At 38.3% G+C, this 72089-nt stretch overlaps 2 long non-coding RNA genes across 6 annotated transcripts; one reads left to right on the forward strand and one right to left on the reverse strand.

The window, feature by feature from the left end:
- Window positions 1–28722: 28722 nt before the first annotated feature.
- On the forward strand, window positions 28723–40779 carry LOC140604552 (uncharacterized). 5 transcript variants are annotated; one of them, XR_012007356.1, is made up of 4 exons: window positions 28723–29136; window positions 31989–32085; window positions 36689–36922; window positions 37133–37588. It is a non-coding gene; the product is annotated as an uncharacterized lncRNA (long non-coding RNA). The 5 variants fall into 5 exon arrangements; XR_012007357.1 differs by lacking the exon at window positions 37133–37588 and adding an exon at window positions 38770–38890 and having other exon boundaries at window positions 28724–29136; XR_012007355.1 differs by having other exon boundaries at window positions 28724–29136; window positions 37264–37581.
- On the reverse strand, window positions 30921–41118 carry LOC140604553 (uncharacterized). Its single transcript, XR_012007358.1, has 3 exons — window positions 40852–41118; window positions 34053–34168; window positions 30921–32069 (listed from the first exon to the last, which is right to left on the reverse strand). It is a non-coding gene; the product is annotated as an uncharacterized lncRNA (long non-coding RNA).
- Between the last annotated feature and the right edge of the window lie 30971 nt (window positions 41119–72089).

Consider the following 72089-nt stretch of genomic DNA (forward strand, 5'->3'; position numbering starts at 1 on the left):
GTGACTATCATAAATAAATAAAAATTAAAAAAAATTAAAAAAAAAACACGCTGAGTTATCACCACAACTGCTTTCTATAATATATTCAGAGAACCATATCTCACAATGAAAACATAAAAGATATATTTCACACATTCTGCACAGCTTGATTTCTGATTCTGCTGGGTTTCCAAGTTGAGAAGCTCTCAAGTTAATATAAACTTGCAACCTTTATGAACATAAACAAGATACCTCAAAATCTTGGATTTTCTCCACGTTCTATTAGGTAACTAAGAGAGTTTTGATGCTATTTTGTGACAAATAGCAGATGAGTATTTGAATCCACCAGTCTGTAATAATTTTAAGTTATAGAGTGTCTCTGGAGTGATAGAGACTGAACAGGTGGTCACTGATCACCTCACGCCTGTTCCAGTGACTGTCATTAATAAGACAAGAATTAACAACTGTTGGTGAGTATATAGAGAAAAAGGAACCCCCATGTACTGTTGGTGGGGATGCGCTATGGGAAACTGTTGTTAACTCAGTAAAAAAAAAGGGCGAATGTATATACTCATAAAATTAGAGAAAAATTTTAAACATAAATATAAGAAAAGCTAAAAACCACAAATATAAGAAAATAAAAGCTTGCAATTTTTTTTTCTATTTATGCTTAAGGATTTGAAAACCCCGATGAAAATGATGATTTTTCAATAAATGTAAATTAATATTTTATGTTCCTAAGGAGCTATTAATGTCTTAGGTATTTTACTGTAGAACAAATTGAGACCATTTAAAAAAATCTACATTCTCCTCCCACACACAAAAATATCCAAGAATAAGTTCCAGACCATTTCATACATGATTTTAGCCCTTTTAAAGAGATAATTCCACTTCTCTTTTATTTCTTTCAGAGCACAGGTTAGAGAAGGAAGAAAATGAAGCTTTTGTCTGTAGTGTCACAATATTGACATGACATCTGAGGCTACATTTTTAGACCAGTAGCATTTATGATTCATAGTGCACATTTTGAAATGAAATATTAAAAAATGCAATAGAATAGGATCAATATAATAATATCTGTAATATGTTAAAATAATTCACAATAACATAAAAAGATAAAAATATCCTCTCAGGAGCTAAAATACATTTGATAAAATTCATCATCTGTTAGGACTTAAGATGAATGAATACTTGGTTATTACAACATGAAAGTGTGTGTGTGTGTGTGTGTGTGTGTGTGTGTGTGTTTCACCCTAAAACTAATATGTTGAATAAGAAACATTAGAAGCACACCCGATGAAAGTGGTAAGATAAGGATGTGCCCAATTACATTAATTATTCACCATTCTTCCTGAAATACTAATAACATGATTAGGATGAAGAAAAAATAATGTTTATAAGTTGTGGTTTTGTAAAGACTCTTGAGAGACTTTTCATTGTTGAATCCTTTGTGCGGATCATTCAGTATTTCAGTATCTACTGTATTACTTTTAAAAATGTAAAAGATTCAACTTCACGAATTTAAAAAATAAATCTCTTCAAGGTACATTTTGGTTCTTTGAATCTATGTTACATAAACATTAGGCTCAATAATTGAGAGAAAAATTAGTAGAATCCTAATTTCTATATAAATGATAAATAGTCTCATTTTTAATGATGAAAAAGCAGAGGATGCATTCCAAAGTATAAAATGGATTGCTTAGAATTAAATTGTTTTGTGTTAACATAAAATGTTTAATTCTTACTCTAATCTTATTTTCCTATCTACAAAGCTATAACACGAAACCATGTTTATATTACTACATAATCAGCCAAACTTCAAATATAAAGCCATAGCCAGCTGCTGTGTAGCTTTATTTTGAAGTTATAGATCCTCTTGTAGCATTATTCCATTTTAGTTAAACAGGGTTAGGTCCTTTGGGAGTTAATCATGCAATGAGCTGTCACACATGCCTGTTGTGGGATTGCTCAAATGCTGGTGGACTCCTATTAGAAGGAACTTAAATTATTTATCACCCCCTAAGTTGGTACAACACGTTGCCCCTACATCAGATCTCGTACATATGTTCAGTTATAAAGTGTAAAATCTATGAACTTAGCCAAGAAGTGATTGTAGTTAAGGTTGCTCTCATAGAAGACATGTTGGGGTGGGGGGTACTTTCAGAAGGTGACATTTTCAGAGCTAAGGATGTAAATACTTCACAATAAGCATGTTCTCTGTACGTTTTTAGAAACTCAGAGTTGATAAATCAATAAGCATTCACACTTTCTGGAGGATCCGTATGCCCTCAAGACTCCCACAAAAAGATAAGAATTCTGACACATATTTTCTTTTTTTGACACGTATTTTTTGACACGTATTTTTTGACACGTATTTAACATAAATTTTCTTTATAAAGAAATTATAAGACCAAAGCAAATTAAAAAAAAATATTCTACTATTCTGGGCCAGGGACAACTTTGTTACTCAATGAATTTCTTTGTTGTCCCAGATTTCCTAGTTTCCTAAGAGTTAGGCAGAGTAGGCATGAGAATGAGCACATCTCTTTAAGCTTTGTAGATTTCAGGGTTGTTAGCTGGTCCTTTCTGACTAATATATGTCCCATGTTTGCACCATATCCATACAAGAAATGCCTTTGTAGGGTGCCTTCATGGGTCAGATTCCGCAGTGACTTGCTAAACCATGATTCACTAAAGGAAACATATACACTTAACCAATTAATTGGTAGAATGGAATTCATAGCTGCTCCAGTGATGTACTGAGCATCCTCCCTAAGAACTCCCACACTACTCATCCCTGTTCAGTAGAACGTGCCCCACTGGAACTTTCTCTTTTGTCTTTTCCTTAATGAACTCATTTTCCTCCATCTTTTATGAGGATTGCACTAAGAGCTAATCAACTAGTTGAAGCTTTATGTTGTTGACTTTCTGACTCATCTTAGGGCCTTGTGCCTAGAGAGATATATCAAACACATTTACCCTGAGGTGTTGGTGTTGGGGAAAAACATTCCCAAACTCTGAAATAGCCAGGCTTAAAATATGATGTCTACTGTGTGAATACTCAAGGCTTCTACAAAATTAACTTCTTTGATTCCTGTGGGGGGAAAAATGGGACAGACTGAACTCAAGGTAAAAGATGGTAAGTAGGGTCACAAATTATAATGAATCCTCAAGATTTCTCTTCTCAGAGTAATAGTCTCCCAGGGAAGTGATTCTCACTGCTTCCACTGAGTACTGCCACTCAGAAATTTTGTTCCTCTAGCTTGAGTGATTTGCCTAAGAATCACTCACATAATCCAACCCATCAGCTTCTTTCCCTGGAACTGGGAGCCTCAGTGAACACGAAGCTTCTGGAGACCATGTTTCCTGCTAAATTGCCTACAGTTGGAGAAAGACACAGAAACATGCGTGAGAAGGGATGTGCCGCCTGAGGTCTGAGTGGACCCAGGCTCATTCTGTGTGGACCTGAAGCTGCTCTGTTCACTGTGTTTTTTAAGGATCTTCATTTCTATGTTTTCTTGCTGTCTTTTTGAGAGCTTCCTCTATGTTGGCTTTTGTCTTTGTATTATTTTTTACTTCAAATTGGTTTCCAGTATTTTCTAGATAATGTGGGCCATATATAACAATATTTGAAAATGGAACAAAGACAACACAAAGCAATGTTTCTAGTGATGCGATACTTGTTATTCCAAGCATTTTTTTAAGAGTAATTTTCACAGAAGTTGACGATGACATGAGTGTGAGAACCACCCAAACTAGGTTCCTTATTCTCAGCAACAGAATCATTAAGGAAGCAGGTAGAACTGAATTAGCCAGCATCTCAGGGATGCTACACTTTCTTTCTCATCTGCCGGCTGGATCTACAATTTAGATGTGGCTTCCACTGTTGGAAGGAAACATGGCCTCGGTACTGGCTCCCTTCTCCCTTGGGTGCAGGGGAGCCAGGGAGTCTGGATTCTGTGCTTTGCATCTTCACTCATACTGCTTTCCATATTTTGCAGTCCACTGTCTTCCATGGAGAGCAGTCTCCGTGGACCCTCAAATCAAAAAGACAGCCTCTCTTGCTCTACCTCTGTGTTCAGGCTACATCAGAGCTCTTGGACTCCCTGTTTTCTGGGAAGGGGTTTGAAATGGCAACAAAAATGTTATTAGGGCACCAGGAGCTCTCACCAGCCTGTGTCAGGGAGCAGAGAGCCATGTAAGATGTTAAAGCTGCTTACAAATAAATACCTGATAGGTACTGGGAAAGTAGGCTGGGAATAAGATAGAGCACAGGTGGTACCCCTGATAAGAAATGTTTCTGGATGTTAACAGAGAGATCATCATGAGATAACAGAGGAATCTGCTGGATGCCAAAACAACTAATTTATGAACTATACATTGTGTGACATATGTTCATGACTCTCTCTCTCTCTCTCATATATATATATATATATATATATATATATATATATATGCCTTAAAATTTAAAGGTTTAAAATTAAAAATATAAATATACACTTAGAAATACATGCGAGAGCAGAAGCTACAGATATTTATTCAAATTTGACTTTGATTCATTTTCCTTCTCTGAGATTTTAATATATTCTCTTTTGTATTTTCATATGATACAGTGGATTTAAACATAATTAGTATGGTTGACTTAGTTTAGAATACACTATATTTTTTCAATGGCAAACCCAACATGAAACAAAAACATCTCAAAGAACAAATAAAAGGGGGAATATAGCATGTAGAGTGGTTAATGCGGTAGTCATGACCTAGTCCATTATCAGAACATTACAGTGCAAAACACTGCATTATATGCTAGGAGTCTCATGGTAAGATAGATATAGAGGTTGCAGGTTAATGCCTGGATGAGGGTTTGCTGAACATCCCCCCTTCCCGCCCCTTCATGGAATGATGCTGGAATACAGGAGTAGAGAAGAGATTGCCTTGAGTGTTTACTATATTAGTTCACATCTCTCTGGTTTACTCCCTCACAGTTTTCTGTATTCATTTCCTGTCTGTAACAAATTTAGTTAACTTTCTCTATAATTATTGGTTTAACATTTGCCTCTTATCCTGTATTAAAATATTGTGTGTGTTTTTTTTTTTAGATTTTATTTATTTATTTGAGAGGGGGAGAGAGAGAGAGAGAGAGAGAGAGAGAGAGAGAGAGAGAGAGAGAGATCAGGAGCAGGGGGAGTGGCAGGCAGAAGGAGAGGGAGAAGTAGACTTCCTACTGAGCAGGAAGCCTGACACAGGTCTTGATCCCAGGACCCCAAGATCATGACCTGAGTCAAAGGTAGATGCTTATCCAACTGAGCCACCCAGGTGCCCCTGAAGGATTGTTTTTAAAGATCCACATTTTTCCTCCATTGGGTTTGTCTATTTCCCCTTTGCATGGTGGGACACAGAGCAGGCATTATACCTGAGTGTTTGGGGAACTTAGTGGAAATATAGGCAGACACAGCCAGCATAGAGTGAACTCAAACAGGAATTGAGGGCTGAGAGCAAATAGGTCAACCTTTCTCAGATATATGAGTTGGAACACCAACCTTATAGTGCAGAAAGGCACGCAGCTAGGATCAACAAATAAATATCACAGAGAACTATTCATTATGAAGGAGAATGTTCTGACTCTGAGTTCATCCCCAGATGAAATTTAACATCTGGGACCTCACAGAGAATATGGTCCAGAAGACTGGCTCATGGGAAACGAGATACATAGGCTGAATCAAGGCATGTCAGCATAAATAAGCTAATACTGCTTAATTATAGTTGATAAAATAACTACACTGAAGCCTGAAAAAAATGAGTGAATAGAAATAGAAACAAAAAAAGAATTCAAGAACGATAAATGGTGACTCTGGAGGTTACTAGTTTCTGAAGCGCTCAGGCTTTCTACCGAAGAACTATGGGACCATCTGCAGACGGATGCCATCTGCACTTGTGGCCTTTGGAGAACTGGTTTAGAGATGACAGTCCCAGGTTCTGTTCTCTGCTCTTTCATCTACACATTTCATGGCTCGGACAAGTGATTTTACCTCACTGGGTTCATGTTTCCTTACCATCAAGATGAGGAAATTGAGACGATCTCTCTGTGATTTCACATCTTATGACAAATAGTGGAACCAATACCTTAACATTTCCCCCAGAGCAACCAGAGCTGTGCTGGTTATAGACACAGTTATAGGAAGAAAATCACTGGGAAGAAGGGGAAGCCAATGAAGAGAGATATATGTGTCCTATAATCCCAGACATTATGGGTTCATTGAGAAATGGTTCACTCTAGTAGCTGCTTTCTTGTACAAAATGTGCACTATGCTAGCACCTTCTCAAAGTATATTGAGATCTGTTATTTAATTTTTAAGTAAAACAAAATAGCCAAAATATGATTTTTCAGAAGAGGTGTTTCCTTTGATTGGAACCTGTAGCTTAGATGTTGGTCACTGTTGGTCAATGAACAGAAGGAGTAGGAAGTAATCAGCAACTCATGGAAATGCATACCACAATGGCTTTCAGAGATCTAGAAATTTCTGTATTTCTAAATAATAGATTCACCTCCATTTGCTAATGCATTCATTTCTTTATCTATTTTTAATTGTGGTGAGAACACTTAACATGAGTTCTATCCTCTTAACAAATTTTTAAGCGCACAGTCCAGCATGGATAACTACAGGCACAAAGGTTTGTACGGCCAATCTCTAGAACTTATTCATCTTGTAGGATGAAGCTTTATGCCCTTTTAACAGCAAACCCTCTTTCTACTTTCTTCCATCGCCTGGCAACCACCATTCAAGTTTCTGCTTCTAGGAGTTTGACTATTTTAGATACTTCATATAAGTGGAATGATGCAGCATTTGTCCTTCTGTGACTGGCTCCTTTCACTTAGCAAAGTTTCCTCCAGGCTTACCTTTGTCATAAATGGCAAGATTAACATTTTATAAACTGAAAACTGTTCCATTGCGAAAAATTCCATTGTGCATACATATCTCATGTTCAATTTATTCATTTATCCATTGATAGAGATTTAGATTTTTTATATGTAGTATCTTTCATACCTTGGCCATTGTAAATAATGTTGCAGTAAGCATGCTAGCCCAGGTTTCTTTGAGAACCCGACTTCAGTTATTTTGGATATATACCTGGACGTGGGATTACTGGAAGACTGGACATTCATATTCAAATTAATGAAAGTGGATCCTTATCTAATATTTACAAAAATCAACTCAAAATGGATTAAGGAACTGAATGTAAGACCTGAAATGACAAAACTCCTAGAAGAAAACATAGAGGAAAGCTTTCATGCTATTGATATAGGAAATTATGTCTTGGATGTGATACCAAAACACAAGCAACAGAGCAAAAACATATAAGTTGACTACATCAAATTAAAAAGCTTCTGCCTCACAAGGAAAATAATCAACAGTGAAAAGACAACCTGTGGAATGTAAGAAAATATCAGTAAAACATTTATCTGATGAGGGGTTAGTCTCCAAAACATAGAACTCAACTATGTTGACAACTCAACTCGACAACTCAACTTAAAAAACAAAACAAAACACAACACAATTTGATTAAAACTTGTGAAAAGACTCTGTAGTGTCATTTCTCCAAAGAAGACATACACATGGCCAACACGTCATGAAAAGATGGTGAATGTCAGTAATCATTAGGGAAATGCACATCAAAAACACATCACTTCATACCTGTTAAAATGTTTATTATTAAAGAAACAAAAGAAGTAGTGATGAAGATGTGGAGAATTTAGAACACTTGAACACACCATTGGTGAGAATGTAAATCGGTGAGGCCATTATGGAAAACGGCAGGGATGTTTCTCAAAAAACTAAACTTAGAACTACTTTATGAGCATCAAAGCATTTTAGGTCATGCAAAAAGACTGACTTTTCTTCCCATATCAGATATAGTCAGCAGTATGTGTGTGTGTGTGTGTGTGTGTGTGTGTGTGTGTATGATTTGACTGACCAATCCAGAACATATCATTGACAAGTGAGCATCATGTGGAGGACAATATTTGTCTCTCTCATATACCTGTGTGTGTATGTGTATGTATATGTGGCTTCCATTACAGTTGGGGAGGAAAACAAAACTACTAAACTAAGAATTAAGTAAGTGACCTGGTTTTCACAACATAATTATTAGTTGTACCAGGAATATATACTTAGACCACCCAATTTTATAAATTGCCTTTATTAAATTCTCCTTTGTTATTACATAATTGGTTTTTAATAAGAAATTTAAAAATATAACTCTGTGAAGCTCACTCTTATGTTCATTATAAGGATGTTCCCGAAGCTAATATTTACCGTATTATACACAACTTATTCTATGAAGATATGACAACCCAGGAGAAATACTATTTTCCTATAATTACTAAAGAGCAATTGTGTTTATTTCTACCATGTGTTTCTTATAAGAACAATGTAATAAATTCTATTTCCTCTTTCTCTTTGGTGCCATAAGATTCCCTTGTACCTCTAACTATAATTTAGTCTTCACAACATAAATACTGCATATAGCTTTAGTTAATAATGGTTGCCAAACAACAAATTAGATTCTTCATTGCATCTTAAGAAGAATTTTTTTTAGGGAACCTAGGTACTCTAAGAAAGTGGAAGGCAAAAATGTTTGCTTGGAATTTGTCATTGGGAGCCATCAAGAACCAAGTCAATATTCATGTCCTTTTTGTGTGGGAACAAAAGATTTCTTATTTCTGTGCATGTATTTTATTATACTGTCTAGATTTTCTTCTTTAGTCCCACTTTAAAATAAGATGGAATTTAAGAAATGAACTACATGATCTAGATTAAATTGCCTCCTGAAACATCAAATTCATGATATGCAAAATGAATGTTTAGATAAAGCACTTAAAAATATACACATATAGAAACCCAAAATATAAAGAAAATAAAAACTTCTAGAAAGTAAAGGTGTGGAAGGAATTCTAGAGGCCCATTTGACTCCTCCATATCTGTTTTAGTAGCCTGTGCATTATTACTTGACTATATAATTAATATTAATTAGAGACATATAAATCTAATTTTCAAGTTTGAGAGAGAAAAATTGATAAAGATTACAAAGACAAAGGAACAAGGAATGCCACTAGTATCATGGTTATATCTGCAGGCAGAGATTTGACTGTTGCTACTGGCTTATTCAAACGTATGACCTCATTCATTTTCAGGAAGTTCATTATCTGATACTATCGACATGACATTGACATGATGTGCCACATTACTTTGGTGACCCAACATCTTCCTCATTAACTGGCAAAGTCTAACATTTCTTTTTAAAGATATTTTCTCCAATGTAAAGATGGTAGAGTTTTGTGAGATGTGATCTAATGAGAGTATCAGTGATATGGAAGCCACTCCATTGAGTTTTTGTTTCACTTTTATCATTAACATTATTTCAGATGTGAGATATCTCACTGAACCTCCAAGAAGGAGTGACGTGTATCACACTCTGTAATCTATTTCAAAATTCTGGACTGATCATCACAATGTACACATGAATGATTTAAACCAGATTTATGCTCTAAGCTCTGGCTCATGGTTTCACAACACAGGAGATAGAACTCTCAGAATAGAAAAGGGAAAATTAAATATAGAACCTAGGGGCACCTGGGCGGCTCAGTGGTTTAAGTGTCTGACTCTTGATTTCAACTCAGGTCATGATCTCAGGGTCATGAGACAGAGCAGGACCCTGAGACATGACCTGCTTGAGATTCTCTATTTCTCTCCTCTGTCCCTCCCCTGCCCCAACTAAATAAATAAATAGGTCTTAAAAAAAATAAATATCAACTCCTGAACAGGGAGTTGAAATAATTTAAAATATGCCAATATTGTTTTCTCATTTATGATGTCTTTGAGTTGGTGGGAAGGGATGGGGTTCAGAGTTTTCAGGAGAGCAGAGAGTTTTTATCTGCCACTGTATAGAATAGAGGGAGAGTTGACAAAGGAACCATAGGGTTACCTGATAACTCTTCAGTGCTCAGTGGAGACTGGCAACCTCAAGGTTTTCATGGTAGAATACGCAAGAAAACGTATCTCTTGGAAAGCTTTTGTGTAGGTAGGGAAGAGATTCAAAGTTAGAGGCCCCTGAGACAGGCATTTATCTGTGACATCCTTGGTATAAAAGGACAGCGAGTCAGGGAGCTGAGGGTGCTGGCGGGAGAGGATGCTGGCAGAAGCATCACGGGCCTGATGGCTGAGTGTGGAGGAGCTAGAATGCTGACAGATATGAACAAAGCATGATGTCTACAGGTTTATGGCATGAGGAAAAGAAAAAAACAATAATTGGTATAGAGTTTGAGACATAAAGAGGGAAGAACAAAGGGTTCTGATGACATAAGCAGCTCTAAATACATTATTTCACAAGGGGAGTAAGTCTAGCTGGATGGTGACCGTCAGAATCAGAGTCGTGAAAGTAGGCAGCGGAAACCCCTGGCCCTTTTTTTTTCTGGACCCATTACAATGGTATGTGGAGGCTTCCCGACACCAACAAGCAATTCTCTGGCACCAGCTAGGTGTCTGAGAACGCACCTCAGTTCTGACACTATGTGGAGATAGAATCAGGTCCCACCGGTAAAGGGCTCAGTTCCACAAGGCTGCCTCTACTCCAGGCGCCAAACGCAACCTCACATTATCACCTGTGCCCTGACCGACTGGCTAGAAATCAGAAATACCCACAGCCCTTCCTTAGGTTCCATTACTTTGCTAGAGTGGCTCGCACAGATTATCAGTTTATCACACAGCGTATTAAGAGACAGGAATCAACAGCCAGATGAAAGCACAAAGGGTGAGCTCCTGACAAAGGAGCTTCTCTCCCCACGGAGTTTGGGACTTGGTACAGTGGCACATGGAAGCCTTCTGGTTTCCCAACCTGGAAGCTCTCTGAATGCCATTCCATTTGGACATTTATGGACACTTCCTTACATTGGCATGATAGATTAAATCATTGGCCATTGCTAATTGATTCAACCTGCACTCACTCTCCCCTCCCCAGAAATCAGTTCCACCCTTCTATTCAACTGTTAGCTCACCTGGATAGTCCTCATCCTTAGGTATTTTCTAGCATCACCTCATTAACATAAGCGCCCCCCTCCCCCCACTGTGGTGGAAAGGGGGGTGTTAGGAGTAAGAAGACAATCATTCACCTTTATGGTTCTGAAGGATTTCAGGAACTGAGGACAAAGAGACCAAATATTATAACAAAAGGTGCTCCCACTGCTGTAACCTCTCAAGAAATTCCAAGGGTTTGGGAAGCTATGAACCAGGAACTGTGGGGGAAAGCCAAATATATGTGAGAAATATATTCTGGTCAACTGAATAAGTAGGTTAAGAAAAAATAGAGTCTAAATAATGTCCTCGAAGCCTGGATCATAGGCTGAGATTTAAGTCCAAAAATATCAGATAAAATCTGAACTTTTTTCCTAAGACACATTCCTTAGATTATTTACTCTAAACTAGCTACAAAAACCAGCCTTTATACTTCATGAGAGATCTGTTTTTAAAAGTATATTCTCAGTTTAATTAGTTTGATTTTTTTATTTTTTTAATTTATTATTTATTTATTTATCTATTTATTTATTTATTTATTTTACCAAAATGAAACAGTGCTGGTTTTGAAATGATACCAGTTTGGGCGATGACACAGACTCAGCCACAGAGACTAACTTTGTTACTAAGGACTGGGAAAAAGACCACATATTATGAACAATTTTACTAGCACATTGAAAGGTTGACATTATAATTTAGTTTTTCCATTTTAACAAGTGAATCAAATTGCCAGTTTGATACTTATTAGAGTAGTATCATTTTCTTGAGTTTACATAATTTGGTTTATTTTACTTATTTATACCATTATTTTATCCTTTTATTTTATCTTATTCTTTCTTAATGTATTTTAAATTTTATTTTTTATTTAAATTGAATTAACACCTAGTGTATTATTAGTTTCAGAGGTGGAGTTCAGTGTTTCATCAATTACCTTTTCTTATTCTATTTTGTTTTACTGTGGTAAGAATGAAAGCCACATTCTTAATAGATTTTAAGTTAAAACAGATTATGGTGCACTATAGGCAGTACATTGTACAGCAGAGCTCTGGGATTTATTATTTTTTGTAACATTTTTAATTTATTTATTTCATGACAGATGTAGAGAGAGGCAGAGACAGAGGCAGAGGGAGAAGCGGGCTCCTTGCGGGGATTTGATGCAGGCATCCCCGGGCACCGGGATCACGACCTGAGCCAAAGGCAGACGCTCAACCACTGGGCCCCCAGGGCATTCCTGGAATTTATTTTTCTTACATCACTGAAACTATACCCATTGAATAGCAACGCCTCTTTCCTCCTCTCAGCCCCTGGCAACCGCATTCTATTCTTTGTTTCTACTATCTGACTGTTTTAGATGCCTCACTCACATAAGTGGAATGACACATTCTTTGTCTTTTTGTCGTTGACTTATTTGAGTGAACATCACACCCTCCTGGTTCACCCATACTGATACATATGGCAGGATTTCCTTCTACAGGTATCCAGGTGTCTGCACTCTACTGGGTTCTGTTAAGGCCTCGAGGTAGGTGTGCCTAGAACCAGATTTTATAGCAGCCCCCATGAAAATTGGATTGTTGGACCCCAGTCTAAGGATTTCCCCTCTAGGACAAAGCAGAGGTCTGGGATGTTTTACCTGTTTGCTCTGCACTGCTCCAGGTGCAGGCGCTGTGGAGACTAGCTGTGGGTCAGTGAAATTGCTGTCCTTGTCACTGACCTACAGGCAGCTAAAGTACTGGGACTGGGTCCTGCTAGCCCTATGAGATGGGCAGGAGAAGCCAGCCTTATGGGCAACTCCCAGAAAAGCTGGGGCGTTGGATTGTGGTCCAACTCTTTGCTGTTCAAGGAGATGCTGGGGGCTGGGCTTCATCACCTCACTCTGTGCTGAGATGGGGACAGGAGTGTGGGAAGCACCCACAAAAGGGAGCAGAATTATTTTGCCACCCCCAAATATGCCACTTTACATATTGATTATTTTGAGTTAAAGTAACAAGTGCAAGGACTCTGACCTCTGAAATAAAATAAATTCCCTATGTGAAGGGTACCCTCCCTGTAGCAGGAGGAAGAGAGACATCCTTATTACCAGGGATGAGGAATTTAGGGCTGAGAAGGCTGTGTAACCAAACCTTGTTCCTTCTTCATTAATTTACTACCCCAAGCCCAAACCCCTTTGTCATTTCAAATCTTTACAAATTCATCGTCTCCTTGTTTCAAAGGTATAAAAACTGCCTGCCTTGGTTACTTCTTTGAGCCTCATATTTCTATGAACTCCTGTACATATGAAATTAAATTTTATTTTCTCCTGCTAAAATGTCTTAGGTCAATTTAATTATTATATCAGCCAAGGAACCTAGAATAGAGGAGAAAAAAAGTTTTCCTCCCTGACACCTGCTTGCTAGTTCAAACCACCACTTGGCTCAGGGTAGTCCCTAGGGATGAGTGTATGGCTCAGTCAATTCTCCAAGGCAGGCAAGATAGATGCCAGTCTCTTGGGAAGAAGCTGGAAAAACTGCAGCACTAAGTGCAGCGCAGCTCTGTTACTCCTCGGGGATCAGTTGGGTGCTGGAGTTCCCTTCTCATTTTCCTGTACTGTGCTGGGTGGTGATGGGGAAGGGTGCCTCTGCTTTTCCTACTGGTTTCAATGTGGCCAGATTCACACTCACCCAGGATGTGGGGTCTTTCAACTGGATTCTGGATTTCTCAAAAAGGGAACTTATTTCTGTGTTGCTGCTGAACTGGTGTGTCTGTGAAGGTAAGGTGAGTAGAGGGCTTCCTATGCCAGTATCTTACTGTGGTCATTGTCTGGGGACAGAAGCAAGAAAATAATATTTTGTTAAAATAGTTTGAGAAGCCTATTGAGGAAACTATGTTTCTGTAGGGAATATGCACAAAGCATCTTCGTTCTTGCCTTACTTAATCCCTTAGGAATAAATATAACTGTATGAGAATTGTGACCATAATGTAAATACAAAATAAGGAGAGGAAGGAAGCAGAATGGGGAAAAGAGAAATCATAAATGATCTGGTGTCCTCACTCATGTAACTGAGTCAAAATTTCCCATATCCTGATCCACCTACCTGTCCATGTGTGACCCTAAATCAACAAATTTATAGTTATCAGGGTGTTCTTTAACATTTTAAGTTTTTTTTTTCTCTTCTTAAATCTTGCTCTTGCTAGGACCAAACTGAACTCAGCCAAAGTTACACTGAAGATGGAAAAGAAGAGTTCTGTGAGCTGTTAAAGGCTGTCCTGAACCTCACTTCTAGTCCTGAACAACTCAACACAATCTCTTCTTTGGATTATTACCTGAATGGCATTTTTAAAGGTATGGTTCACTTTGTGTCACTAATTTTTATTTTCAAGGAAACTCTGATGACTGAAGATTAAAAAAAAATGAGACTTTGTGTTCTGTGTCATGTATTTTTGTAATTATATAACAAATTTGATGTATATAATAAATAAATAGATAATCTTTGTATTTTCCGAAGAGGAAGTGATTTCTTGCTTTTTAACAATTCATCCAAAATTTACATGACTGAACAGACGAATGTTTACAACAGGGAAGGAGGCGGGGAGATGGATAATTGGTGACAGGGATGAAGGAGCGCACTTGTCCCCATGAGCATTGGGTGATGTATGGAAGTGTCGAATCACCATGTTGTATACCTGAAACTAATATAACACCGTATGTTGGCTATATGAGAATTAAGATTTAAAAATAAAACATAAAAATAAAACTTATTACACTCTGGGATACTTTAACATGGTTTTCAGTTTAATAGATTTCAGGTTGGCAGATTGTTTCCAATGTCTTCCCTTTTAGAGTGAGACTACGCACATCTAGGCAGAAGAGGAAAATCAGATTCTCTATCACAGCTAAGAGTTAACTGAGACACTGATTTCACAGTGGCCCACGGGATGTCCAGGCTCCAGCTCTGCACTGCCAGAAAGAGAACCCACTGCATGAGATTTAGTTCATTGTTTATGTGGGTTTTGTATCTCAATCTCACTTCTGTCCTTTGGACTAATTCCACATTTCAACACTCATGATTTAAAGGCAACTGCTAAGCCCTTTTTAAGGCATCTGTTTCCAAAAACAAACATTTATAGTTCATTTTACCATCAGGTGACACGTCAGCATCATGTTGGTGTGTCCAGCTTTCAATTTCATTATGATTCTCTAAGTGTTGATTTTGGCATTTAGACTCAACAGTAGTTACTACAATCTAAGTTTGGTGGCATTTAGTTCAAGTGATTGACTTATGCTTGCAGTTGGCTAAAAATCAAGAGGTGTTTTATGTAAGCTCCCTGACATGAAGCCAGATTTACTCCTCACTACCTGTTTCTACTCATGCCCAGTTAGATGGGTTGATGTGCAAAGAATCAGAACCTGGCAGTCAATGTGTCTCCTTAAAAGTGTTATCCAAACAGGAGAGGAATTTAACAAATTGGAGTTTAAAGGATTTACAATCAAATGAAATGAACAAAAGAAACCATTAATCTATGCATGGCAGAGAACTACAACTCTTTAACAAAGAGGTCACATATATTTTCATAACTTCCGAGAAGCCATTCTCTCTCTCTTTTATCCCAAATAAACTGATCTTCAACAATGTACTTGTAAACATGAAAACTATTAGAAGGTTTTTATATAAGATTGAGCACACAAAAGGAATTCTATCTATTATAATTAATTTTTGCAATGAAATGAATATTGGGAATCCATGAAAGTATTTTGTATCTTAGACTAAATAGCATGCATGTGATTTAGGAACTCAAGGAAGAAACTTTATTACAAGTTCCTATTGTCATGTTTAAGAGAAACAAGCACATAAATTTTGATTATCTCATATATGTAAATATATAACATTGAATATTAATATGCAACACTATAATAATTATATAAAATATTTAATATAATAATATGAATATATTAAGTATTTAGATATAATTTAAATCAGAGAGCATTACTAATGAAATGGCATTGGCTGTGAGTTTTTTCTTTATTACAGTTTAATATTAAAGAAAACTCCCAGTCAAAAATTTTATATGCAAACAAACCTCCAAATCATACACCATAATTTACTTATTGCTTGAAAAGCCTTCAGCATAAATAATCTAAAGTTTCTGCAGATGAGCTTGTGATGACTATAAAGATGGCCCTAATTGGATAATAAAAGAGAGATACAATGCTACCAGCTAGCATAACTGAAAAGTTGAGATTTTCTCTTTTAAAAAGTGCAGTTCAAAAAGGAATGGCCAAAGCCTTGCATTTCCCAACTTTATAAAATAATTATGACGTTTGAAAACCAACAATTGTAAAATTTCTCATATGGTTCTTCTTACAAACAAAATTTTGATTTCACGGTTGCAAAACAGTGCATGGGGAAGCTGAGTGTGAAAAAAACAGAGAGGAAGACAAACCATGAGAGACTCTTAATTCTGGGACACAATCTGAGGGTCCCTGGAGGGGAGGAGGATAGGGGATGGGGTAACTGGGTGACAGGCAATAAAGAGGACATGTGATGAGAAGAGCACTGGGTATTATACACAACTGATGAATTATTGAATACTACACCTAAAAATAATGATGTACTGTTGTTGGGAAATTGAATTTAAATAAATAAATAAAAAAGCAGTGCATCCCTTATTATGGCTAATTTGAGATACAGGACAGGAGAAGAAAAGAAAGAAAAAGAAGAAAGAAAGAAAAAAAGAAAGAAAGAAAGAAAGAAAGAAAGAAAGAAAGAAAGAAAGAAAGAAAAAGAAAGAAAGAAAGGAAAGAAAAAAGAAAGAAAGAAGGAAAGGAAAGAAAATCCCCATAATCGCCTTCCAGAAATTCTTATTAGTATTTTGGTGTGTCCCTTATTCCATAGTGCAACGTCCGTACGTTACACAGCGACACTTGTGCCAACATGCGTGTGAGTACTCGAACATGAGGAGTATTTCTCATCTCCGGTGCTAAATGCTCAGGGGACTGGGGAGGGGGCTCTTTGTCTTGCGCCTGGATGTACACGTGCAAGCTAACTGGAGTTTCCGTAGTGGTAACTTATCCTAGCTGGAAACAAGAAAAGTAAAATTTCCCTGGAACAAAGGTGACAATTTGGAGAAAGTTGAGAAGGTGGTGTACAGATAGGAGGAAATTTTACATCACTGAGGCTGGCAGTCCTTTTTAAAGGAATAAGTAATATCTTATTAGACATCATGATCATTTCATTATTAGAAAAGCCCACTATGGTGTTTGTGAGCTTCTGACTCATTAAGCTTTGCTAAGTCCTAAATGCATCATGTGCTTGAAAATGATGTTTTGTTTTTTCATATAGTAAAGGCTGATACATCTGAGATAACTGTCTGTATTTACAGATCTCAAATCTATTTATACAGTATATCATAATCAATTTACAGATATCTACTAGAACAAATGAGAAAGTTTAGTAAGGCTATAAGGGTGAAATACAAAAAAAAAAATGTGTTACACATTATTACACATTTTGGACTAAATGCAACAAACTAAGTATTAGACCTTTACCGAAATCAACAGAATATACATAGAGACGACAGGCAGGCTGGCAAGCTTCAATATTGACAGGTTGTCATTTGTATACAAATTGATCTGCATATTTAAGGCAATCCAGTGAAAAACAGCAACAGACTCGTACAGGCATTGGCAAGCTTATTCTTAAATTTGCAGAGAAATTCAAATGACCTAAAATAGTGAAATCAATTTTTTTTTAAAGTAACAATTTTAGAGCATTTAAATATTCTGATTTGGAGATTTGTGAAGGTTCCAGAAATCAGAAAGTGGTGCAGTGATTTATGGAGAGACGCAGATCAATGAAACCGATTACTGATTGAAGAAAATAAATTCTCAGCATTGGGCAATTTTCATCAGGGAAAGAAAGGTCTTTTCGAAAAAAATGGTGGGAAATCAAATCAAGGCAAAATTGATTCTAGACTTAAATATAAACATCTATAAATCTTCCAGAGGGAAATGTGGGAGGAAAATCTTTGTAACTCAGACAAAGATTTTTCAGATGCAGTAAAACATGCATCAACCATTAAGGAAAACATCGCTTTACCAAAATTAAAAATGTTCTTCTCTAAAAGCACCATGAAGACAACAAAAGTCAAGCCACAGGATGGGGTATATTTCCAAAATAGATATTACCCAACACACAAAAAAGCCTTTATGTGGCTTACAGCTCAATGTTATGAAAATAGGAAATTAAAATAAATGGGCAAAAATTCGAGCAGACACTGTACCAGAGAAGATATACGAACGGCGAATAATCCTATCAAGCACGGTCAGTGTGTTATCAGAAAAATGCAAATTGAAGCCTCAAACAAATACCTCTTGACATCCATTAGCCTGGCTCAAATTAAAAAGACCAACAATACCAAGGTTTTACAAAGATGGGGAACATACCCTACTGATAAGAATTTAAACTACAGTAGCTCTGACCATTTGGTGGTTTCTTTAAAACTTAAATATGTGCTTACTGTTTGTCACAATGAATTTTTATGCATTTACCCAAGAGGAATGCAAACATATGCCTACAACATACTTGTGCACAAATGATGATTCCTGATAATCCCAAACCAGTAGCAAGTATAATGTGTATCAACCTGTGAATGGATATAAAAATGTTGTGCATCCACACAAAGATAACCACTTAATAATAAAAGTTCAATGAGGTGCTAAAACCTGTAAACAGCATGGTCCAATCTCAGCATCAATCTGCTTAGTACAAGAAGCCAGTCCAGAGTACGTCCTGTAGAATTGCATTTATATAAAATATTAGAAAGTACAAACTAACTGGTGATGACACAAAGCACATCACTGGTTACCTGGGGTGAGGTGGAGAGAGGGGTCGAAGGGCTCACGGAACCTTTTGGGGGGAAAGACATGCCTTGTTTCCTGGCCCTGGTGATGATACCCTGTGTGTGCACGTCTCTTAGACTCATTAACTGTGCCCTTTTAATGAATGCAACCTGTTGGACATAAATTCTATTTCAAGAAAGTTGAATTTTCAAGAGCAAAGGAATGTGAGATACAGAAGTGAGTAGAACCTAGAATAACAATGCAAAAGGCAAGTGACGCCAGTTAGTGAGTAGATGGGGGTGGGTGGGTGGGAGGGTAGGGGATTAATCCAGAGGAACGTGCTGGGCCTCTCCTGGGAATCCTTCACCCGACAGCTTCTTTGTTCCAGGCTGTGCTTCTTGCCTGAGAGCAGCCTGCAGCCTGCGACTCCCTTCCCGTTGGCGTCCAGGCCTCAGTTGTTCCCTGCGAGTTTTGAGGGCCATCCTGACACCTGGGCCCCTCCACGGGGTGGGGGCACCTCTGCCGTCAGGGCAGGCCCGGCACCTGGGCACCTTCCTCTGACTACTCACATGTGTCACCGGCGTGTGCCTCAGGCCCTTTCCCGCCTTGAACCCAGGATTCCGTATTCAGGGTTTTGGGTGTCTCTACCTCAAAGGCTGGTCCCCAGAGAAGCTCACCCCCGGGAATCTCACCGAGACGGTGTGGGCTCAAAGTGGTCTGGTAAAGCCCACGTTATAATGGTATTTTCAGACTGTGTCACTTCTGCTGAGGTCTGGACATCTGTTTCCCCCCAGATCCGTTTGTTAAGATTCTAAACACCAAAGGTGATGACACCAAGAGAGGGCCTCATGAATGGCGCTGTGCCTGACAAAGGGGCCCACCGAGCTCCTGGTCTCAGGCCATCGTGTGAAGACGCAGCAGGAAGGCGCGGGCAAGAAAGAGGGTCCGCATCCAGCTGTGGAACTCCCATCGCGGCTCCAGCCTGCAGAACCCTGAGTAATGGGTATTTGGTTGTTCATAAGGTACCGGGGCTGCGGTATTTTGTCTCAGCAGCCCTAATAGATGGAGGTGAGACAACACCTCCTGCTAATTATTTGGCCATCCCCAGTACCGAGGAGACTTAGGTTACCTCCCCCCTCCCCGCCAGCGCTGCAGTCACACAGGCTGTTAAAACTTCCACTGATGAACTGGGATGGGATAGCAGTGACGGATAACGCACTTGAGAGCTGAGCAGGAGTCATCATAAAAAGAATAATGGAGCTAGATGATTCTTGCTAAATGCCATGTGCATACTGGAGAATCGGGAAGGGTGGTTAGTCATCATGTCTAGCAGTCGTCCGGACTTCTGTGCCAGCCTGCAAATAGAACCCCTGATCGCCGGCAGGGATCAGGCCCAGGGTCCCACGGGAAGGGTAATGAATCTCTGGAGAAAGCTCATCTCTCACTTGGCAATGCTGCTATACCAAAGCCCCGGATGGGAAGGGCCGGGAAGGAATTGCCTCCTGAACCTGGGATGGAGACACTGGAGTTGATGATCTAGAGCTACAGGAAACTCCAAATCCCCCTGAACCTACAGAATCGTCTCACCTCTACCTAGAAGAATCTACTGCCCCAGCCACACCCCCTATCTTTAAAGATAACATCGGAGCCTCTGCCTTCCAAGACAACATGCATTCGCCCGGGATCTACCCATCTCTGCTCACCATCAGAGAGTAACGACAAACGGGGTAAGTGTGGGACCCCAGAGGAGGTAAGAGGTGCTACCTTGAAGGAGCTCTCAAGACATGGCTGGTACACACAGGAGCCGGCGGGGGTGGGGGGGGGGCATGCACCTGCAAGGCTCAGAATGCCTCTGGTCAAAAGAGACCTCTCAGCCTCATTTGTTGCCTGTTGGTAACAATCTGCACCCACTGACTGATGCCAGTGGAACCGGCTGTTTTCGTAGTGAAGGCGCCCCAGCCTATCTTTCTCTGCCTGGTCTGTGTCCCTCACTCCTTCGTGATATCCATCCCGAGAGCGTGCCATCCTTATGAGATACAGAATCAGTACAAGTCTTTGCAAACTGGAAAACAGGAGTTGCCTCCTAAAAGTCAGTGGTTCTTGTTTCTCTTTTCTTGTCTATAGAGCCTGCATCAGTCTTCTAGGGCTGTCGTAACACAGCACCAAGGCTGGGTGACTTAAACCACAGAAGCCGGTTTCCTCATGGGCCCGGAGGAGACGTCTGAAGAGAAGACAGGAAGTTTCTGTGAGGCCTGGTTTCCCCGAGGGCCCTTCTCCATGGCTTACAGACTCTACCTTTGTGCTGTGTCCCCAGGAGGTCTCTTCTGTGTAAACGTTTGGATCCTGATCTCTTCCTGTAAGGACACCAGGCCCACCCTAATTACCTCGTTTTCAGTTAAGTCACTTCTTTAAAGGCCTGGTCTCCACACGCAGTCACATCCTCAGATCCTGGGGCTTAAGGCTTCACTCTGTGGATTTTGCGGGGAACGTGGTTCAGCCCACAATGGTGCCCAACAAAGTGCGACATAAGGAGACACACATGGCAGGTAATCAGCCAGCCTTGAACTCTTCAATATCAGTATCCACACTTGGGAACTGAGCAAATAAACAAAAAAATCATAGTGGATTGGATGAGTTGCCACGGAGCAGGATGCTTGCAGCATGGCCCCCTGAGAGGATGCTGAGCAGCCAAGCAGACCCCGGACAAAGAAAGCAGGTCGCTTTCTACCCCACACTGCAACTAGGTAGCCAGGCATCCCTCAGTGCCACCTCTCCCGACAGCCGCAAAATTCAGAGGTTTAAGGTGTTCGAGGGGAAAGGCGCTGAAGACAGAAGCAGAAAGCACCTGTCAGCTCCTCTCTTTGTGAGAAACAAGAGCAACATAAATAACGTATTTCGGTGTCAGACTGAAGTGGCTAGGGCGCTGTATTGGAAGCATGATATTGCAGAGATAGTTTCATTAAATCAACTATGTTTGAATCACGTTCCTGGTAATACTAGGGGGACCTAGCTGGTGTTGGATGTCGTGGACACTGGCAAAGGTGAGAAGACGAAAGACAGAGGACATTCTATGCAGCTGCTGTGCTCACGGGCGATGGATGAGCGTCAAGTTCCTCGTTATTTGAATATACCCACGTAGTCTGCTGATATTTAAAATGATTCACCGGTGATAGTAAGAAGTATGACTTAGCAAGCCATTGGGGAAAGCTATTTTCTGTTTCAGAAACTCACAGCTTCAGGAAAACACAAAGAAAAACGAATAATCACCAATCCCTTCTTAAGAGACAGCTTGAGTAAATGAACTCAATGGAAATGATTTCCTTTAGCGATCCTAAAGATTTAAAAAGTTCCGTCAGCAAGTTTACAACCAGGCAGATCAGGCACTGAGGCAGCCTTTGGGCTAAGGAAGGACATAATTTTCAGATCGATCTTGTCAATTACGAGCTCTGATATCTGGGGTAGGTTGTTCAATTTCTCCAAGCCTCAGGGAGAAAGGAGAAACTTGTAAAAATGGGTATCAACTAGTATCATTCTAATAATTTAATTAGCGAGTTGGGATAAAGCCCCTGATGAATTGTGGCTTACCAAGGAGCAGCTGTTTTTATTAGCAAAGTGTAGGAACTAAACATGATTTCTAATCTATTTCTGCATGAGTTTTTTTCTTTTTTTTTTTTTAAACAACTCCATCTAGTTTAGCTTAAATCCAACCTAATATGTGTCTGTCAAAGTTTGTATGTACATCTTTTTTTTTTAATGTGATTTTCAATATGTAGATGAAGAAAATCCTAATTCCTTCATAGAGAAGATAAAAGCACACAGGACTGAGAATCTACACAGTTTTCAAGACTGTGCTAATGGCACCAAGGGTTTCATTCACTTGGGTGGCGTCCCTTAAAGGAGAACTTAGATGCTAATACTGGAAGAAATACATGTTTGCCATTAGTTACCTGCAGGGATCAGATAGGACATTGCAGATAAATCAACGTATATGCTTCCCCACCATACTGTTAAGGACTTTTCATAGGCATAAATATGTAGACCATTGGCCAGTGAGATATAAATTAAATAAGAGACCAGAATTCGCTCACAGAAATGCTCATCATAGCTTTTTTTAAAAAAAATAGTGAAATGTAAATTATAAATAATGTCGAGCATATTGTAATACATTCACTCATAATAAAGGAAATCTACTAAAGCTCTTGTAGAGCCAACTGACATTTTTGCAAAAGTATTTACATAATAGAATACCATCAAAATGAATATGTAACTACATGTTTGAAATTTTCTGGAAAGTACATGTCAAAATGTTATGATTTTTATCTTTAGGCCATGTAGTCACGGCTTTCTGGGTAACTAGGTTTTCACACTAATATGTCTTTTTCTGTAATTAAGGATATACATTATGAGTAATAGGAAAATATATTTTTCTGTTTATGAAGTCTCTCACTTTCGGAACATTCTGAGAGTGGAAAGTTGCCCTGTTAACAAAACTTTTTTGCACAGTAAAATTTTTATAAGCTTTCTCTCTTTGTAGAGTGTCCAATTACTCTATATAGAGTTGTCCATAAAGATACAAACAGTAAAGTCGTTCTTGACACAATCATCATCACTCATGGGAATTCTCTCTGCTGTGAGTTCCTTGATTTTGAGGGTATAAGCTCAAATGGACCCTTTTATCCCACTTACCACATTTATAAGTCCTTCTCTTCCACAGGATCCTGGATCGTTACCAAATTCTGATCTTTGCATGTTTCTCTTTTTGTGAAGCATTTATAGAATATATTTCTTATTACTCGGCTATTAGAAATGATGAATACTTAAAATTTACATTGACATGGATGGAACTAGAGGGCATTATGCTGAGCAAAATAAGTCAATCAGAGAAAGACACTTATCATATCTTTTCATTCATATGTGGAATATAAGAAACAGTGCAAGGGAGCACAGGGTAAGGGAGGGAAAACTGAATAGGAAGTCATCAGAGAGGGAGAAAAACCATGAGAGACTGTTAACTCTAGGGAACCAGCTGAGGGGTGCTGGGGGGGAAGTGGGTGGGGGGATGGGGTAACTGGGTGATGGGCATTAAAGAGGGCACGTGATGGAATCAGCACTGGGTGTTCTATGCAACTAATGAATTATTAAACACTACATCATGGGACACCTGGGTGGCTCAGGGGTTGAGTGTGGCTCAGGGCATGATCCTCTGGGATCGAGTCCCACATCAGGCTCCCTGCATGGAGCATGCTTCTTCCTCTGCCTATGTCTCTGCCTCTGTGTGAGTGTGTGTGTCTCATGAATAAATAAATAAAAACTTAAAAAAAAACATAACATCAGAAACTAAGTATGTACTGTATGTTGGCTAATTGAATTTAAATGAAAAAAAATAATCCTCTCATGCCTTCATGAAGGTCACAATCTCATCCTTGCACCGTGAGCTGTACTGTAGTTACTAGGACCACGGGCTTGCTGTTCTACTGGGTATCTCAGTTATTCATTATGACAAATGTGCTCAGCATGGTCTCATGGAGCAACTCGCTCCCCAAGTGAAGAGAAAAGACCCCCCTGAGGATGTTTCTGGACACCTCTTCGTTCAAATATTTTCTAACAAAATGGCATCTGGTTAATAAATGTCCCTTGAGAAGTCATCATTCCCAGGGGTTCACAAAACATAAATACTTGAAACTTTTAATTTCTGAAGTCTCTTTTTGTGAAATCATATTCTATTCCTCTAATATCTGGAAACGTGAAAAAATAATAGTCTCCATCGGGAGAGCTGGAGAGTGTCTGTGGTACGGATTGTTGGAGAGCTCTTGCTGAAGTGTCAAAATGTCCCAGCTCTGTGATATCTTCAGCTTCAAGATGCCTCAGTGGTCGTTCTCAGGCAGTCTTGACCATAATAATGAACACGTTCAAAAAGGTAAAGCAGGGTTCCATGTGATTTGGTTTCCAATGCAGTTTTCACTCAATGTTTATAATGACCAAACCTCTCTTTTGTCCTCCTTTGTGATCTTGTTCCCCTGCTTTTGTAGAATTTTCAATCTTTCCATTCCTCACCCAGTAAAATGGTGGACTGATCTATATATTCCACTAACAGGTGGATGAAGGTCACAATCCACAAGAGTATAAATTCTAGTAGGGATAAGAGCCAATAAAATTTTTTTCCATTAGGTATTATTTTCTAGAAAGCACTCTAAGAGCAAATTCTCCAGGAATTGAAAATGATCAAAAGCCAAGACAAACAAAAAAATCAAGCAGACCAAAAAAAAAAACCAAAAACCAAAAAACAAAAAACAAAAACAAAAACAAAAAAAACAAAAAAGAAAAACAAAAACACCCCACAATAATCATTCCCTACACTGATTTATTCTAAGGTGTATTTACATGTACCATCAAACATTTTTCTAATTGGTCTCCATAGTGATAATTTAAGGTAAAGTGTATTGTATACTAAGTATCTGTTAATGCTTTTAGGAAATGTTTTATGCTGTGGTAAATAGAAATAAATACGTGGCTCATAAGTTCCACATTACCTGTACCTAATCATAATGATGTGTATTATACATAGTCCAAAATATATTCCAAAGATCTCTAACTCTTCATCAATGTTAGAATGCATCATTGCAAGGGAATTCTAATAAAATTAAAAAATGTATAAATATGTTGTCTTTTTCATAAATGTGCTGTAAATTTGCCTAAATGTAGAGGGGAGTTCAGAAGAAACCCACACTATGCACTGCGAGGAAATCTTGTGTTAACATTCCACGATTTTCTAAATTTATGTTGCTAAAAACTCTTAGTCCTTACTCAGTTAAGCAATATACACAGGGTTGGTAAAGTTTTCAGAGGCCATTTATACTACACTGTTTTACATCAACGGGAATTTTATATGATAAAAACTGTGTTATAAACAAAACCCTGGGCTCTGTCTTCGCAGCAGAATGGTCCATATTGACACAACCAGCCAGGTAGCCAGGAGGGATTGATCAGAATACACTATTGGATCCAAAACTGAACAAGGAATTAGATGTCAGGGTGTCACATTCTAGTCCTTTCTAAGTGCCTAATCAGTTTTGAGACATTGGCTACTTCCCCAACTGGTAAGGTCTTGGTTTCTTTCTCTGTAGGGTGAGTAGGTTGATGTGTTTTTGTTCTCATGTCTTTTGAGTCTTTTTTTTTTTTTTTGAGTCATTTTATCTATCTGAATCATATCTCTCCGTCTAATGTCTGGAAGAAGTCCTAATTCAATTTAATTAATTCGATAAATATTTATTGAATCTGGTGCAGAATGCAGAGAAAGACACCAGCGCTGAGCTGAAAATAAAATGGTAAACCAAATCAGGTACTGTTCAAACATTTTCATGGTTACCAAACAGTGGGAAACAGTCAAAGATCTTAGCATAAGCATATGAGTCCAAAACATAGTTTGAATCAATATAAAATTTTGTCTTGGGAATTTTATGTAATGATCAATAAAAGGGATGGTATATCATGAATTTTCCCATTAAAAATTTCACTTGCAGATTCTTGAGGAACTGTATATTTTCTTTTGTAAACTAATTTTAGTTCTTCTAATCCTTCCAACTTCCACTATTATCTTAGTATATTTTTCCATAGGTACATTGAAGGGCAAACTTCAGTCTTGTTTTAAAAATGTCAGTCCAGCTCCTTTACCAATTATCTTAAATATGAAGTTAGCTAGTGTTTTTCTTAAGAGTTATATAGGGCAGCCCCGGTGGCTCAGCAGTTCAGCGCTGCCTTCAGCCCAGGGCGTGATCCTGGAGACCCAGGATCGGGTCCCTGCACGGAGCCTGCTTCTCCCTCTGCCTATGTGTTTGCCTCTCTCTCTCTGTTTCTATCTCTCACGAATAAATAAAGTCTTTAAGAAAAAAAGAGTTATATAAAGTCCTCTGTTTTCATATACCAATAAAGTATAATCTTGAGGTTAGTGTTTAGGTTTTAATTTAGAATGATTATAAAATGTAGCCTTGATTTACTTCCTCATATAGGATCATCTACTAGGCACCTACCTTGTTCAGACTGAGATGCAATTCTAGGAGAGGGAAGAGAGAGAAACTATTTACTAAAATAGTTATTTATATAAAATACATAGAGAAATATTTATGTCCATAGTAGAACATAGTATATCTTGGAGTCTAAGTATCAGAAGCCTCCAAATAGACCTTCCTAACAAGGCTTCTCATGATTAGTCATTTTTAACCCCTCCATAATTCATAAAAAATGGTTTGCTTTAGTATTAGCAAATGAGACCAATGAGTTATCTTCATTTATAAATTAGAGTTGGCATCAGTATGGTCATATCCTTGGGACAGAACAATGGGTCATCATAGAGACTTACAGTGACGTCACAATGATGGTCACTCACATATTTGGTGACTCAGTTCCACGCCACATAACTGCTAAGTATTGAGCTCCATGCGATTGTCAATAACTATATATCTATTTCCCCAACATAATAAAAACAATTATAATGACATCTAAAGGCCTTGTGGTTAGATCAGCTTTCTTTTATTCTATTATTGTGATTTTCTGGGGTTAAACTATCTAAAAATATGATTAATGTGGAACAGGACAGGATCCAAATAATCCAGATATTGACACAAGCACTGATAGTTGGCAAGATACTTGATAAACATTATTACATTTCACCTCTGAGATATGTGGTGGTGGTTTCATGCTACAGAAAACAGTGCCTCAAAGGGCTAAGTAATTTTGCAGTAGAATTATAATCACTGTATTCCAACTCTTCCACATACACGCAGATTTTAAGAACTCATACTGTTTCCACATCTAAAGAGTGTTGGGGTAGGAATGGGATTCATGGCTTCCAGTTTCCAACTACGTGCCATTGCCATCACATATTTGAGACTTTCTCAACCTATCCTTAGGAATTTTTCTTGCTTTTAATTTTTTCACATATATGTATATATTTGTCTTTCCCACTAGGTTGTAATCTTCTTGGGGGTAATCCATCACTTTATCATCCATTTTTTTCTAGGATAGAACACAAGGTTGCTTAGTTAATTATTCAAAAGCAAGTGTACGCTCTCCTCATTGTTGTTCAGGTTTAAGATTCATCACCTTATAGTTGAGCAGCAATGTAAACATGCAGATTACCTGATAACTGATTTCTCTTTGGAAATCATAATTCCACCAAAGATTGAAAGTTGATTTTTGCTCTTTTAAGGGAATTCGGCCAATTAAGGCTTATAATAGTTGTGCAGGAAAAAGATTTTGCCAAATTCAAGATGCAATTTCTGTGAATTAATGATTCTTCCTTCCTCCTTCTCACCCTTGTTCTGAATGTGATCTAGTCTTTGTAAGGGGGATTTGAGAGCTCAGCTCCTATCATCCTGGCCTAGTCTTGGAGCATCTGGTCTTTTCTGTCTTCTGATGCTTCCTGGACCCCTGTGTGTCTTCCTGTGAGCTCTGGATCCACAGCTCATGTAACCTGTGGTCTGTTCTCTCCAACAGGGTCAATATACAGAGTTGTGCCCACCCCACCGTCTCACTCCTTGACTCTGTGCTGTGACTGGTCCTCAAAGACTCAGGGCATCTTCTATCTCTTCTCATTGCCTTCTGCACCTTGCACCCTTAGCTGTGGAGTCCCCTAAGTCTTTTTTTTTTTTTTTAATTTTTTTAATTTTATTTATTTATGATAGTCACATAGAGAGAGAGAGAGAGGCAGAGACATAGGCAGAGGGAGAAGCAGGCTCCATGCACCGGGAGCCTGACGTGGGATTCGATCCCGGGTCTCCAGGATCGCGCCCTGGGCCAAAGGCAGGCGCCAAACCGCTGCGCCACCCAGGGATCCCCCCCTAAGTCTTTATTACAAGAATTCTCTGGCCAGAACACTAACCCTCAATTCCTAGGCAACATCGGTGTCTCCCATGAGGGCCCTGGGAACGTCGCTGGCTCCGTTTCACTGGAATATTGAGGTGGAACAGGTACTGGGCTTTCTCAGGTCCTGTCCTCCATGTATGTCACACTGTCACTTCTGTCCTACGACAGGGTGTTCCCCTTCAGGATTCCAGTCGAAAGAAGAGGGACATTCTCCTGATATGGAACTCACAAAATTTATCCAGGACTTTTAGTGCTCCTGAAACTCATTGGGGCCTTCCACCAAGAGCAAGCTGTGAGAGCCCAGATCGCACACCACCATCCATATATCTTTTCCTTCTTCTCTCGACCTCTGCACACCTCTTCAGCCGAGACTGGGATCAGGAAAGGAATTATAGGAACCTCCTGAGACGTGTGAGAAAACCAGTCTTTTTTCATCTTACTAATGCTATGGATTATAGTAAAAAAAATTCTACAATCACTTTACCAAATTTCTCTCTTTTTGTTTAAATTCCACACTTGGGACTTAATTTCTCTGAAGTTTTATATGTTGGTGGCCTGTCTTATGAGCTTTTGAAAGTCTAATTTAAACATTAAACTTGAAACGTGACATCTTTGTTCTTGGCAGGGTTCTTTCTTTGCCAGGAACCAAGTGAAGAATGGTAATGCTTTGTGAATTGCACCCATATGTCTCAACTTTTTCCAGAAAGGCCTCTGATCTGCTTCTCTCAATAATATTTATTAATTTATTAGCGAACATTTGCTGAGTAACTATTATGTGCCAGACATGGTTTCCGGATACTGGGCTATGACAGAGCATACAAAATACAAAAATCTAAAATATTTTCAAAATCAAGCAATAAAAACATGCATAAAAACAAGCACTTCTGGGACACCTGGGGGGCTCAGAGGTTAACCATCTGCCTTTGGCTCAGGTTGTGATCCCTGAGTCCCACACCAGGCTCCCCACAGGGAACCTGCTTCTCCGTCTGCCTGTGTCTCTCTGCCTCTTTCTCTGTCTCTCTCGTGAATCAAAAAATAAAATCTTTAAAAACAAAATAAAACACTCTTAATGATTTTAAACACCTAAGAGTCCACGTATAGTGGTCACCAATAGTTGGACCCTGGAACTACAGAGTTCCATGATTCCAGTGTCATATTAACATGAACAAAGAGAGCGCATATTTATATATTCTACTCATTGTTGCCAAATTGACCACTCCCTCTCTAGCCATTGGTGTATTCCCCACTCTCATAGTAGGTTTAAGTACAAACTCCTGTTGATGACTCTCTTGCTTCATTTCCACAACCTAAATAATGATAGGGTTCCCCTCTTTATGTGTGCTGTTTCCTAGTCAGACTGAATCCTGAGTAAAAGTTTCATGGGAGAATGAAAGGGAATCATATCATTCCCCTCATGTTTTCCGTATATTGCTCACACAGATCTATATGGGAAATTCACTTTTTGTGTAATCTCTTTAACAACCTATGAAACTGAACAATTACGTGTTCATGAAGAATATCTACATTCGATCATTAAGTGCCTCTCAAAATCTATCATCATGAATTATTTTTACATGTATTACAGGACTCCCATAGTTTAAAGTTAGTGCCATACTCACAAGATATAGAAAATAAAAATATAAAACACAGTAAATACAGTTTCACAAAGATTGTTGGTGTTACTCTTTTTCTAACATTTCTGGATGCTTCCAGCTGGATTAGAAAGATGAAAGATCTGGAAAAAAACATAGTTTGTTTCAAAAATAAAAGAGTTTATTTTTCTATTACAAGGCGTCTAAGAAAGAGGAGACATGAGCTAAAATGACCTTTTCATTTCCCTTTGATGGTTATTCTTAGTTAGATACCTAAACAATATTCCATGGTTTCCAGGTACAGAAGCCTGAATCCCAGGAGGAGTACTACTTCTATATGTTTTAGAGATTTTATTCAAAGCATCCACTTGATGTCTCAACAACTCGCTTCTTAAAAACGGCTGTCTGTCTAAACTGTCCATTTAGGCATCCCTGGGTGGCTCAGTGGTTTAGTGCCTGCCTTTGGCCCAGGGCGTGATCCTGGAGTCCCAGGATCGAGTCCCACATCGGGCTCCCTGCATGGAGCCTGCTTCTCCCTCTGCCTCTCTCTCTCTCATGAATAAATAAATAAAATCTTTAAAAAAATAAACTGTCCATTTAGAAGTGAATGAAACTCGTATAGTAATATTCCAACAGCCAGGCAATGTGTTTTATTTACCACTTAATGTGGGGAGGGGTGTGGGTGGGGGATGAGGATCCTGGTAAGGATGAAAGGAGCAATATCAGGAAACAACCAGAAACGGTTCTTGTCAGGTGTTCTTTGTAGAAATTCTGCATCGTTATGTGGAGAACTATGATAACATGTGTCAGGACTCTTCGTGATCTCGGTGGAGAACGAGAGCCTCTGGGTAGCTGTTCAGCCTGTCACGGCTGAGGGCAGACTTTCTGGAAACTTCTGGTGAAAAGAAAGGGACCGCCGCTCTCTCTGGAAACAAGACCTCTTTGCTCACCTTTGAAGAAAACCCCTAGGCACAGGTGGTTCGAATGTTGCGAAAGGACTGTTGCCTTTCCCTTTGGCTGCTTCAGTTTCATGTGTCAGGACAACAATGTCACTTAGGAAACCTTTACCTAACACCATCTCTAGAAAAGTTGTATTGATGTTCTACTGCTAACTATGAAGATGGCCAGAGATATAAAGCAGTGAAAAGCTGTTGTTTTTCATCTACAACCACGTGATTTGACACGCTTCATGCTCTAGATATGCAGGGATTTCTTCTTCTGAAGATAAAGGATGTTTTTTAAGTTGTATGTGTAAAATTGGTGATTCTGAATGTGAATTTCTGGTTCATGTTATCCTGGTTATTTCCTGAAATTGCAATTGGAAATGGTTCTTTTTTCACTCATTTCTTTTAATGGCTAACACTGAATGAAATTCAATTATCAAAAAAAAAAAAAAAAAAAAAAAAAAGTCCGGGAGTTTCAAGTCTGCATGTCCTGTTACTTTTTGAGTTTGGAGCTCTGCTCAATCATTCTCCAGCTAGTGTGTCGTCTAAATCAGTTGTATTGGTAGGTTCGCGCAATTGTGAGATGTTTTCGCGAATGCAGAATGAACCGAATGTCCCAGCTGAGTACTGACAGGCGGGGAGGGGAGTTTGGAGAGTTAAAGTTGGGTTATTGCTCATCTCTCACCAAACCTTCCTTCTGTTTTGTGTGGTTTCCATTGAGATTCAGGAATGGACACATGTCACCTGTTGCCTGTGAAACCGGTTCCTCCAACTCTTCCTTTACTCACATCAGGCTTAAATAAATGGACTGTGGAAACAGAACAGTGAGTACATTTTTTTAAAGATTTTATTTACTTATTCCTGAGAGACACACAGAGAGGGGCAGAGACACAGGCAGAGGGAGAAGCAGGCTCCATGCAGGGAGCCCGATACGGGACTCGATCCCGAGACCCCGGAGTCACGCCCTGAGCCAAAGGCAGGTGCTCAATCACTAAACCACCCAGTGAGTAGATTTAACAAGAGCTTGGATAGATAGTTCCCTGTTAAACTCACACACATTATTTTTAACCAGTGATTTGCAGGAGGATTTTATTTGAATAACTGATTATCGGTTGTTACATTTACAATCTGGCCAACGGCTGCTCGCTTATGGCTTCTTCAGAAATTGTGTGGTGATTCTAGTCTACAAAGGAGAAGGGCTGAAGGTATACATACTCACATCATGCTATTTCTACTAATGAATTTATGTTTGATGTTTGTATAATTAATTTTGCTCTTTATCAAATAAAACTAATTTCCTGATTACATTCCATTCATCTCAGGGTAAAAGGACCTCAGAAAATCCAGGAGACTGGAAGTCATAGACTTTGCCAAATGATAATCACTTCTGATTTTGAAATTTATTTTAATTTATTTACTTAAAAATTGTTTTTAAGTAATCTTTAAACCCAACATGGTGCTTGAACACACAATCTGAGATCAAGAGTCACAGGATCCACAGACTAAGCTAGCTATAGGCCCTATATATCTGATTTTGTTAAAATTTCCTTCTGGGATAGTATCTGCATTATACTGTTATTGGTAGAAATAATTTTTATAGTGTTGAGAAAAGATGAGCCAATTCAAAGTTTATACATATTCTGTACCACAACTTCCATGGGCCAGTAAGTAAGTTATCTTTTTCTAAAGAGATTTTTTCCACTTATATAATAAATGAGACTGTGCTCATGGCATTTGGCATTAATTGCCATGGATACCCACCTTCTCCATAACAGCTCTGTTCTGACTCCTCTAAGCCAGTCTTGACAAGGCACCATCCTTGGCATGTCCTCAAGAGATCAAGTTCGGCAAGGTTCCTGCTAAGTCAGTTGATGCGGAATCCACCCTATCCCTGACATTTCCTCTTAGTAATTCTCCATGCACCAACCCCACCCTGCTCCTTGGGTATAAATCCTTATCTTTCCTTGTATTCAGAGTAGAGCCTCATTTCCCTCCTGTATTGCAAAACCCCATTGCAGTAGTCCCTACCCCTCTGACGGCAGTCCTGAATAAAGCCTCTTTCCCATTTTACGGAATGTGAGAGTTTTTTTCTTTGATAATGCTTCTGCTTAATGCACCTTTGCATGCTGCATGTGAGTATAAAACTCTGAAATTTAGCAAATCAATGCACAGAAACTCAGTTAAATTTTTTGATGTAATATCTCTCTGTGAATTATTTCCTAGAACACTTACAAAGGGTACCAAGCATCATCATAAGGACATAAAGTTTTTTTTTTTTTCCCCAAATGATCTGGAGAGGACAAAATCATGTATTTTTTCAATGAGTACTTATTGATTAGTTAGGCTAGGGTCTATGAATGCAGTAGCAAAAACAGCACTTGCTCCCTGCTTGCAGAAGGTCATTTAGATGAACATAATAGGTGGCGATAAGCTCTGCTGAGGTATTGTTAGAGAGATGCTCAAGTAGAGAAAAGGACAGAACCCAACTCAGACTGAGAAATGGAAGTAAAGTAAACATTTCTGGAAATGGTGCCAGAGCTGAGACCTCAAAAATAGAATGGGTAGGTGATGGACAGACCAAAAACACATGAGGTGGCATTACAACAGAGAGAACTCGGTGGTGGGTCCTTTATGATCCAGGAGGAAAAGTATATATCATTGGTTAATGGAAAAGGGAACAGTGGCCAGATTGCCCAGGTCCAGCTATGTCATCCTAAGGGACATGCCTTTTACATTTTAAAAAATCATTGTTTTATCTTTATATAACTTTGACAGTGACACAGATACATACTTTAGTACTTTCTAGTGGTTATGTAGAGAGCAAGACATGGAGCCTCAGAGTCCAACCATTTCCATACGTATATGTCAGTAGAACCAAGATCAAGGGTGAGAAGCTCGCCTTGGGCACTAAAAGTGGAGAAAAAGAACAAAGAATGGTGTGGAGATATATTTAGAATGTGGTACTGCAGAATCTGGGAGTTGATTAAATATGGTGTTCAGGCAAGGCAGGTTTCGGGAAGGGAAGACTATCAAAGTTAGTGACCTCATCAAGATTAGGAAGTGGGCTGTAGGGACCTCAGTTCCTCCTAAGGCTCTACTATACTTTCTGCTAAAGGAAAATTGATGAAGACACTAGTATATTGCAAATTTCATGCAGAATGACTGATTCCTGATATTCAATGTCTAGTATGTCTGCTGATCCCTTTGATGTAGAAGCTGGTAGCTTATAGACAGCACCTAACCTAGAAACGTTTCGAGTAAGTCCAAGCCAAAATCAATCCATCTCTTCAGGTCATGGCATAACCCAAAGGGGTCTAGAGATAATCAGCCAGGCCCTTGAAGCACAAAGGGAGACAGTGTTTTGCCCAATATCACACACCCTGCAGCATGGAGAGCATCTCTCACTTTCTGATGGAGTCAAGTCATATGATCTGTACATCAGGGCATCTCTTATAACCCCACAGTGCCCCACAGTTGGACCACATATTTATGTCTTTCACAAAGCATGATGTAATCATTTCTTTTATCTTTCTATACCTTTCTCTTCTCATAGAAAACTAATCCTGACTGTTTCCTTCAGGAGACTGAAACCATTCAGTCTTCAGGCTTTCTCCAAGTGCTTTATTACATCCCATCAGTCAACTCTTTAAATCATAGCTCTGGCTTTATTCAAGAATTTCTGGAGTCATGCATTTTCTTCTCTACAAAACAACTCCCACTTAGTATTTCTTTTCAAAGATGTATGTATGTATGTATGTATGTATGTATGTATGTATGTATCTGAGAGAGAGAGAGAGAGAGAGAGAGAGCATGCAAGCAGGGGAGGCAGCGAAGGAGAGTGAGAAGATCTCAATCAGACCTTGCACTGAAAATTTCTTTTGAGTACTTGTAAAATAATAATCCACTGTCAACATCCCTCATCATATGGTACCTTTGTTATGACTGATGAACCCACAGTGACACTGTTATGATCCAGAGTCCGTAGTTCACATCAGGGTCATTCTTGGTGTTGTACATTGGAATATGGACTTGGATTAATGAATAATAACATGTCCCCATATAGTAGTGGATGGATTACTCTCTCCACCACATGGAGTACTCTCTCTACCCTAAAAAAAATGCTTCTGTATTTTTATTTCCTAAATCTCCTTAAAAAATAGTAAGCGGATATTTTGAAAGGAAAAAACTCAACAAAAACATGCAACTTGAGACAACAGTAAGAAAAATAGTAACATGGAAAGGAGATAGTAAATTAATAACTGATTCAGTAGATCCTAAAAAAACAAATGGCATTGGGAAAGGCTGAGAAGTCATCATATTTTTGTTGAAGAACTCCCAATTCTCTGGAAAATGGTAAGAGTATTGGGCTATAAACAGAAAGATTGGCTGAAGGTCTGAAAAACAACCAGCCCTCCCTTCCCTTAGCTCATCATGCCAGGTCCTGTCCTCTCTTTCAGAAGAAGAACAGATAATTATTATATGGACAAGCCAAATCCTAGGAACCCTGCACTTTGATGTTACAGGTCTAACTGAGGGTGGTACATTCATTTTGAAAGTAGAGGACTTAAGTAGATGCTTATGCATAAGAAGGCAACACTTACAAACTTCTCCCTCTAATCAAATCCTAAAACTTAATCCTCATATTTTAAATGATTAGTTTAAGTACAGCAGAGCCTTTTATTCACTTCAAAGTGATGCCAAACTGTGAAGGGATGGACAGCAAAATGAAAAGCCTCAACATTTATAATCTTTAATTCTATATGTAAGACAGTTTTCATTCGGTACAACTCAATATACCAATCTGCATTTGTTTTCATGATGGCACTAAATTATTTTACAAGTACTCAAAAGAAATAATTTCTTCACAACTGTTGGAATTTGGAAGCAGTTTCCAAAGATTCAAAAAAGCTCTCGGGTTTTGAAGAAGTTCTAAGTGATCTCAGTGAGTGCTTGTAAATAACCTTAGTGGGTGTCCACAGAACGCCTCGGGTAATCAAGTGTGAAGAAATCTTGAGTGTTGTCTAGAATTCTTTTAGCTTGACAGCAATTCCACAGCAAAGCTGTGTTTATAAAGCTTCTCAACAGGGATGGACAATGACAGTGCCCACTTTTACTGTTTTTTTTCAGATGTGGATGGAGTAATGAGGATCATTAGTTTCTTATCTAATTGAGGATCAATAAGGAAAATACTCAATTGTCTTTCTAAGGTGAAACCGGCTCCATGTTTGAGAAGCAAAGTCATAGAATGAATGGATCCCTTCATTTTTAAAGATTATTCTAATATGCAGTTTATTATTTATAGCAAACTACTAATTCATGAGGATATTCAATTTTGTAAGGTTTGACTTCAAAACAGTAGAGCATCAATCTGATGGGCAAGTCTAACCCCATGTTTGAAGCATAAACTTTTTTTTTTTTTTTTTTTAGAAAATTGGCTTAAAGTTGACCGAGGACTTGGGCAGAAATGATGTACATTACTAGATAGCATCACTACGAAAACCTGTGTTGATGAACCTCACTTTTCACCTGCGGTTGGGAGGGAAGTCCCGCATCTAATCTCCATCCTATTTCTATCACAGTGAGAGATCTCAAATTCTGTCTTCCACACTAAACTGTAAAGACAATTGCCTTAGTATTTGAAACCAACACTGGAACACCGAGGTGAGTATGTGTATGTGCACGGTGTGCATGTGTACATGAGCACACACACATGTGGTGGGCATTGTTTGTTTTTTGAATTAGCTGCAAGTACACTCCATCTGTCCACTTTCAAGGAGCACTATTCCAAAGATGGTCAGGACCACAACTCCACCCCTGCATGTTCTTCTACAATATAATATTGCCACCCTTTTGTCTTTTGAATCTGGGAAGGTCCTGTGATCCATAGAGAATGATAGAAGTGGTCCTGGGCCCAATACAGGGATAATCCTCTGGACTACCCTGGACATTTCTTCTTACTCTTGCCTCACACTTACTCTTCACTTGAGTTCTCCTAAATTCAGCCATCATGCTATAAGAAGACCCAGATGACTCCTCAGTTGATCCCCAGCTCCTCCTGACATCAATGTGAGTGAGCCATCTTGCACATCCAGCCTCGTCCAGCCTTCAGATGGACACAGCCCCAACCACTTTCAACTGCAACTGAATGACAGACTTTAAGCAGGAAGCACCTAGTTCACCCAGTTTGCCCACAGAAACATGAAAGATGATCCATTGTTGTCTTAACACATTAGATTTGGCACCATTTGCAACATACAATAAACCAGAACAACCACTGAGAAGGCCATTTGAGATTTTTGAACATCTCCCTAAATTTGGATAGGACCGCACATTCTAAGTGATGTATTTCCAAGGTAGAGTTCGAAACATATATTTCTTAGTTCATTTTTGGTGATACAAATTTGTGATTTAAGGTCACATGGAACCACAGACCTCAATGCAGAGGTGAGCAATGTTACACAAAGGGCTCTGTGGGGAGAATTTACTCTCTGGGAGGGATGATGCTAAAGATTTCAAAGGCAGGCTAACAATGCAATATGGTTCTGGATTGAGGATGGTTTGCAAGTTAAGCCACTCCAGGAGGACACAGCAATAGGCCAGTTTGGTGTTACCGTTTTGAGCATTGTCCCTGCGATTTTATCCTCGTGTATATCCCTTTGGCCATCCTGATGATTCTATGACTCACTTAAGAATCATTAGGAAATTTATTTTCTACCTAAACAATTTAGAGTGAATTCCATTTTTCTGAAGTTAGAAGAAAGGGCACATGCATGACTCAACTTGACAACTTGAAAAGAGCTAGTGAATGCCAAGGCTTTCTATGGTTACCAACAGCATAGTTAACAGAAATTCTGATGAAAGTGTTATATCAGTTGGGCCTGGAGATTAAAAAAATACAGCCTAATGGTGTGCTTACGTAACACCTGGGATTCTCCAGATGGCTGAAAGGAATATGATGTCAAATGGCTAGCTGAGCACAGGGCACCATGGCTAACCCAGTGGTTCCCAACATATAGTTACTAGAACAGCAGCATCAGTATCAACCGTGAATTTGTTAAACATAAATTTTTGAGTCCCGATCCAGACTTCCCAACAATCTTCAACTGGAGCCCAACAATCTGTGTTTTCGTTTTGTTCTGTTCTGTTTGTTTGTTTGTTTGTCTACAAGCATGCCAGATGATTTTGATGCACACTTAATTTTCACAACCCCATTTTATGGATACTTTTCTCTTGCCCACTTTAAAGAAAAAACAAAATGTGTGAGTCCAATATAGCTTCTTCTAGAAGAATCCACATTGAATGAAGCATAGGGGTATTCCTTCACCTGGATTCTCACAGACTCAATAATCACAGTTCCTCAGAGGTCACTGTCAATATTTCACCAACCTAACTGGCAAATTTCTAACTCCCTATCATATAAATTAACCGGATTAAGTGTACTCTTGGGAATCCTTCACCCATCTCGGGTTTCTCTTTCTCTACTATAATGGTTAATCTACTACTTTCAGGTCGGAGTATGCCCATCACAGAGTGCATCTTGGAAGCTGCTTTTATAATCCTTGTGAATTTATGAGCTCTCCTTTTACATTTAATAGTCTATAAATATTTCTGCTTCATAATAGAGCCTGTTTAGTCATGTTTCAACTAATCACAATTTTTTTGTTCCTGTAAAGTGTATTTCCTTTTCCTCATGGCAGCAAATGAATCAAAGTCACGTGCTCTCCCTGATTAGTCTTTAAATGTTCCTGCCCTCATCAAGTTCAGCATTTCACATACTCAGCCCTGCTACTCCCAAATTATGTGATTTTACAAGTCCCTGTTATCCCTCACACATGGAATCTAAAATCCAATCAAATGAATAGACAAGCAGAAAGCAGAATCAGACATATAAAAACAAAGAACAAACTGATGGTTGCCAGAGGGGAAAGGAGTGAGGAGTCGGACAGAATGGGTGAAGGGGAGTGGGAGGCTTCCAGTTATGGGGACGAATAGGTCATGGGAATGAAAGGTAAAGCATAGGGTATAATGGTGTTGTCATAGGGTTGTATAGTGACAGATGGTAGCACAGCATAACATAGCATACATAACATTCAGAGATGTTGGATCACTATGCTGCACACCCGAAACTAATACAGCAGTACGTGTCAAGTAACTCAAATTAAAAAAAAAATTAAATCAATTATATATAAATGGGGTCCCATAAGATTCGCATTAAACAATGTATTAAAAATTATAAATAAAATAGTTCTATGTAAAACATAGAGACTTAATAAGACTCCAAAATGTAGGTTTATCAAGAGGAATCTAAAACATAGATTCTTTAATCAATATGATTAGATAATTTAATACCGGCAAAAATTCCCTTTGACTTTAGAAAAGTATTCAGTATAATATGTTTAGACATATTTTAAGTATTCCGCCTAGAAGCACAGCAATTAAGAAAATCTGAATTCAGAGAAAAGTCTAGGAATGAAGATTTTAGGCGATATAATTTTTAAGATTTTAGGTGCTGGTTGCTGGGTGAGGTCCTTTTGATCAAGCATGTCTTCTATCCCAGAAAAATATAACTACTGGAGTTATCAAAATAACTACCATCATTAGTGTTATTAATAAATTGAGAGTGGGGGCCCCTGGGTCCATGAAGGGTCTGACTCTTGGTTTCAGCTCAGAGATCACAGGACTGAGCCCTATGTTAAGCTCAGTGCTCAGCACGGAGGCTGCTTGAGTTTCTCTCCTTCCCACCACATGCATGAGCTCTCTCTCTCTCTCTCTCTCTCTTTCACATAAAGAAATAAATCTTTAAAAAAATAATAAATTGAATGTCCATTCAGGTCAGGCAGATGTAGCTTTAAATCCTGACTCTGCTCCTATTACTAGTGCGTGATTCGGGGAGTACATAGCAACTTTTCTGTTCCCAATATTTGATGTTATTTTTTAAGATTTTTGTTTATTTATTTGAGAGAGTGTGTGAGAGAAAGAGAGAGAGAGAGGGAGAGAGAGAGAGAGAGCGTGCGCATGAGTGGGTTTCAGGGAGGGGCACAGGGAGAGGGAGGGAGAGAAGGAGAGAATCTCAAGCGACTCCCCACTGAGCCCTGCCTGAGCTCATCCCAACCTCAAGATCATGACCTGAGCTGAAACCAAGAGTTAGACATATAACCGACTAAGCCATCCAGGATTCTCCCCAAGTTTTAATCTTTTTAAAATGAGCAAAATAGTATCTAGTGGTCATCAAAGCCTGACAAACACAGTGCACCAAAGACACGTGTATCCACTCATTTGAAATAAATTGCCTACAGTCTCTGTTCCAGGAGATGTTGGAGAAAAGGCTCATCCTTTCCTCTAGATGTGATATCCTGAGCTTATCCGGCCCTGTTTGCATATGCAACAAGCGATGTTGCGGTGGCATCGGTCCCTCGATCATGGATGGTCTCATCTCTCTGGATTCACTCACTTGTGTCTAGTATCCCATCCCATCTCATCCTCAATAAAAGCATTGGCTGCTTATTCATCATAATTCTCTCCATTCCAAGATACAGAAACACTACTCTCATTGGCTTAAGGAAACAGAGAAAGGGAACAAAGAAAATAACCTATTTGTGGGAATGGAGGCATCCCTTCCTCTCCATCTGTGTCATGTTGCCTTCTTTCCTTGGTGTAGATGTACTCCTGGCAGGTTCTCCCCACACGGCCCTCGGCACCCCATGCCCACTGTCCAGCAGCTACTACTTGATTGGAAGGGAGGGTCTTTCCATTAGCTCAAGTGCAGTTCCACATCTCTCTCATGGGCCCAAGATGATCCTGTAGGCTGTGCGTGGTCAATCTTCGTGTCCCGTGTGTGAGCCGGCCGCTCCCTTCTAGAACTGGAGGGCAACGGTCAAACACATGCGGAGTGCGTAGGCTGGAAGTGGGAGAGGGCAGCTTTCAGGGGAGCGCTGACAGTGCTAGCAGAGAAAGAGGCGATGACGGATGGCAGGCTGGCACAGCAGCTGCCCGCCGCCCTGTGAATCACAGCCGCTGCCTGCGCTCATAAATAAATAATGGCCAGGGCCATTATGAGTGACAGCGCTCTTGTTCTGCAGACACTATAAATCTGAATAGAATAAGCAATTCTTTGGTGAGATGATAGAAGAATCCATCTTCCCTCACTTCACCTGCTCAATGAGAGCAGCAGCCCCTGGATTGCTGCCTTTTGTGGCTGCATTCTGGAGAGGGGCTGCGGAAACAGGCGGTGATGTTGTACAGAAGTAGTCAGGAAATGTGGGGTATTGGAACCGACTCACGAGGGTCCTCCTCGCTGCGGGGATTAATATCCCTGCCATGTTGGCCAACCTTTTAAATATATTCTTCTGAATAATACAGACAATTGAAATTTTAAGTTTTTTTTTTTTTTGTTTTTTTTTTAATTCAACACACAAAGGAGTAAGTGAATGTTACCCTCCGAGGGACAGGGATTGGTAAAATACCAAGATTTGAAGCTAATTTCTTTTGAAACTTGGCCATGAACAACACGTCCAAATTATAATGGGATTAAATGACATGATTTAACTAAAAGGTTTCCCTCAGGCCTGGAAGGTGGAAGGAACTGGAATGTTAACCCTCCGTCTTTTGCACCCCCACCTATCTTTGACAACATGGAAATATGGAAAAATGAGAGCTCTGATGACTTTATCTGCAGTGTTTATAAGGAGACAATATAACAACAGAACACTACTGTTTTGTTTTGTTTTTTCCCTGCGTTCGGTGTCTAATTGCTAAATTAACAATAAAATATTCCTACCTATTCACAATGTCAAAAGTAACAGAAATGTCAGCGGATAATCTCACCAGCAGTAGTGGAATCTGTGCATCTGCATTTATCAGAACTGCTGTGTTTCAGCCATCCTCCAATCAAGCTGCTTCCTTATTTCTGCTCTACATGACCTCAGTACGCTCCTCGTCCCACAAACCTGAGCATCATTCAGCTCCGTGGCACTGCTCGATTGTGGTAGGGGGAGAAGTAGACCCTAGAAGATTAACTCCCTTGGGTGACCAGGTGGCTGCTGTCTTGGCAGCAAAGGATAGAAGATTATTATATAAAAAGATCCTCTTCCCTTCCCATTCCCTCAATATGAGTAATTATTAACCTTGTTTTTTTATGCAAATGCTCCCTGGCATAAAAAACTCAGGTTACTTAATAATGAATTATCCTGCTTCACCTGGTCAGACCAAACTCCAAATAACATCTGTGAAAATATATTATAGTAAATCAACTGCATATGTTTGACCTCTTCAGTGAACTATGGGACAAACATGAGGATGACAGCAAGTCCTCTGGGACCAGCAGAGAGTATGTCAATCCACCATTTTGCACAAATGCCAGCTTAAGAAGAAATGAGTTACAGATATAAAAGACAGGGTGAGAGACATTACTGTGTTCTGTCCTCTTAGACTAGTACAGGGAGACTTCCCTTTGGCCATTCCTTTGGCTTGGGAAGTCTACCATTCAGGAAAATCAAGCAGAGAAGTATGAATTAATGGGAAGAAGGGAAAGGACGAGTAGCATTCATGTCTTATCTTCTGGACTCTTTTAGAAGAAGGATCATGCTGAGATGTTTGCTGTCCAGGTATGCACAGCAGGGTGGCTCTCAGGCAAAGGAACTGAGGCAGAAACTTAAGCTGGATAAAAAAGAAAATCCATGAGCCCAACAGCCTACATGTATAAGAGGTTGATCTGTTAGATAGGAATGCGGGGTCATATAGGGAAAGAAATCACCAACCCTGAATCCAAAATGAATCACTGTAAATCACTCAACACTTCATACCCGTGCATAATTTTCACAAAAGTGTTTTAAATTGCAGTTAAGAAAAATTGTGAAAATATATGTATCTCCTGCTTTTATGGACATGTCTTATAATGAGTCTATAAGCAGTAGTGCCTCAGATCACATGAAGACCTTAGGTAGGAGACAGGGAATATTTCTGATGTTGGAAGGGACCCTGTCAATGTTCCAGGATATTCATTTTTCAAGAAAAAAAAAACGTGGGGGTAATAATTCTAATTGCACACTAAAAATATTAGCGTGTTATTTATAAGTAATATATAGAAAATGAGTTATTACCAATGACTACTTACATCAATAGTCCTCTACATTTGTACCGACAAATTACAATTTTAAAGTTGTGTTACACATACAATCTTACTTTAAAACACAGTTTGTATAAAACATTTGTGGGTAGGTAGAAGATATATAAATGTGTTTTTTAAAATGTAGAAACATAGCATAATAAGTTTTTCATGGAAATATAGACAGTAGGTAGCAATGGTGCATTTCAATGACTTCTGATTTCTCATCCAACTTATAAACTTGGCAAAGACTTAAATAAGTCTTTTACTTTTTTTTTTTTTTTAAAAGGAGTCCCTCCTTTTTTTTTTTTTAATTTTTATTTATTTATGATAGTTACAGAGAGAGAGAGAGGCAGAGACACAGGCAGAGAGAGAAGCAGGCTCCATGCACCGGGAGCCCGACATGGGATTCGATCCCGGGTCTCCAGGATCGCGCCCTGGGCCAAAGGCAGGCGCCAAACCTCTGCGCCACCCAGGGATCCCAAGTCTTTTACTTTTTAAAAAAAAATTGTATTTACTTATTTGACAGAGAGTATTTGTCGGAGGGAGCACACGCAGGGGGAGTGGCAGGCAGAGGGAGAAGGAGAAGCAGCCTCCCTGCTAGGCAGGGAGCCTGATGGGTGGCTTGAGCACATGACCCTGGGATCATGACCTGAGCTGAAGGAAGATCTTTATCTGATGGAGCCACCCAGGCACCCCTTAAATAAGTCTTTTAAAAGGTATGTTTATGATATATTACAAATATTAAGCTAGAGAAAGCACACATGAAGCAGGACATACGACCAGTAAAGGTAAGTGGACATGAAGAGCACCTTCATTTGCCCACATCAGAGCCTGAGACAAGGAATTGGATGCATAAAATTTCTTCTTCTTTTTTTAAAGATTTTATTTATTTATTCACGAGAGACACAGAGACAGAGGCAGAGACACAGGCAGAGGGAGAAGCAGGCTCCCTGTGGGGAGCCCCATGTGGGACTCGATCCTAGGACCCCGGGATCATGACCTGAGCCAAAGGCAGATGCTCAAACACTGAACCACCCAGGTGCCCCGCATACAATTTCTTCTTGAGGTGACTACAAGGAGCAAACAAGAAGGAGATACAGACAATACAGTATAAGTATACATTACCAATCCCAGGAGGATTTTATTATAGACACTGAAAGATGATCCTCTAATATATGTATTGATTATGTATTTTAATTTATATATGTAATATATATATATATATATATATTGACACACACACAGACATATATACATGGACTTGGAACCAAAACCAAAACCAAAACCCAAAGCAAGCTTGAAAAAAAACAAAAAAACATAGCTAGAAGTCTTTTTTTTTTTATTTTTTTTTATTTTTTTTATTGGTGTTCAATTTACTAACATACAGAATAACACCCAGTGCCCGTCACCCATTCACTCCCACCCCCCGCCCTCCTCCCCTTCTACCACCCCTAGTTCGTTTCCCAGAGTTAGCAGTCTTTACGTTCTGTCTCCCTTTCTGATATTTCCCACACATTTCTTCTCCCTTCCCTTATTTTCCCTTTCACTATTATTTATATTCCCCAAATGAATGAGAACATATAATGTTTGTCCTTCTCCGACTGACTTACTTCACTCAGCATAATACCCTCCAGTTCCATCCACGTTGAAGCAAATGGTGGGTATTTGTCTAGCTAGAAGTCTTATACTTCAACTTCAAGGTTGACTCTAAAGCCACAGTAACCAAAACACAGGGAAGCTGGCAGAGGAAGTAACAAATAGATTCATGGAACCGGAACAAGTGCCCAGAAATAGACCCACACAACGCAACTTTTGACAAAAGTACCAATGTAACTTTACAGAGAAAGGAAAGTCCTTTAAACAAATGATACTGGAATACCTGGATATTCACGAAAAGAAAAGAAAACGGAAAGAAAGAAAAGAAAAAAAGAAAGAAAAGAAAAGAAAAGAAAAGAAAAGAAGGAAAGGAAAGGAAAGGAAAGGAAAGGAAAGGAAAGGAAAGGAAAGGAAAGGAAAGGAAAGGAAAGAAAAGGAAAGGAAAGGAAAGGAAAGAAAAGAAAAGAAAGGAAAAGAAAAGAAAGGAAAAGAAAAGAAGAGAAAAGAAAAGAAAAAAAAGAAAAGAAAAAGAAAAGAAAAGAATAGAAAAAAAGAAAAGAAAAGAAAAGAAAAGAAAAGAAATTTTACCCCTAACTCTTACCTCACACACAAATTAAGTCAGAGTGGATAAAAAAGGCCTAATGTAAAATATAAAATCATGAAGCATTAGAGAAAAAATATAGAAGAAAACAGTCATGATTTACCAGCAAGCCAAGTTTTGCTAGACAAATTGCAGTGACCAATATGATAAAAGGTGGTAAATTAGACCTTACACATACAAATTTTTTTAACTCAAAACTTCTATTATCAAAGGTACTGCTAAGAAAATGAATAAGCAAGTGCCAGACTTGGAGAAAATAATTAAATCATTAAGGAACATGTATTTGACAGAGGGCTGGAACCTTAGATACACAAAAATCTCCTTTACAACACAGCATTAAAAAAAAAAAAAACCTCAGGAACAAATAGAATAAATATGTACAATATTTAAGCTGCCATTTTCCATAAGGAAAATATATACATGCCCATAAACACATAAGCGCTCTGCATCATTAGTAACCTGAGAAATGCCTACTAAAACCTCAGTGAAGCTCACACCATCAGACTATGTAAAAAGAAAGAACAAATAAATAGCACGAAATGTCAGCCAGGACTTTGAGCTACTGGAAACTCCAACATTGCTGGTGGGAGTGGAGGATGGTTGGTATTCCCTCTGAAAAAGGCCCAATAGACCCTTAGAAATTAAACATACACCTCACGTACAACCCAGAAAATCAACTCTGGGTATTTCCACAAGAGAAAGGAAATATGGAAACACACACCTTGTTCTAAAATGCATACAGTGGGTTTATCCTTAAGCACCGAGCGCTCCCCAGGGTGGAAGTAGTCAGCCACAGAAGGCACCGCTGCTGATTCCCGCCCCACGAGTGGGTACCGATTGCTTGTGGCTTACTTTTTCCTATTATTTTTATTTTTATTTTTTTTATTTTTATTTATTTATTTTTTTTGTGGCTTACTGTTTCCATGCTGATTTTTGACACAGTAGATTGAACACGAACGAATCTATCGATCTCCCGGCCCTTAGAAGTCATTTCTCATGTGGATAAACATCCCTTCAATTGCTTCCAGCTCTTAGGGCTTCATTTTTCACATTTCTAGACCTATTTACCTTTCAGTATGGTGGACAGTCTGAGGAAAGTTTCTAATTGCATGTTTTCCCAAATAATCAATTATTATTCTTAGCATCATTAAGGAGCAACTCCTCCCCTCCTCGTTTGTAAATATGTTCTCATGACTTACAAAATTCTCGTAGAATACTGTTTGTCCTTGGCCTTTTTCTGTTGGGCTCATCAACACTTTTGCGTCACAGCAATTCAGTGTTGACCTTGGGGCTCACGTCGCTTCGGACAGCAAGTCTACGGGTCCTCGCACTCGGTCCTAACCTCTGCACCCACTCAGATGAATCGGCCCCAGTCTTTCCTTCCATACGTTTGTGTTGTCATATATATTTTCTTGTCACCCCTGTTTAAGAGATGCCTGCGTTGTCACAACTGCTGAAGTCTAACAAAAGAAAAAGAAAAGAAGTCTGAACTATAGTAGCATGATGCTAAGGATGTTCTTAACTCACTGAAACTGCCAGTTATAGATTTGGGTTCCTGTGTGGCTGATCCTGCAGGAGCTTCGTAGTATAGAATTTACACATGTCTACACGCAGGGGAAGTTTGGGGGTTGGGGCTGAGAACGCACCGATTCTCTCTCAAGGCTCCTCAGTACAAGGAAAAGTCACTTTGCTTGGAAAGCTAACGAGGCTCTCAGAACTACCTACCCCCCAAATCTTCATTTTGCAAACAGGAAGTTCAGAGGCAAAGTGATTTGTGCGACCTCATGCCTCTTGCCCATGGCTGGATTGGGGTGAGGGCATAGGTCTTCTGGGCCCTTGGGCCGGGGTGGCTCTGTCCAGGGAGCTTAGATGCAGGGCTGTGCAGGCCTGACATCCTCTTAGAAGAAAGGACTCCCAAGAAACCCAGGCCACCAAGGAGAGCAATTAGTGTGCAAACAGGTGTGCTCTGTCCAAAGGCAGGCACTTGACAGGCAGCGCGTGCTCACTACCCAAATCATCTGCTCCCCGCAGGACAGAGCAGGGTCCCCACTGTGCCACCCTGGGGTGATGACCATGGCCGGGCCCCCGGTGACCTCTCGGCTGTCTCATGGTCTCCTACCAGGAGATGGGAGAAGGAGACACACGTTCCATCATCTTCAAATGTATTTTGAATATTTTTGAGAAACAATTGTTTCAGGAGTTGGACTTCTAAATCTCGAAGGCTGTGCCACAGAGGGGAACTTTTCCATCAAAGAAAAGTGCACACGAAGGGGATCGGAAATGGCCAACTGGGAGAAAATTATAGCATTGGCTGAGATGAGTCTTCGAGAAAGTCATTTCCACAGAGAGGGCTTTGCCACACGGGAAGATCTGTCATTTCGAAATGCAAGATTTAGCATGTGGTTTAAAAACTTCTGAATGTGTATTGGAAGTTTGCAACGCTACCTGCGGAATCGCTGTTACTTTGGGGGGACAAAATTGTTCTTTTTTTTTCCTGCTACTATAAAAGCGTTTTAGCTTAGCTACTAAAACCACAGTTACTTTCATATAAATATATATGTGACTTTATTAAACACGCATAATTACAGATACACACATATATAGGCGATAATATAAACAAAGTTTTTAGCTTGTTTCTCTTAAAATGCTTTTTCTTTTTCAAATTTTTATTTAAATTCTAGTTAGTTTGTGATGTGATGGCACTGGGTGTGACATGCAACTGATGAATTATTGAAATCTGCATCTGAAACTAATGAGGTACTATATATTGGCTTACTGAATTTAAATTTAAAAAATTAAAAAAAAATAAATTCTAGTTAGTTAACATGCAGTGTAATGTTGGTTTCGGGAGTACCGTTACTTGTATAATCTAATTTAATCTACATTCTATGCAGAGTAATTGTAGTCTTAAATTTACAGATGACAGAACAAGACCAATCAGATCTTGTCTTGGAAACCTCATGCCATGATTTATCTTTGAACTGTTCAATCTACAAGATTAAATTTGAGTTCTAAAAAAAATGGTCAAGATTTTCGATGCTGCGGGAATAGATACATGGATGCATCCAGGTTATTTTAAGTAATTACGTAACCGAGTGAATTTGATAAATCCTTATAATAAGATAGAATTTTAGAGCTAGGGGAAATTTGGGGGAAATGACTCCCAATTCTATATTTCAGCCTACTTCACAATTTTGATTTCAGGATGATTCTGAATATTTGTCTTCTTTCGGTGAAAAAAAAAAATAAAACTAAGCAGAAACGGAAACTGAATCTATAATCCCAGTATTGGCTTTATCCTCTCAACACAGATTTCCCCCACCCTTCAAGATCTTCTAGAAGAATCCAGAATTTGCACCTGATTACCTTTAGGAAGGTAGATTTGCAAAGAGCCAAAGACTTTTCACTAGGTTTCACAGTCACTGGATTTTCCATCGTGGGTGAAAGAAAATGCATAGGCCAGACAGGTTGCGGTCAATACAAGGCCCTAATTATGTACCCAACATGCACATGCACGTGTACGTCCATATCACATGCAAATATAGATGTTTATATACACACAGTACATGTAAAATATATAGATTGCTAAGTCATTACGGTTCTGGTTTGGGCAGCAGGAGATGACGCGACATTCTTCAGGACTCAAATGCCAACAGATTCACAGTTTCTGAGGGTAAACTTTCTGCAGGCAAATTTTGATCCTTAGATCTTTCAAGCATTGGCCTCCAGAAATGAGTACTTTTGTATTATTAACTATCTTTGCCTGATCCTGACCTATTATAGCACATGGTCATGCCACTGGCATCACTGTTTCTCACTGACCAAACATATTGCAAAACCATTTGGAAGCCATCCAGGTAAGGATATTATTTTTGTCAGTGGCTGACCCATGATACTAGAATCTGCAGTTGGCTGTTTGAGCATGGAGAGTGATCAGGTGTTTGGGACATGCATACTAATGCTTACGGGGAGATCTTAATCTTAATTTGATTTATAGATGAACTGGCTATATTAAAAAAAAAACTCTACACAATTATTTATTATCACTTGCATATGATGACTTAATGATGACTCCAAAGAAATTAAAAAAAAAAATCCTCTCACTTCAAAAGTAATTCAGGAGGAATAATGATTTTTTGAAGATTTTATTTATTTATTCACGAGAGACACAGAGAGAGGGGCAGAGACACAGGCAGAGGGAGAAGCAGGCTCCATGCAGGGAGCCCGATGTGGGACTCGATCCCAGGACCCCGGGATCACAACCTGGGCTAAAGGCAGACGCTCAACCACTGAGGCCACCCAGGCGTTCCTGGAGTAATGAATCTTATAAAGAATCTTCTATCTCATAGATTCTTTATAAGCCTTAATAATAGCAAGGAACTAATGTGGAACTAAAATATTAGTACAATATAATTATGTGAGATGTTTTACAAAGTTGTTATCATCTGAGTTCACAGCTTCTGTAGTTGTAATAACATCTGCAAGTGTGTGTATATATTTCAAGTCTTTACAGAATGGTCACATGACTATAAATCACAATGTTTTACTACTAATAATATTTTAAAACTGTGTGAATTGGAGTACGTGTACTAATTTCTTTTTTTTTTTTAATTTCTATATATCTCATTCCTGTCAAATGATAAGGACACACATGTGAGGTTCAATTTGAATAATATAGTAAGACTTCACGGTTGGGGAGTTTCAAAGACAGTACTGAAGATGGGTCTTCTTGATCCTCTCACTGGGCTCTTTACAACACGTCATATTTCCTCTCACTTGCAAACGTAAGCCACATGGAAGGCTGGGATGGACCACTGACTAACAAAGTGAAGTGCGCTAAAGTAATGGTACAGAGATTCAGATGCCATTGCAACGGGATTAAAATAATCCTGTACAATGAATAATCCTTTTCAAATCTAAAGTCACCAAGTACCCAAAACTTATAAACAATGAGGCGCCTCCACATTAGGTATATTAATTGGCTTCTGATCTTTTGTCCTAATAGAACTCACCTATGCTAGCTGGAGAAACACTAGCTAATACGTATATTAAAAAGAAAGAAAGAAGAAAGAAGAAAGAAGAAAAGAAAGAAAGAAAGAAAGAAAGAAAGAAAGAAAGAAAGAAAGATCAGATTTGAAAGATACTGGAAACATTTCTTTTAAGAAGAAAGAAAGAAGAAAGGAAAGAAAGAAAGAAAGAAAGAAAGAAAGAAAGAAAGAAAGAAAGATCAGATTTGAAAGATATTGGAAACATTTCTTTTAAGAAGACAGAAAGAAGAAAGAAAAGAAAAAAAGAAAGAAAGAAAGAAAGAAAGAAAGCAAGAAGAAAGAAAGAAAGAAAGAAAGAAAGAAAGAAAGAAAGAAAGAAAAAAGGAAAGAAAAAAGGAAAGAAGAAAGATCAGATTTGAAAGATACTGGAAACATTTCTTTTAAGAAGAAAGAAAGAAGAAAGGAAAGAAGAAAGAAAGAAAGAAAGAAAGAAAGAAAGAAAGAAAGAAAGAAAGAAAGAAAGATCGGATTTGAAAGATACTGGAAACATTTCTTTTAAGAAGACAGAAAGAAGAAAGAAAAGAAAAGAAAGAAAGAAAGAAAGAAGAAAGAAAGAAAGAAAGAAAGAAAGAAAGAAAGAAAGAAAGAAAGAAAGAAAAAAGGAAAGAAAGAAAGAAAGAAGAAAGATCAGATTTGAAAGATACTGGAAATATTTCTTTTTTTCATTTTTGTCCAGTTTTATTAAGATGTAATTGGCATAAAGTGCTGTGTAAGTTCAATGCATGGACTTTCATATGTTCTGAAATAAATTTAGTTAACATCTATTACCTCAGATGGATTTTAAAAAGCAAACGTGTTTTCTTTTTCCCTTGTGAGGAGAACTCTTAGGATCTATTGTCAATTTTCAAATATACCACACAGCAGTAATGAACTATAATCATCATGTTCTACAGAATAGCTCCATGACTTATTTATCTTATAACTGGAAGGATGTTACATCCTACAGCTTGGAAATAAGTTTGAAATGTATTTCTGATGAGAGTGCTGGTGCGCCATGAGTGTTTTAGAGACTCCGGTTAGAAGTGGCTTTCAGAGGTACATAATCCCCAGACACCAGAGGCCTACGAAACATAGTCCCTGTTTTTTTCCCGGCAATTCTAGCATGCTCTGAAAAGGGAGCATCCATTTTTCCGGACATATTATTTTATCTGCTGTGTGAATTTGTCAACTAATCATCCCCAGGCTTCCAAAATCCTATTTCATGGGGAGCAATAAATACTGTGTCCTTCTATCCAAAGGTAAAACTATTCTGTGCTACACGTGAGTCATGGATGAGAAGCGCCACACACAACAAAAGTCTTAGAGGATCAGGTCCAAAATTTAGTTTTGTCTTAAGAGGTGTATCACTGTGCACATGTCATTACAATTCGAACCGGTTTTTATCCAAGTGAAGAATTATTTCTGATGGGGGTGGGTGAGGCAAAGGACGGGGGGGGGTCACAGTGTCTGAAAATAGCTCATCGGTGTTGCAGCATACACAATATTCCCCATTCACCCCCGTTTTGCTCCCCATGGCACTATTAAGAGTGGGTGGTGAGAAGGTGCTTTATAAACACCATTCCATCAACACGCAGAGATGTTTGTGCGTGGTAATCAATACAGTCCTGCCTGGGATTTTGTTAAGGAAAATGCTGTGCAATCTGTCCCGTTTTGGGCAGATTTGGGGGCACCTTGAGCGGTTTCTTACTAACAATTGACTGGGTCACAGGCTCTCTGCTTGACACTTTATATGTTATAATTTCATTTCTCTAGTAACTCCGTGAAATGGAAATATCACACTCACGTTATCAATAAAGAATTCAAAACTCAAGAGAGAATGACAGACCCTGGATTTAAACGTAAGCGTCTCTGAAAACAAAACAAAACGAAGAATCCCTATCATGCCTCATCTTTCTGATCAAAATACGCTGCTTCTGTTGGTTGCTGATGCTACAATTTGGCAGAACCAAACTTTAAGAATTACTATTCCTAATTCAACTTTCCTTCTTGTTATTGGTCTAAGAAGGTTATTTTCCTACTTTTTGGATTCAAGATCCACAATTCAATCTGGGTCAATTTGTGCATTTTTAGGGATTATCTTTTTTTTTTTTCTAAATTACTGATTTGTTGGTATATAATTATTTATACATAAAGTGTTCTCACTCTGTGTATTTCTGTGGTTATCTGTTGTAATGTTGTCTCTTCCATTTCTCATTTTGGTTTTTGAGGCTTCTCTTTTTTTTTTTTAGTTAATGTAGTTAAAGCATTGCCAACTTTTGTGTGTGTGTGTGTGTGTGTGTGTGTGTGTGTGTGTGTGAAAAACTGGTCATTACTTTCAATGTTACATTGTTTATTCTGGTCTCTCTTTTACTTACTTCTCACTTATCTTTGTTATTTCTTTCCTCTACTAAATTTCACCTAAGTTTCTTCTTTTTCTAGTTCCTTGTGGTGTAGATTTTTTATTTCAACTTTTTTTTCCCCCTTAATACAGGCATTTACAGCATAAATTTCATTCTAACATCTGCTTTTGCTGCATCCCACAGGTTTTGGAATATTGCGTTTTCTTTTTCTCTTGTCTTGAGACATATTTTGATTTGCTATTTGATTGCTTATTTGGCCCATTGCTTGTGCAGTAGTGTGTTGTTCTTAGTATTTACATTAATATTAAATATTTAATATTCACATTATAGATTTCCCAGCTTTGTTTTATGGTTGATCATTAGTTTTGTGTCACTGAAGTTAGGAAATATACTTGGTGTGATTTCAGTCTTCTTAAGAAGAAGAAGAAGAAGAAAAAAGCGACTGTGGCTGCAGTTAATGCCAACCCCGCTACACATCACATGCATCCCACCTGCACACAAACCAGCAAGCTGAACTAACTCAACACCCTTGCTCCCCATTTCTCATGTGTAGGATTCGTCTGCTTAATTTACTATTACTTCTGTAATTCTCTGAGTCTCGTCATCTATTATACATTGGGTGGGAGTAAGGCTAAATTCAAGTAGGAATATATGGTTTTTATTTAATCAGAGAATTAAAAGGATACATTTGGGGATGGAACACATATTACAGTGACCCAAATAACTTACACTATCTCATGTTGTTATAAGACACTATCCAATTTGCCATTATAATTCAAAGTAACTTCATTTTCCCTGGTGGAGTACCGAAAATTACTGTAACTTATAATTTTATGGTAATTATAGTGAGAACTCACATAATTAGTGTAGCAAGATCACTGTTCTATTTATTTTGCTAAATGAATCACGTCCTTAGTAGGGGAAACTCTTGAAGTATAGGTTTGAAGTTTTAAGTGCTATCTATAGAGTGAATGGCAGCTCAATAATCATAACCCAATTTTCTTTCTGTTTCCTCCATGAAATATTCTAGTTGGCCAAACTAAGGAAAGAGCTAAGTTTAAAACATATTAATTCTAGAAATGTGAGTGTGCGTAGGACACTTGGGTTGTATTTTTATAGGATAAAGAGGAACAAATGGCACACAAACACTCACACATGTTGGGTCTCATGGTTTTCACGCATAAAATGTATTTATTTCAAATATTTCACCCCTAGCAAAGGATGCACCTGCCTCCACTCCCACCTCCATGTGGATGGGCAGCATGGCCACTCACCTACACTCCATAAATCATATTTCACTTACATTGTCTTATATTTTCACTCCTTTGAAGTGACTGATTCTCCTTCTTTTAGTTTTTGCTAACAACTTTCAATTGCATCTTATTAATGTCCCAATTCCTCCTCTCCATACCCAGCCTTAGTTAAGGCCCTCATTACTTCTGGCTTTATTCACAGTCTCCTTGGAAACACGCACCCCTATAGAGATAATCACCCCATTCTCTATGCCCCAGGTATTCCTGCAAATACCTTTAGAATAAAAAATAAAAACTGAAAATGTGTTGGAAAGGATATAGAGCAACAGAAATTTTCATACTCTACTAGTGTGAACTTGAATTGTGACTGACATTTTGAAGTGAAATTTGATAATATTGAGCCAAGTTGAAGATGATTATATCCCATAGCCAGGAAATTCCACTTATAAGTTATATATTAAGAGCAGCTCGTATGAACCTGCACAAGGAGAAATACATAGGAAATCTCCTGGCAATGTTGTTTCTAATATCAAAAATAAGAAATAATCCAGGGTCCCTCAACAGGAAAATCTATAAATAAGTGGGTATTTTATACAAAGTAGTAATAGTACTAGTTACAGGTTGGAAACTATAAATTCCTTTGTCAGCTTTGGTAATTCAAACACATAATATGGAGTAAGAAAAAGTAAGTTGCCAAAGGAAAAAAAGAACACTTAAATACTTGTAATACAATATAGACTGATATTTTGAATAAATATGTGGTAAAGTATCCAGAACATTTACTGAGCACTTACTGCATGCCCAGCATTGTTCTATGCACTCTACTCTTGGAGGGTAAACATGGAATTTCTGAGAAATTTTTCCACAGTGTGGGAGTTTATGTTGGAGAGGGTAAGAAATAGGTACACAGAAGATATCTCAGCTTTATCTGTAATGTTTGCTTTCTTTTCCAAAGTGTCTTCACTAAGAAGGGAGCCCTCCGCAGGTTATCCCTGTGCTATCCTCCCATTGTAACGGCTTTGTGGTCTCACATTTCACAGTTCTGCCTCTATTTTCAGAGAAAAAGCTTTGTAAATTAATCTTTTCTCAAACTATGTCCCTTGGGTAAAAGGATTACTCGTAATAGAACACACACATCTAAATAATCTTAAGTATACACAATCAAGAAGAATTAAGAAACAGTAAAGGTGTGACACGCTCATGTCTCCTTTTAATGCAACAGGCACCAAAATGCAAAAAAACATGTAAACATGAAAGTAAACTATTCCTATGGTGAATTTGTAGAACTCTTGTTATTCATAAATAGCAACTGAAATTTCCAATCATATCTTTGTTTTTATGAAAAAAAATAAGTTTATCTTGAGAAGACATGAAATGCACTGGGAGAAAATATTGGCAAAAGAAGTATGTTATAAAGGACTATTATCCAACATACACAAAGAACTCTTTTTTTTTTTTAAGATTTTATTTATGTATTCATGAGAGACACACACAGAGAGAGAGGCAGAGACACAGGCAGAGGGAGAAGCAGGTCCATGCAGGGAGCCTGACGTGGGACTCGATCCCAGGTCTCCAGGATCAGGCCCTGGGCTGAAGGCAGCACTAAACCACTGTGCCACCCAGGCTGCCCCACAAAGAACTCTTAAACTCAATAACAGAAAAACAAACCGGTGAGAAATGGGCCCAAAACGTCAACAGACACCTTTTTGCAATACAGTTAGGCAGTTTCTCACAAAAGTAAACATACTCTTACAGTTTGTCCCTCAATCCTTGGCATTTATTCAAAGGTATTCAAAACTTATGTCCCCGCCAACCCCTGAATGTGGATGGTGCTGAAACATGGAAATAGCTGAGATGTTCTGCACTAGCTGAATGGACAAATAAACGCTGGCACATCTAGACAAAGAAATATTAGCACAATAAAGAAATGAGCTATCAAGATCTGAAAACACATAGACTTTAAATGTGTGCTTCTAAATGAATGAAGCCAATACGTGTAGTGTATGATCCCAACTATACTAACTTTGCAAAAGGCAAAATTATGGTGATAAGAAGACCAGTTGTTGCCAGGGTTTGGGTTGGGGGGAAGGGAAGGGATGAACAGAGAGAGCACATGATATGATCTAATAATGATGGGCACAAGTCATTATACAGTTGTCCAAACTCATAGAATGTATGACAGTGAGAGTGAGCCTTCATGTAAACTGTGGACTTTGAGTGATAATTATGTGTTCTTGTTCATGCAAACTCATCAATTACAACAGATTGGTTAACAATTAAAACAATTTCTTATGGAAAATATTGATAATAGGAGAAATTATGCATGGGATGTGGTTGGGGGTCTATCTCTCACATACATATGGGAAATCTGCATTTCTTCTGCTCCATTTTGCTATGAACTTAAAGATACTCTAAAAATAAAGTCTATCAAAACAAACAATTAAGTTTCTCAGTTTTATCAATTATTTTTAAAAATAAAGTCTCTAAAAATCCCTTCTAAATTCTAAGTGCACACTAAATGCATGAAACATATGTAATCAGGGTCTGTAATATATATGTTAAATTAAAAGATAATCATGGACTTCTCCCATTAATAATTGACTCCTGTGGAAATTGCTTTCACACAGTACACTACTAATAAATTATGTGGAATATTGTTATTTTCATAAATTGAGTGACAAGAAAACAAAGCATTGTGATTCTTCAGAGAAAGGAACCAACAAGGTAAGCCCAATGACAGCTGGTGCTGAAGGCTGGGAGATAGTTTTCAAGACAGAGGGGAACAAAAACGGATATAGTCAAACATTCTCTCAGAATTTAGGAGACAGACCAGAATTCACTGGAGGTGGTGTGGAGGGGGAAGCTGTTAGATTTTAAGGAGCTAGCACCAGAGGGCAGGCAGACAGACAGAAAGAGAACTTTAGATCTGCAGAAGAATCCCCTGAATTTTAATATATGAGGTGAAACTCCATGATGATAAGGAAAGAACCATGGAAAGAAGTAGGCTAAACAACTCCCAGAACTCACAAACAGGTAGGAACAGTGTGGATCCTACCAGATGGGCTGTAGAGATACTGAAATACACACAGCGTTTGGAGGAGTCCTCCCATAGTTGATATAGTTGATAGTGAGCAGCATTAGCTCCAGACTGAAGAGTGCTCTGGCTCTGGCCCTAATGAAGATTCAAAGCAAGTGCTGCTTGGGTGAAATTCATTCCAAATAACTTAACAGAATTCCAGAGCAACAATCAACACTATTAAAGGGATAGAGCAAGACTCAACACTCACATATGCCAAATAATAGTATCTGTCACCCAATATTACCAGGCATGTGAGGAAACAGAAATATATGACTCAAAGCAAGAGATAAATCAGTAACAAAAATAGGCACAGGGACTTCTGGGTGGCTCAGTGGTTGAGCATTTGCCTTTGGCTCAGGTGGTGATCCCAGGGTCCTGGGATCAAGTCCCTCATCAGGCTCCTTGCAGCAAGCCTGCTTCTCCCTCTGCCTGTGTCTCTGCCTCTCACGAATAAATAAATAAAATATTTAAAAAATAGGCACATAACTATAGTTATGAGACTATAGAGATAGTCTCTCTGTGACTATCATAAATAAATTAAAAAAAAATGAACAGAGCATCATTAATCCATTGGAAAATACCAAACAGTTAAAAATAAATGCAATTTGAGATCCAGATGGGCAAAAAAAAAAAAAAAAAAAAAAAACCCTAACATAAATTTAAAAAATATTTAAAGAAATAATGGAAGAAAACTTGCCTATTTGACGAATAGCATAGACCTATAGATTCAACCGCCAAGCACACAAACAAAAAAAAATAAGACTATGAAAGACATAGTGGATGAGAGTAGACATCCCTGCCGTGTTCCTATCCTTAGGGGAAAAGCTCTCAGTTTTTCCCCATTGAGAATGATATTTGCTGTCAGCTTTTCACATATGGCTTTTATGATACTGAGGTATGTTCCCTCTATCCTTACACTTTGAAGAGTTTTAATCAAAATGCTGTACTTTGTCAATACTTTTTCTGCATCTATTGAGAGGATCATATGGTTCTTGTCCTTTCTTTTATTAATGTAAAGTATCACCTTGATTTGCAGATGTTGAATCACCCTTGCAGCCCAAGAATAAATCCAACTTGGTCGTGGTGAATAATCCTTTTAATGTACCATTGACCCTATTGGCCAGTATCTTGGTGAGAACTTTTGCATCCATGTTCATAAGGGATATTGGTCTGTAATTATCATTTTGGTGGGGTCTTTACATGGTTCTGGGGTCAAGGTTGATGCTGGCCTTATATAGAGAGTTTGGAAGTTTTCCTTCCATTTCTATTTTTAAAAACAGCTTCAGAAGAATAGGTATTAATTATTCTCTAAATGTTTGGTAGTATTCTCCTGGGAAGTCATCTGGCCGTGGACTCTTGCTTGCTCAGAGATTTTTGATTACTTCTTTAATTTCCTTGCTGGTTATGGGTCTGTTAAGGTTTTCTATTTCTTCCTGTTTCAGTCTTGGTAGTCTAGGAATGCATCTATTTTTCCAGATAGCCTAATTTAGGACTAATATCCAAAATCTATAAAGAATTTATCAAATTCAACACCCAAAGAACAAATAATCCAATAAAAAATTAGCAGAAGACCTGAACAGACATTTCTTCAAGTAAGACACATAAATGGTCAACAGACACATGAAAAAATGTTCAATATCACTTGGCATCAGGGAAATACAAATCAAAACCACAATGAGATACCACCTCACACCAGTCAGAATAGCTAAAATTAACAAGTCAGGAAACACAGATGATGGTAAAGATGAAGAGAAAGAGGAATCCTCTTATACTGTTGGTGAGAAGGCAAACTGGTGCAGTCAGTCACTCTAGAAAACATTATGAAGGTCCCACAAAAAGTAAAAAATACAGCTACTCTAACCCGGGATCGAGTCCCACGACGGGCTCTCTGAATGGAGCCTGCTTCTCCCTCTGTGTGTGTGTGTGTGTGTGTCATGAATAAATTAATAAAAACTTAAAAAAAAATAAAAAAATAGACCTACTCTATGACCCAGCAATTGCACTAAGTATTTACCCCAAAGATACAGATGTAGTGAAAGGACAATGACACTTGCACTCTAATGTTACAGTAGCAATGTTCACAATGGCCAAACTATGGAAAGACCTCAGATTTCCATCAGCAGATGAGTGGATGAAGAAGATTATATGTATATGTGTGTGTGTGTGTGTGTGTGTATATGTATAAATCTGAGTAGTATTCATACATATATGAATATATGGATATTTCTCAGCCATCCAAAAAATAAAACCTTGCCACTTTCAATGACACAGATGGAAACTACAGGGTACTATGCTAAGTGAAATAAGTCAATCAGAGAAAAACAATTATCATATGATCTCAATCATCTGTGGAATTTAAGAAACCAAACAGAGGATCATAGGGGAAGAGAGGAAAAAATAAAACAAGATGAAATCAGAGCGGGAAATTAAACCATAAGAGACTCTTAATTATAGGAAATAAACTGAGGGTTGCTAGGAGGGTAGGGGGTAAGGGATGGGGTAATTGGGTGATGGGCATAAAGGAGGGCATGTGTTGTGAGGAGCACTGGGTATAAGACTGATGAATCACTGACTTCTATCTCTGAAAGTAATAAAACATGTTAATTAATTGAATTTAAATAAAAAATAAAAAGAAAACTACTAAAGAACAATACTAAAGAACTATTGTACTAAAGAACAATAATAAACATGAAAATCTATAAAGCAAACTGAGGTGAGTAAAAATACACGTTACTTTTAGACCAAAAGATGATAAGAATTATCACCTTCACATAAGAGATTATGCAGGCCAGAAAACAATGTGGCAACATCTTTAGAGCCAAAAGACAAAAACTGCCAACTTAAGAGTCTATACCCAATGAAAATATATTTTAAAAATAAAGTTAAGATAAAGACATTTTTAGACAAAATGAAAGTAAGAGAGTTTATCACCATCATATATACTGCAGTATTGTTAAAGCATATCCTCAGGCAGAAAGAAAACCACTCAAGAAATAGGACGTTATTATGAAACAGAACATCATACTCGTTACGGATGTGGTTAAATACAAAAGTCTTGCTTCTCACTTTTGAAATCCTTAAAAAAATAACTGAAAATGTAATGCAAAAATATAATCAATGTATCTTAGGGTTTCAAATATATATATAAAAATGAAATGACAACAATAGCTCAAGGGACAGTAGGGAAATGACAATATGCTTTTGTAGGTTTTTATAATATATGTAAAATTGTGTAATGTTATTTGAAGACAAACTGTGATTGGTTAAAGAAGTATATTGTAAATCCTAGAGCAACCATTGTAAAAAGTACAACAAAATGAAACGATTATACCTAACAAGCCAAAGGGAGAAAAAATGAAATATGCTCAACCTACAAAATAGAGAAAAAAAGGAAAAAAAATACACTTGGTAAGCACAGAAAATAAATAGCATGATGATAAAGTGAACAAACACATTCAGATGAATAAGTACATTAAATATAAATGGTCTAAGTATTCTGATAAAATTTAGAGATTGTCAGATTATATACATATATAAAAAATCCCTTAACTAATTTGCTGTTTTCAAGAAACGAACTTTCCATCTACAGACACAAATAGGTTAAAAGTAAAAGAATGAACAATAATGAAACAAATGACTCCATTATGTAGTCATCCCTTTACTTGCCTGCTGACACACAGTAAGGGAGAACCCGAGGTCACCACATTGTAATCCACTGTCTTTCTAAGATGTAACTGATAAAGGACTTACATCTGTTAAGGAAAACACTATTAGGAATCCAACATGAGAAGGCTGCTAACACCATAAAAAGCACATTCTGTTCTTTTCCCCACTGGTTCACCGGAAGAACAAGCAGGTAGCATTTCTTGGCTTTGACTTCAAAAAAAATCAAATTGCATTCCATGGTCAACATGTTACATCTTGGAAACCAGGACAAAATCTAGGATAGCCTAAGTGTATATAGATGCAGGAAGCATAGGTGGGTTCTGGAACCTGGTGATTTCTATGATCATGAATAAAGTTTCCATGGGCATTTGTGTATAGGGTTTTATGTCAAAATATTTTTTTCATTTCATTTGGATAAACAGCCATGAGTGGGAACACTGGGTCATATGTTATGTATATTTCTGACTTCACAAGAGAATGCCAAACTGTGTTCTAAAGTGACTATACCATCTTTTATTCTTTCCAGACATTTCAGTCACTGCACATACTTCACTTTTTTTATTGTAATTTTTTTAAAAGATTTTATTTATTTGTACATGAGAGACACAGAGCGAGAGAGAGAAGCAGGCTCCAGGCAGGGACCCCAACGTGGGACTCAAACCGAGGTCCCCAGGATCAGGCCCTGGGCTGAAGGTGGCGCTAAACCGCTGAGTCACTGGCTGCCCATGTTATTGTAATTTTTAAAGCAGTTCTAATGTAATACCCATAGTGATATTTTATTGTACTTATTTTACATTTCCCTAATGGGTAATGATATTGAACATCTTTTTATGTAATTATTGGACATCTCTATATGTTTTGTGTGTGTGCAGTCTTTTCAAACTTTGTTATTTTCTTTTATGTATTGGTTTGTTTTCATATAATTGAGTTTTGACTGATTTTTATGTACTGGATACAAGTCCTTTTTAAATATATGTTTTGTAAACAAATCCTTAGTCTGCAGTATTTCTTTTCATTTCTTACTAGTGACTTTCAAAGAGTAGGTTTTTTAATCCAATGCCATAAAATTTAGAATTTTTCTCTTAAGGGAAAATCCTTGCTTAACGGTGAGGCCTGTTGCGATAAAACCCCAAGGGGGGAAAAAACTAGGTGGTAATCTCCTTGACACTACTTTTGGCAATTAATTTTTGGATCTGATTCCAAAGCAAAGGCAACTAACTCAAAAAAAAAAAAAAAAAAAAACAAGTGGAACTACATCAGATTAAAAGGTTTCTCTACAGCAAAGGCAACCATCAACCAAATGAAAGGCAACCTACTTCATGGGAGAAAATATTTGTAAATTATATATCTGATAAGAGGTCAATACTCAAAATTTATAAAGATCTTATGCAAATCAATATTAAAAAAAAAAAAAAAAAAACTCCAAATAGGGGCAGCCTGGGTGGCTCAGCGGTTTGGTGCCGCCTTCTGCCCAGGGCACGATCCTGGAGACCCAGGGTCGAGTCCCACCTCAGGTTCCCTGCACGGAGCCTGCTTCTCCCTCTGCCTATGTCTCTGCCTCTCTCTCTCTCTCTCTGTGTCTCTCTGTCTCTCTTTCTCTCTGTGTCTCTCATTAATGAATAAATAAAATCTTAAACAACTCCAAATAATCCAATTTTAAAAAGTGGGAAGAGGGTCTAAATAGACATTTTTTCCAAAGAACACATACAGATGACCAACAGGCACATGAGAAGATGCTTCACATCACTAATTATCAGGAAATGCAGATTAAAAACCACAATGAGATACTATCTTACACCTGTTAGGGTGGCTATTATCAAAAAGACAAGAAGTGGAGAGTGTTGGCAAGGATGTGGGGAAAAGGAAATCCTTGTGTATTGTTGAGGGAAATGTAAATTGGTGTGACCACTGAGGAAAACAGTGTGAAGGTAAAAAAACAAAACAAAAAAAACACCTAAAAATAGAACTACCATACAATCCAACAATTCAACTTCTTCGTGGTCATCCAAAAAGCAAAAACAAAATCAACAATTTTAAAAGGTATATGCATCTTTATGTTTATTGCAGCAAGATTTACAATAGCTAGCATATGGAAACAACTTAAGTGTCCATGAAAGATGAATGGATAAAGAAGATGTGAGATAAACACACACACACACACACACACACACACACACACAAATACTACTAAGCCAAAAAAGGAATCTTGCCATTTGCAACAACACTGATAAACCTCGAGGGTATGAGTATGATGCCATGTGAAATAAGTCACATTGAGGAACACATATGCCATATCATTTCACTTACATGTGTCTAAAAAAACAAAACAATACAAATGAGCAAACAAAAGAAAACAAAACTCATAGATGCAGAGAACACACTGGTAGTTGCCAGAGCAGAGGGGACTTGGAAGGGGGAGATACGGTAAATAGGATCAAGGGGCAGACTTTCAGATATAAAGTCAGTAAGTCATGAGCATACAATGTGTAGCATTGTGAATACAGTCAGCAGTATTGTATTGCACATTTGGAAGTTGCCAAGGGAATAAATGTCAAAAGTTTTCATCACAAGGCAAAGCAAACAAAACAAAACAAAACATTTTAATTGCATATGGTGACGGATGGTAACTAGACCTACTGTGGTGATTCTTACACAGTGCACACAAATTTGAATGATTATGTTGTAAGCCTGAAACTGAAATAATGCTGTATATTAATTGTGACTCAATAAAAAATAAAAAAATACAACAATCTTCTTCCCTGAAAGGAAGAAAACAGACCAACAACCAAGTCAAAAGAAAAATAAAAACCTTAGAGAAAAAGTTGAAGCTTGTACAAGAAACAAGGTCTAAACCCTAATCTGCATAGATTCATGTGTGTGTGTTTCTATGTGTATGTCCCAGAAATTAAGGATAAAAAGTTCAATGACAGAGAAAAATTGTCAAAGGACATGCCAGAAAATTCACAAATATGTACTAACATCTCTTTTTTTTTTTTTTAAATTACATCGGCAAATTTATTTATTATTTTTTTTTAATTTTTTTTTAAAATTTATTTATGATAGGCACACAGTGAGAGAGAGAGAGGCAGAGACACAGGCAGAGGGAGAAGCAGGCTCCATGCACCGGGAGCCCGACGTGGGATTCGATCCCGGGTCTCCAGGATCGCGCCCTGGGCCAAAGGCAGGCGCCAAACTGCTGCGCCACCCAGGGATCCCTGTACTAACATCTCTTGAATGTATAAATATATGCTCAATTTCAGTCATAACAAAAGAAATATACATTGAAACTATAGTGAGATTTCATTTTTACCTCTTAAATGGGGAAAAATTAAAAATTTGACAAGTTTTCACAGGTAATACCTTTCACACTTTGATCCAGAAATCCCACTCTGAGAATCTACCATATAGCTACAACTACACATGTACAAAGAATATATGTTCAAGGCAACACTTCAGACTACTCTTCAGAATAGCAAAAGAGTGAAAGTATCCATAAGCCCATCAAAGAGATTGCTAATCCATGATACATCACACAATAAAATTCTAGGCAGTTATAAAAAGAGATTAATGAGGAACGTCTCCATGCACAAACATGGAAATATCCTCTACACCTACTAGGTAAAAAATAAAGCAAGATTCAAAGCCATAGTTGCCATTGAAAAGGTGAAAAATAAAAATACATCCTACAAAAACCCTTAAAGAATAAAGATAAAATTTAAAGAGACCTAGCCAAGTAATAGAAGGCAGACAGATTTCATTGAAATAGAGTCATACCATTCAACTGTATTTTTATTTTTTTATTTTATTTAATTTTATTTTTAAAAATATTTTTATTTATTTATTTATGAGAGACACAGAGAGAGAGGCAGAAACACAGGCAGAGCGAGAAGCAGGCTCCATGCAGGGAGCCCGATGTGGGATTCGATCCCAGGACTCCAGGATCACGCCCTGGGCCGAAGGCAGGTGCTAAACTGCTGAGCCCTCAACTGTATTTTTAAATGTTAAAACAATTCTTCAAATTGAAAAGAAATGAAAACTGATGACAGATGGAATCTTCTAGAAGGAATGAGGAGCACCAAAAATGAAAACTAAACAACAAAGAAAAATCCTTAGTAAAAGAAATCTATAGAGAATATTTATAGGTTATATATTTTTTCCCATTAAAAGTAATAATCAGGAAAAATAATTGAGATTAAAAAGTAATGTAAGAAACCCTTCAAGACTCACATATGTCAAAGAAACACAGGAGGCAATTGAAAGACTCTCAATGGCCAAAGCTGGAACATTTGACCAACAAAATTGATAAAGTACTTATGGATCATAGCCTAAACTATAAAAATAAAAATCCATAAGTCTATGATGTCATAAATAAATGATTGAATGAATAAATAAATAAGTGATGGAGAACAGATAAATTTCCTGTGTACAAGAATTCCAAATGATTTATAGCTTACCTAAATTTGTAGGAGAATAAACTGTGGGCTGTGTAGAGTGAATTTTTTCCAAAGAATTTAGTATGTAAGAAGGTGGCGGGGGGGGGCGGGGATGAGTAATTTATAGTGAACCATTTGGACAAACATACCTAGCCAGGTGATCGAAATACACATCAATGAGAGCAAAGGTACATGAAAATAATTTTACCTACCCTCAATATGATGGGAAAAGCACTTAATTTCTATGGTCCCCCTGCCTCAAACTCACAATTCCAGGGTCGCAACCAGAAAAGCATCAAACAGTACCAACTGTGGTACCTTCTGTAAAATACCTGGCCGGTACGTCTCAAAACTGCCAAGCTCATCACAAACAAAATGAGTCTGAGAATCCTCTAGGGCCAAAAGAGGCCAAAGGAGACATGAAAACTACAAATAATTTGGGATCTGTTGAAATTCTGGAATAGAAAAATGATATTAGATAAAATCTAAGGAGATCTTGGGGACTTGGGTGGGGCAGTTGGTTAAGCGTCCAACTTTTTGTTTCAGCTCAGATGGTGATCTCAGTGTTGAGAGATGGAGTCCCTCAGTGGCTCTCTTGCCCCTCCCCGCTGCCCTCTGTCTCTCTCTAAAATAAATAAAATCTTTTTAAAAAATCTAAGGAAATATGAACTAAGTATGGACTTCAGCTCATAATAACATATTCGTTTGGGCTCATTGCTTTCAATAAATACCATCTTCAAACAAGAGATTAATAATCGAGGGAGCTGGGTGTGGGATATGTGGAGATTCTCTGTATTGTCTTTTCAACTTTTCTATAAATCTAAAACAGTTATTAAATTTTAAAATTTTATTCAAAAATAAGAAAAATAAAATGCTGGGCACCTGGTCTTCATTTTCTTGACCAGTTGATCAAATACCCTCGCTCCTCCTGCATCCAGTGCCTCTGTGTAAGCATATTTTATTATCCCAACTAGGAAACTACTGAAGTTAAAAGGAGAACCCACTGAGCGAGAATCAAAACAATAGCCTTTTTGTTAAAGGCATTAGTGAGCCTACAACAGCTCCATGAAAAACTCTCCTTTAAAAACAAATTCTTACTTAGAGTCAAAATGACACGTGTATCTAAATTTAAACAAAAAATATAAACACAATATATTCATAATGATCATCTCACCATTATAAAAGTATAATCAAAATAGTTTATCTTGGTATGTATTTAACTACTTCACGGGCGCCTGGTGGCTAAGTCGGTGGGGCTGGGACTAGATCCCAGGTTTGTGAGTTTGAGCCCCACATGGGATGTAGAGATTACTTATAAAAAAGTACTCCATGAGTTTCTTTACGTTGAACCTGTTATTTTTCAGAATGTTTTAATATATATATATAAATATTAAAATAAAATTGTCTTTAATCTTCTTTAAAGTTGCATTTCATGATTAATAAACTTGAAATTATCAACACATTTAATAAATACTTATATATTTTTAAATGAGAAAATACTGTCTTTACAATGTACTACGGACATGTTAAAAGTATCAAATTATTATAAATGAAGTATATCCTCAATGCTAATATGTGTAATAGAATAATTTGTAAGTATTTAAGAAATAAGAGTTTTATTATATCTTCCTTTGTGTATATTCATGATAACTTCCCAATGACAAATGTTTATTTTGCAAGGTAAAACATGTCTAATTACGTTTTCTCCATTTAAAATTCTTTTAAATGTTTCACCATATTTAGATACTACAAAATCATAGGCCTTGGCATTTTCCTTCTTTTTCTTAAAAATATTTTACTTGTTTATTCATGAAGGACAAAGAGAAAGAGGCAGAGACACAGGCAGAGGGAGAAGCAGGCTCCATGCAGGGAGCCCGATGGGGGACTCGATCCCTGGACCCCGGGATCACATCCTGAGCCAAAGGCAGATGCTCAACCACTGAGCCACCCAGGCACCCCGGTATTTTCCTTCTATTACAGTATGGGACATACCATGTACAACTAAAATTAAAGCCATCATCAAAAAATTAAGCTATCCCACAGAGTAATTATAGAATCTCAAAATTAGATATTCTAGGTGTCTTGGGTCTCTTTGCTGTTTGTTTTAAATAAATGCAAGTTTCTATAGGTACTTAAAGCTGAAGTTTGGTGTTTCATTTATTTAAATATCTTCAACTGATTTTTTCAGGAATTGAAACCAAAATTTATAGAATTCATTTACAAACAAATGTTCAATTTTGTTCTAGGATACGAGGCTGATTTATTTTTTAAATATTTATTTATTATTATTATTATTATTATTATTATTATTATTATAGAGCAAGAGAAGAGGGGGAGGCATAAAGAGAGAAAGAGAGAGAGAGAGAGAATCTAAAGCAGACTCTGAGCTGGGAGTGGAGCCCAGCGCAGGGCTGGTTCTACATCCTTGAGGTCATTCCTGAGTCGAAATCAAGAAATTACCTGACTGAGCCATCCAGGCACCCCCAGAAGCTGATTTATAAAGTAGATTTTAAAGGCTAAAATGTCTCTAAAATATTACTAAATAATCACAGGCAACGAACAACAGTGATATATATGGATGAGCAGATTTTGTATTTAATGTCAACATCATCGAAAATACTTTTTAAAAAGTTGTCATTTATTTTTCTTCTTTCCTGCCTGTGATCTATTATATTTTTTGAAACATTAGAGCCTTCCAAACCTATTTTATAAATTAGCTTATGCATACTAGAATAATATTGAGCATTTTTTGTAAATAAGTTCTCTAATTACATATATACTATATACAGTTCCCTAATTATATATATACTATAGTATATATATTGTATTTGTGAATTTTGAAGATTATGATTTCTTTCTGCTGTTTTTGGATGCTTCTTGAGTGATGTTATAAACTATTTCAGCCACAATTAATTTCAAATGTAGTCACATTACATAACATAATTCAGTAAGACAGTTTTCCTGTGATGTTTTTCTTCCCCCAAAAAGTCTTTGTACATTTTTAACATTTCAAAAACAAGGAATGTTCTTCTTTGAGGTTAAAACTCAGGATTCGTTGTAGCATTCACAATAATCTGTGCTCTTTCACCTTCAATATAATGAATTTTTAAGAGCTTTACTTTCCTGCCATAGATTTGTGTTAAAAAAAAATGCTCTTGGAATTAGCATGATTTTTTTAGTTTGATGAATACTCCTTTTAATGTGTCACCTTTTAAAATGTTTGTGAAGCTATGCCAGCGCTAAGGGAGCCAGCACATTAACATCTACTCCTTGACCTTTCATACATGCACCCCTCACCCCTCCTGCACACTTTGAATTGGAAATGAGAAGAATTAATTGACGAGAAGTATCATTTGATCTAAATGAAAACGGATGATCTTCAGAGGGCTCCTTACATAGCCTTTCTTCTGCTCCACATGTTAAGCCACCACCTTGGCCACAGACTTTGAAAAATAATGACACACTTTTGAAATAGATGCTGCTGCTCCTGACTTACATCTTCTGGATTTTGTGTAGACAAATGATATCAATCAGTATGAGCCCCACGGTGTATAGAAAATATCGAAAACCATTTTCTATAAGTTATGTACTTGTCAGGAATCTTCTTCAATAACAAAACCATTACTTGATTTTTTTTTTGAACACTCATGCAGTGTGTTTGTTGTTCACCGCTTTCTTCTCCACGGGGAAAGGATTTATTGGAAAACGGTGCAGCCCAGGGGAGACCAGGGGGTCCCTGTAGCATGAATGGTATGGAGCAGCCGACAGGTGAGGAGGGAAGGCGGACTCCAGTCACACTCTGGGGGCTGGGTGGTCACAACAAAGCAAAAGCAGTTTTTGGGAAGAAAAAAAAAAGGCGAAGATTGATGAATAAAAGTAAAAACTCTCAAAGGACTCATTGCAGCTGATGTTCAAAAGGATCAAACCACTTCACCAAATGTTCCCCTGCTCTAAGGCTTTGTGTGAGAGTTCTCCAAAAACCTCAATCAGGAGAAAAACTTCTGCCTCGTGAAAGGTCTATCTCCTCACAATAGACTAAAACGAGTGCTGCTAATTCTGTAAGTTTAATATAACCTTGATTACAATGCCAGATTAAAAAAAAAAAAAAAACTTCATAGCACAGCTCTGAAAATCCAGAGTCTAACATGTAATTAAATCTGGCAACACGTTAAAAAATAATAAAACATCATAATGGATGTGAGTATATTTCAGGAGTACAAGACTCTCATAATATCAGAAAAATTCTAGGGCTCCTGGGTGGCTCCGTCAGTTAAGCTTCTGCTTTCAGCTGAGGTCATGATCCTGGGGTCCTGGGATCGAACCCCACAGTGGGCTTCAGCCTCCCTGCTCAGTGCGGAGGCTGCTTCTCCCTCTACCCGTCCCTCCTGCTCATGCTCTCTCCCTCTCTCTCAAATGAATAAATAAAACATTTTTAAAAATATCAGAAATATTCTATAATTTGATTCATCATTTCAATCAACGATATAAAAATGATATGATTATCTGGGTAGATGCATAAACTTTTTGATAAATGAAAAAATCCAAGTTAATATGCAATAGCTGAAAACTAAAAAAAAAAAAAAAAAAAGATGGAAACTGTGTCACATTAAAAAAAAAGAAGCATGTGCAAAAATCTTACAGCAGCCCCCCTTTATGATAGGAAGAGTTTGGTTGTGCTTCCTTTACACAGCACATACTATTTTTCTACATAATGCTAAAGTGCTTGACTAGGCAAGTAAAGCAAAGGGGGAAAAAAAAAGCAGAGGAAAAGAGACAAGTTTACGAACAGATTGCAGACACCTCTGCACCCTTTCGTAGCCTCCCAGTGTATCCACCTCGCGCTCCAGCCACTGCTGTGGCAGTGACCCATTCCGCGTGAATCCCAACCACATTCACTCTGCACAACCTCACGAGGAGACCCTCCTTGCACAATGGTTGTAAACTTCAGAAAGATGAGTGATGTGATGTCCCGTGGGCAGACCGTTGACTCATGAGAAGTAGGAGACAGAACATAAATTCTACCTTCCTTCCTCCAGGCAGACGCTCTAGAGATGCAGCTCTCTCTACTCTTGGGGGGATGTTGCCGAAGTCAAGCAACGTGCTACAGTTAGCACCAGCTAGGTCATTGCTTCGCTGTTTTCCCCCCCAACGGTACCTTGTCATGACTTCTTCTTCTTCAGATTACACTCCTTAGTGAAACAGTAGCACTAAGAGAAGAAAGCTAAGAGTGAAGTTGTTGACGTTTGGCCCGAGAACACGGACCATCACGCAGGGCTCTACAGTGCAGCTGGGTCATTTAAGGACTTCAGGGTTCCCTAAATCCGGGTGGAAATCTGGCCCAAGACCGTGAAAACTACTGATCCTCAACGGCGTTCTAACGAAGCTGTTGTCTGTGGTCATCGTGAAGAGAGACACAGGTGCATAGTAGCCACGGCAGCCGAACAGTTCCAGGAAATACCAGGGACTGGGAGGGAGAGGGTTGGCATATATTAACTACGTCTGGAATATCTGATTTAAAAAAAATGGTAAGTTTAGGGCAGTCAACTCCCAACTCAAAGCGCACCAGGGATTCTGAGGGGCTTTGCAAGAGATTGTTTATAAAGATAGAGCGTCAACTCGGCGGGTACAGAGCAGAAGACGCTAAATCTCACTCCCAGGATCCAATTGTGCAGGTGGTAACAAAGCTGTAGAGACGACCCATTGCCTAATGCCAACACCCTCCAAAGTCAGAATTTGAAACCTGATATGAAAAGACCAGAATTCTGACTGGATATTTGGGGGGATGAGTCAGGTGATCTTGAATCCTGAGATTCTCCTGGAGGTTGCACTGCTTTAAAGATTTTATTTATTCGACAGAGAGAGAGACAGAGCACATGCATGAGAGTGGAGAGGGAGGGCAGAGGGGCGAGGGTGGGAGACAAGCCAACTCTGCCCTGAGCATGGAGCCTGGCGCAGAGCTCCAAGCCAGGGCCCTGAGATCATCACCTGAGCCAAAACCAAGAGTCAGATGCTAACTGAGTCACCCAGGGGCCCCTCTCCTGAAAGTTTTGACTGGTAGACACAATCTCTGATTTTGCCAGAGAAAAGTAGCCTCGCTTTGCCAAGAGACAATGTAGTGACTTCACCGATGCAGGGGTGTGCCACAAGGATGCAAATTTGCCTTGGGATTTGCCACTGGGCTTCTCACTGCTTCCAGGTTAAAAAGAGAAGTAGGACACATCTCATCCTGAGAGGAGAGCTATAGTTTCTGCTCTGGAAAGAAAAAGCTCTGTGGTCACAGAAATTGCAGAAACTGGTTAAATGATACCAACGAGAACAGGGCAACACATAAGGCTGAATGTTCAAGGTGTTGAACTGGAGGTTAGGGAGATACTACAAGGGGGGATTTATTGACATGGAGCACACAGCTATGTCAAGGGTTCAGCGTGCAGGCAAGGACACCAGGACGCGGCCCTCATAGTTTGTTGAACCGGCTCCTTGAGGAGCCACTTCTTTGATATACAAAGGCTTGACCCTTGAATAAGGGGATAATGCCAGAATTTTCTTGGCATGGTATTGAGGGAAATGTCAGAAGTCTTAGTGAAGTGATACTGTTGGATTATCACAGGGGTTGACTCTGTAAATGTGAGAAACCGCCTCTGATAATGTTCCCAGAGATTGTGCAAGGACACATTCGGAGGGAAGCACTGGGATATTTGAGAAAACAG

This window comes from Canis lupus, chromosome 15 (genome assembly GCF_048164855.1).
Source record: "Canis lupus baileyi chromosome 15, mCanLup2.hap1, whole genome shotgun sequence".
Classification (NCBI taxonomy): Eukaryota; Metazoa; Chordata; class Mammalia; order Carnivora; family Canidae; genus Canis; species Canis lupus.